The sequence below is a fragment of the Cetorhinus maximus genome, chromosome X (assembly GCF_964194155.1).
Source record: "Cetorhinus maximus chromosome X, sCetMax3.hap1.1, whole genome shotgun sequence".
NCBI classification, from domain to species: domain Eukaryota; kingdom Metazoa; phylum Chordata; class Chondrichthyes; order Lamniformes; family Cetorhinidae; genus Cetorhinus; species Cetorhinus maximus.
The window spans coordinates 6,081,680-6,153,768 of record NC_135917.1 but is presented as its reverse complement, the minus strand read 5'-3'; the positions used below and the strand labels follow the sequence as shown (position 1 = coordinate 6,153,768).

The window sequence follows — 72,089 nt, the reverse complement described above, 5'->3', positions numbered from 1 at the left end:
TGGCACAAGATACGCCGGGCACAACCACGGCAAAAAAAATTTCAACACAAACACCAGAGAACTCACCACTAGAAGGTAAAGCCAAGGTAGAACGACAAACATTTGCATCGGATGAAGATTAAATCCTGTTTCCAAAGAATGACTCAAACTATCCGGATGTTTTGCTGGAACATATATCAAAAGATTTTATTTGGATTCAACCCAGGATGGAACAGATAAAAGAGGACACAGACTGTATCCTATTTACTTTATCTGTCATTGTTATGTATTATATACTGCACATAGTGCAGCCCTTTAGAACTAGGCTCTGCACTTCAAATAAGCCACCCACTTCCTTGGACTCAGAGACACTGAAGAGTTCTAGCTCCATTTCCTGTCCAATACACCCTGACCTCACTGAAACAATGAAACTTTAATTCAGTGCAGCGCTTGAATTAACTAAAAGGCGTTTATTTGATCTTCTCCACCTGGATTTATTGTTCCTTTCCATGTATCCAGTCCAGAATATGTGGCTTTACACCTGCTGCAGTATATACAGGCATTTCTGCTGTGCACAAAGCTTATTGGTGTGCCAGGGCTGGAAATGGAAAGAAAATGAAAATCAAAATACAAGGCGAGATATCACGAGAGCAAGAGTGAGACTGAGAAGGAGAGAGCCCAAGAGCGAGCAGCAACACAGACACAGCCTGACAACAGTGGCTGTGTGCAAGGCCGATATTAGGAAAGAGGCAGTGAGACTGTGATTGTGAAAGGGAGCATATGTGAAAGATTCTGAGTGTGAGAGAAGTCGAGACTGAGGATGGAATTTTCTGCTTCTGTTGGTGGTGGGTGTGTTTGCCGGTGTGAACAGACAATATGGCGAGAAGGCCAAAAAATCAGTTTCAGGCCGTTGTGTAACCAGTTTGCGATCATTCACTTTACCCGTCAATGGCGGGCTGTGTTTCCCACCCCTGCACGTTGGGAACCTAATTTCAATACTTCAGCATCTCAATCTGAGTCCTGCTCACCAGAATCATCCCCCCCCACGCTGGATCATCTGGGCACGGCGGCAAGAACTGTACATGAGCGACGTGCACCTGGTGAGCTGCACTTCACTCAGGACTTGGCGGTTTGTTTGCCTACCTTGCTTCGGGCAGCACTCGCAGTCATCAGCACCAGGCTTCACGGGCAGCACCACCTCACTACCTACCAGACCAACTGTAAGGTTTTCAACAGCTGCAGGGCTAGGGCTTGCTTGGGGAAGGGGGAGAAGTGGCCTCAGGCAAGGGAAGAGGCTGCAGGGCGAGGGCTGTACTGGGGAAGGGGGGTATCCCAGGGTGTGTGTGGGGGTGGGGCACATGTTGATCTGTGAAAGTGGCCTCAGGGCTGAGGAGACAGTCTCCAGAGGAGATGAGGCCAGATGGAGATGTGAGGGTGTGTGAGAGAGAGTGAGTGGTGATGTCCCTTGAGCTGGCAGTGAGTGTGATGCCAGTGAGTGTGTGATGGGCTTGTGAGTGGGTGAGTTTAGAGCGATGGGGTGGTTGCCTTACCCTAGCAGCACGGATGAGATCATATATCCGTTTTCTGCACTGGATGGCCCACCTCTTCTGCGCAGCGTTGGCACTGACCACCACTGCTACCGCCTCCCAAGCCAGAGTGGTGAGATTACTGGACCTCCTGTGGTCTGAGCGGGGGTAGAGGACATCACGGCGGCCTCCAGAAGGCATTCCAGTGACGGGTCACTGAACTCTTCCTGGCTCTCAGGGCCATGTCTTCACTGGAGCAGTCCTGGGCTGCGAGCATTGAGAACTGTGTGTGCGGCTGCAGTTTAGATACGGCACCTCGAGCGAGGAAACAGCGTGACGGGTGATTCAGAGGCTGCCCGCCAGAGAGACAGCGTGTTTCCTGTTTCTGTGGCTGCATAATTAATGAGGCCAAGTAGCAGAGGCCAGTGAGTAAAATTTATTTCTTCACACCGCACTTAGTGCAATTCTGGGACAATTTTGCTCTGAGAGTTGGTGCAGGAGAGAAACACTGAGAAAGAGACAAAAAGAGGAAGACTGGGAGTAGAGGAGAGGCAGAGAGCGCGAGAGATAGGCAGGAGTGAGTGTGAGAGCAAGAGTGTGCATACGTGAAGGAAAAGAATAGAGAGAGATATACAGGCACAGCCATATAGGATAGGTAAAACTGAAACACTACTTCAAACCAAACTGCAAGTAGGACAGGGAGGCACAGGCTCAAACTGCAGCGAGTAAATTTAGGACCAACGACAGAAGTAGCTTCTACACACACGGGCCAGAATCCTCCAGCCCCCCCTGTTGCCCAGGGTGGGGCTGGTGAGCCGTTGAAATCTCCGTTCACATCAGAGATCAGGAAGATCCCACCAGCATGAGGGGCTGGAAAATTCCAGCCACAGACTGATCTACACGTTACATAGTCTTCTGGGTAGGGCAGTGGAGGCAAAAATCCTTGAATTGCTTGGATGTTGCGACGAGGATGACGGGACAGATGAGCTGGGATGGGCTGAATGGCCTATGTGAACCTTATCCAAATTGTGAGAGACAGAAATGAGCACAAGAGGGGAAAAGGCGCATTTGAAGCAATGTTGCTTAGGGAATTGAGGCACGATTGAGTCAAATTTGAGAGACACCCAGACAGCAGCAGAATTCTCTGGAACTTCACAAGCTTTGCAGCTAGTCCATACAGCAGTTTGAAAACTGCCTCTCAAAAATTTGCTGTCTCATTGATGCAGAAGCTTTCCTTTCAATCATGGCCCTTCCTCTCCTTTGCCACTGACTACCACTCCCCTCCCTTTTTCCATTGAGCACCTCTCCCCTTCCCTTTTCCACGATCACTCCTCGTTCAGCTCGCTCAATGTGGGAGGTCTGCATGGTGTCATCTCTGTGTGTCCCCTTTGCTACCAAGCGAAGTGGTGCTCTCGCCAGTAAGTAAAGCCCAGCTTGGCATTGCTGCTGGACCCTCATGCCAGTCCGGGCCACCCATCAACTCATGCCACTCTGAGCCCTTCAGAGTGGTCTCACAGCCCAGGGACATCATGGGATATTTTGGACATCCAATCTTCAGCACATTCAACTGGCTAGTTTGCAAATTAAAACAGATGGAAATGGCAAGCCAATTTTTGGGAGCTGCATTGGATAAAGAGGGCCTGGCGTTTTTGATCAGTCTAACATAGTTAAATAGGGTCTTATAGTCTAGACTGTACAATTTGCTTTCTCTTTGACGATTCAACTGAAGAGCTATTTGATGCGATGATGATTGCCAGCTCCCAGACCACAGTTAACATCTCTCTATATAATATATAATTAAAAATTGTCTGTACAGTGCATATGCTCAATGTGAAAAATAAAACATTAAATCTTTCTGTAACAGAGGAAAAATAAATTGACACATCAATACCTTGCATTTATATGGCACCTTTAATGTAGTAACTCATCCCAAAGCACTTCGCAGGAGTGTTACCAGACAACATAAGGAGATATGAGAGCAGGTGACCAAAAGATTGGTCAAAGATGGAGGTTTTAAGGAATATCTTAAACAAAGAGAGAGAGGCAGAGAGGTTTAGGGAGGGAATTCTAGAGCTTAGGGCCTAGGCACAGCCATTGCCACCAATGGTGGAGTGATTAAAATTGGGGATGCAAAAAAGGCTAAAATTAGAGGAACGTAGGGACCTTGGAGGGTTGATTTTACTGGATCAGAGAAAAGATCTCACAGAAAAGCAGCCAATTGAACAACAGCAATTTGAGCCAATCACATTTCTTCTTTTTCTTTTCAAAGTGGTCCCATTCGCCATCTTGATTTCTGATCCAGCAAAAAACTAGCTGTACAAATAACATTCATAACATAAGAAATGCTTTGCAGTGAAATTATTTTGTCTAAAGTCATTAAATTTATGCACATGATTAATCCATTATTGTCGGAAACCCCTGCATGCTCTGTCCTAATTTTTGAGGCCTTAGGCTTGAGGCCTGTTTCAGTACAAGAGTTGAAATTTCACTCAGAATCTACATGTTAAAAGCGACAATCTCCTCAGGACAAATTCTATGTGTGTAAGTGCAAGTGAGAGAGATAGAGAACGAGGAAAAGAGAATGAGAAGGGGAGAGAACAAAAGAGCAAGGGAGAAAGAGAATGAGAGAGGGAGAGAGAGAACGAGAGAGAGATAAAAAGAGGAGAGAGTTGAGAATGAGTGAGAGAGAACAAAACATGCAGAGAAGAGAGTTGAGAAAGAACAAGAGAGAAAACGAGAGAGGGAGAGAATGAGAGAGAGTGAAAGAATGAGAGAGGGACAGAGGCAGTGAAACCATGGAGGGATTTGCACATGAGGTTGAGAATTGAAAATCTGAGAAGTTGCCGCGGGCCAAGTCGGTCAGTGGACACAGGAGGTAATGGGTGGACGGGGACTTGGTGTAAGATTGAATATGGGCAGCTGAAGTTTACAGAGGGTGGAAAATGGGAGGCCTGCCAGGAGAGTGTTGGAATAGCTGAGTCTGCACAACAAGGCTGCTCCTCAGCGTCAGAAGAAAGCTACAACGAACAACTTAATCAGTTAGGACCCACCGGCTTTGAAAAGAGAGAGCTCCGACAGGGTCTTTCTGATAGACCTGGCTGGCAATACATGGGCAAAATAGAGCCTCAGCCAGTAAAAATACCATGAATGTGCACACCCAGCTGAGGTGGTATATCTGAGAAGTGCAGTAACATTTTTCATGGTATTCTGCAGTTTCTGAGACAGTCAGAACCAATCAGATCTCAACAACCTTGGGCCAAATGATGTTAAAACTGCCTGTTGAAAGGTTAATGACCTGAACTGTTAACTCTTTTGCTCTTCCCATAAATGTAACCTGACCTATTGAGTATTTCCAGCATTTTCTGTTTTTAATATTAAAACTGGCTGATATTTGGTAGGTCTCTGAAGACACCTAGTGGCACATCTTTGTAGTTGCATCATGTCCGGTCAAGGTATGTTGGGGAGAATTCTCCCCCCATCGGGCGGGTTGTGCGGGGGCGGGTGGGAGCAGACGTGAACCTAATTGGCGCTCCCGATTGGGTCCGCGCCGCCATTTTACATGGGCGCGCGAAAGAGCGCAGAAATCTCCTTGAGGCACAGAGGTGCCTCAAGGAGATTAGTTTAAGTTTTAAAAAGCTAAATTAAAAAAAGAAAAAATTTTAAGACATGTCCCCGCATGTGACAGTGTCACATGAGCTGGGACATGTCAATGAAGTTTTTTTAAAAAAATTTTATTCAATTTATAAACGCTTCATGAAGCCTCATCCCGCCCGTGGATGAGGTTCCACGAAAAATGCGAAGGCCGCCTGGGCTCTTCGCCTGCCTGACAACCTTCAGGTTGGACGGGCAGCTCAGTTTATTGGTTTAATTAGTTTTTAAATGGTCCTAATAGGCCTTTGAAGTTCGGTGGGCACACAGCCAACTTGGCTGCGCGCCCACCGAACTGGAAATCCAAATGACGCTTGGTGACGTCAGGACACACGTGTCATCTTACGTCTCAGCGAGTAGGCCCTGTCCCCGCTCACCGAGGTGAAAATTCTGGCCATAAGAACTTAAGAAATAAGAGCTGGAATAGGCCATTCGGCCCTTCAAGCCTGCTTCACCACTCAATACGATCATGGCTGATCTTCTATCTCAATTCCACTTTCCAGGGCTATCCTTAATTCACTTAGTACCTAAAATTCTATCAACCTCTATAAGGAGTATAATAGCTGGACATCCAGAACTCCCCGGGGTAGACTATTCCCAAAGATTCGCAACCCTTTGAGTGAAGAAATTTCTCCTCATCTCAGTCCTAAATGATCGGCCCCTTATCCTGAGACTGTGCCCCCGTGTTCTAGATTCCCCAGCCAGGGGGGAACAATCTCTCAGTATCTACCCTGTCAAACCCCTTCAGAATCATGTAGGTTTCAATGAGATCACTTCTCATTCTTCTAAACTCCAGGTAATTTAGGCCTAGTCTACTCAATCCCTCCTCAGAGGACAATCCCCTCATCCCAAGAACCAGTCTAGTCAATCGTACTTGCTGCACTCCCTCTAGGGTAAATATGGCCCTCCTTAGGTTTCTTAAGGCGAGATAGAAGTGGACGAGGCTGAAGGTGTTCCTAGGACATTTTCCGTATCGGTTAAAATAGATGAATTAACACCCATGTTAAAATACTGCGCAAATGTGTAAAGGGTTCATCCAGTAGTTGTTCCACAAACTTTTGTCTTTTCCATTTGTTGACACTTGACGTGATGGTGTAATCAAACCAACCTTTTTTCAAAAGGTGTCATCACCTCACATGTTTGTATGATGTTTTTCCAACATGCACCAGATGCACCAGTGGCAGCCACTCCTCGAATGTTTGATCTGATAATATTATGTTTATTGTCAATTCCGGCCTAGTGGAACACATTTCCCTATACGGATGTGTCCGGATTTTTGCCTCATATGAGGAGCGTTGGGTGGGATGAAGGAGGCTTGTGTGGAGCAGAAACACCAGCAGAGACTAGTTGGGCCAAATGGCCTGTTTCTGTGCTGTAAAAGGCTATGTCATTTGTTATAAATGTAGCCTGAAAGTTCCTTTTGTGGCAGATTCCTTTAGCCTAACTTGACAAAAAAGAATTTAGATCCCTTATTTTCTCACAAACTTTGCCTCCTCCCTGCAGGCAGTATAGGGAGTGGCAAGTGACCTCATTGGGGGTGGCTATTCACCCAGGATTCCTTTGAATAATCACTATCCAATGACTCCGGGCTGAAAAGTTTTTTTTTTTATTCGCAGGACATGGACATCACTGGCAAGGCCAGTACTTAATGCCCTTGAGAAGGTGGTGAGCCATTTCAGAGGGCAGTTAAGACCCATTGCTGTGGGTCTGGAGTCACACTTAGGCCAGACAAGGCAAGGATGGCACATATCCTTCCCAAAAGGACACTAGTGAATCAGATGGGTTTTTAGGACAATTCAGTAGTTTTATGGTTACCATTATTGATACTAGCATTTTATTCCCAATGTTTTCGATTAACCCTGAGCTTAACTTCCCCAGCTGCTTGTGGTGGGATTTGAATTTATGTCTCTGGATCATTAATCCAGGCCTATGGATTACTAGTCCAATAACATAACCACTATACTACTGTACCTCTGATACGTATACATCCAGGGGCAGCACCAAAGCTCGGGTGTGATGGGGAAAAAATGAGGGAAAACCATTGAAATAAAATGCTGCTCTGCTTTCTGCAATGGTCGCTATTGGGGTAGGAGGGTGCGGATTGTGGAAAGCCTGCGGCCTACGACACATTGACCAGTGGAGTGGCTGATGTGTCTTATTAATGGATGTCATTTGGGTATGGGGAGGAATTCTGGAAGTATCTGCATATTTTATAACTAAGCAATTTTAAGACATGACAGCCTATTGCTATGTGGTAAACTGCGATGTATTTGATAGCTTTGAGATCCGTCCTTTACGAACATACGAAATAGGAGCAGAAGTAGGCCATTTGGCCCCTCTAGCCTGCTCCGTCATTCAATAAGATCATGGCTGATGTGTTTCGATTTCCACATTCCCATCTACCTCCGATAACCTTTAATTCCCTTGCCTAACAAGAATCTATCTACCTCTGCCTTCAAAATATTCAATGACCCCGCCTCCATCTTCTTCTGAGGCAGAGAGTTCCAAAGTCCCACAACCCTCTGAGAGAAAAAAATTCTCCTCATCTCTGCCCTAAAAGGGCGACCCCTAATTTTAAAACTGTGTCCCCTATTTCTTGACTCATCCACAAGAGGAAACATCCTTTCCACGTTCACCTTGTCAAGACCGTTCAGGATCTTGTATACTTCAATCAAGTCACCCCTCACTCTTCTAAACTCCAGTGGAAACAAGCCCAGTCTGTCTAATCATTCCTCATAAGACAACCAGCTCATTCCAGGTATCAATCTAGTAAACCTCCTCTGAACCACCTCCAACATATTTACACTTCGGCAGGAAGAATAGAGGAGCTGAATATTATATAAATGGAGAGAGACTGCAGAAAGCTGCAGCACAGAGGGATTTGTGGGTCCTTGTGCATGAATCCCAAAAAGCTAACATACAAGTTCAACAGGCAATAGGGAAGGCAAATGGAATGTTGGCCTTTATTTCAAAGGGAATGGAGTATAAAAATAGGGAAGTCTTGCTAAAACTATAAAAGGCACTAGTTAGACCGTATTTAGAATACTGTGAACAATTTTGGTCCCCTTATTTAAGGAAAGATGTACTGGCATTGGATACAGTCCAGAGAAGGTTCACTAGGTTGATCCCAGGTATGGAGAGGTTTTCTTATGAGGAGCGGTTGAGTAGGTTGGGTCTGTACTCATTAGAGTTTAGAAGAATGAGAGGTGATCTTATTGAAATGTATAAGATTCTTAGGGGGCTTGACAGGGTAGATGCTGAGAGGTTGTTTCCCCTTGTGGGAGAGTCTAGGACCAGAGGGCATAATCTCAGAGTAAGGGGTCACCCATTTAAAACAGAGATGAGGAGGAATTTCTTTTCTCAGAGGCTAGTTAATCTGTGGAATTCTTTACCGCAGAGGGCTGTAGAGGCTGGGTTGTTAAGTATATTCAAGACTGAGATAGACAGATTTTTAATCAGTAATGGAATCAAGGGTTTTGGGGAAAAGGCAGGAAAGTGGAGTTGAGGATTATCAGATCAGTCATGATCTCACTGAATGGTGGAGCAGACTCGATGGGCCGAATAACCTACTTCTGCTCCTACATGTTATGGTCTTACATCCTTCCTTAAATAAGGAGACCAAAACTGCACACAGTATTCGAGGTGTGGTCTCACCAATGCCCTGTATAACTGAAGCTTAACATCCTTACTTTTATGTTCAATTCCTCTCGCAATAAAGAATAGCATTCCATTAGCCTTCTTGATTACTTGCTGTACCTGCATGCTAACTTTTTGTGACTCATGCACTAGAACACCTAGATCCCTCTGCACCTTGGAATTCTGCAGTCGTTTTCCATTTAAGTAATACTCTGCTTTTTATCTTCCTGCCAAAGTGAACAGCTTCACATTTTCCTACATTCTACTCCATCTGCCAGATTTTTGCCCACTCACTCAACCAATCTATACCCATCTGCAACCTCCTTATGTCTTCTTCACAACATACTTTCCTACCTATCTGTGTGTCATCTGCAAATTTAGCTACCTTGTCTTCACTCCCTTCATCTAAGTCATTGATGTAAATTGTAAACAGTGGAGGCCCCAGCACAGACCCCTGGGGGACTCCACTCATCACATCCTGCCAATCAGAAAATGTCCCATTTCTGCACACTCTCTGCTTCCTGTTAGCTAGCCAATCTTCTATCCATGCTAATATGTTAGCCCCTACACCATGAGCTTTTATTTTCCGCAATAATCTTTGATGTGGCATCTTATCAAATGCCTTCTGGAAATCCATGTCTGCAGGCTCCCCTTTATTCACAGCGTATGTTGCTCCTTCAAAGAACTCCAATAAATTGGTTAAACATGATTTCCCTTTCACAAAACCATGCTGATTCTTCCCGATTACTTTGAAATCGATTCTAACACCTTCCCCACTCACAGGGCTGCCATATTCTGCTGGTTTCCGTCCATGTCGTTTTTTTTCCTACTGGTATTACTAAAGTGATACGCACACAAAAAGCAAGGGCATGTGAAGTGAGGTGTGTGCCGATTGCACACAACATTGACTGTGAGAACCGTGCACACAGGAAACAGGAAACTATAGGCCAGTTAGCTTGACACTCACTTTACTTACTCTTTACCTTTTTAAATACCTGTAGAAAGTCTTGCTATGCGTTTTTACATTTCTAGCTAGCTTCCTCTCATACTCTAATTTCTTTCTCCTTATTAACCTTTCAGTAATTCTCTGCTGTCCTTTATATTCTGACCAATCTCAGTGGGCCGCAAGATTGGAATCGGGCATGTGCACTAACCATGACCCCATGAATAAGAATTTGGGGGGTGTGCTGAGTGAAGCAAAGCAGCACTTTGATTGGATGTAGAGGGAGTGCACACGGCTCTCACAGTCAATGTTGTGTGCAATCGGCACGCACCTCATTTCACATGCCCTTGCTTATTGTGTGCGTATCACTTTAGTAATACCGGTAGGAAAAAAACTACATGGACGGAAACCAGCAGAATATGGCAGCCCTGTGAGTGGGCAACAGTCAATAAAATGTCTCGTGGGCTGCTCTCAGAACATGTGACCCATGGCCGCAGGTTGCCCACCACTTGGTCTACAGCCTTTGATGGCTCCTGTGTGTTGCCAGGCGACCAGGAGGTGGCAATGCTGTGACTTGAGAAAGGGAAAATGGCTCCTACCAGAAGAGAAACATACAAAAACATTACATCACTATAGAGACTGCAAATGGACAGAAAATCAATCTTTATTTTAAACAAACGCATTTTTCAGTTTATCCGAAGTTTAAAATTGCCCAGATGGCCAATGTAATAAAACATCCCAAGGCGCTTCACAGGTGTGTTATAAAACAAAATTAGACGCCAAGTCACACAAGAAGATATTAGTACAGGAGACCAAAAGCTTGGTCAAAAAGGTAGATATTAAGTAGGGTCCTAAAGGAGGAGAGAGAGGTACAAAGCACAATTGGTACAAACACAGAGCACTCCATTTTCTGGTTACTCAGCTTCTCTCTCTGTTCTCTCATTTGCCCATGGAGCACTGCAATATTGTTGCTTGAAACACAACGCTGATTTATGGCCTTAATTCTAACTCTACTGTTGACCTCGCTAGCACATCCTCAGGGGAGTTTGAATGGGTACCTGGGTGCCTGCTTGTACAGGCAGTTTTCAGAAAGATTACACAGATACATACAGACCAGAAAGGAAGAACTTGCATTTCTATAGCGCCTTCCACAACTTCAGGATATCGCAATGTGCCTAACAGCTAATGAAATACTTTTTGAAGTGTAATTGTGAAGTGTAATTTAGGAAATACAGCAGCCAATTTACACATAGCAGACCCCCACAAACAGCAATGTGATAATGATCAGATAATCTACTTTAACGATGTTGATTGAAGGATAAGATTTGTCTGGGGACACCAAGGAGAACTCCCCTGATGATCTTCAAAATATTTTATTTGTTCTTGGGATGTGAGCATTGCTGGATAGGCGAGCTAGTTTGGGGAACCTTTTTAAATTGCATTTAACAATATTTAAACAAAAACAAGATTTATTGCCCATCCCTAATTGCCCATGAGAAGGTGGTGGTAAGCTGCCTTCTAAACAGCACTGTAGGTACATCCACAGTGCTGTTAGGAAAGGAGTTCCAGGGTTTTGACCCGACAGTGAAGGAACGGCGATATATTTCCATGTTAGGATGGTGAGTGACTTGGAGGGGAACTTCCACATGGTTGGTGTTCCCATGTGTCTGCTGCCCTTGTCCTTCTCGATGGTAGAGGTCGTGGGCTTGGAAGGTGCGGTCAAAGGAGCCTTGGTGAGTTTCTGCAGTGCATCTTGTAGATGCTACACACTGCTGCCACTGTGCGTCAGTGGTGGAGAGAGTGAATGTTTCAGGTGGTGAATCAAGCGGGCTGCTTTGTCCTGGATGGTGTCAAGCTTCTTGAGTGTTGTGGGAGCTGCCCTCATCCAGGCAAGTGGTGAGTATTCCATCACACTCCTGACTTGTGCCTTGTAGATGGTGGATAGGCTTTGGGGAGTCAGGGGGTGAGTTACTCGTCGCAGGATTCCTAGCCTCTGACCGGCTCTTGTAGCCGCAGTATTGTTATGACTGGTCCAGTTCAGTTTCTGGTTAATGGTAACCCCCAGGATGTTGATAGTGGGGGATTCAGTGATGGTAATGCCATTGACTGTCAAGGGGTGATGTTTGATTCTCTCTTGTTCGAGATGGTCATTGCCTGGAATTTGTGTGGATTGAATGTTACTTGCCACTTATCAGCCCAAGCCTAGATATTGTCCAGGTGCATGTGGACACAGACTGCTTCAGTATCTGAGGAGTTGCAAATGCTGGTGAACATTGTGCAATCATCAGCGAATATCCCCACTTCTGACCTTCTGAAGGAGGGAAGGTCATTGATGAAGCAGTTGAAGATGGTTGGGCCGAGGACAACAGTGGCCCTGGGATCTTTTACATCCACCTGAAAGGTCCTCGGTTTAACATCACATTTGGAAGCCTAATTAGACGGCGCCAACAGTCACTAACGAATGTTCTTAATCCCTCAAATGAAGCCACATTGGAACAGAAATGCAGCAACTGAGCGAAGATTTTATTTTAAAAGAATTTTAAAATGAAACAAATCATTTGAAATGGAATTTTTGGCGAACTATTGTTTTAAGAGGAGAAAGATCTAAGAGGACGAACCTAATTTTTCCCCATTGCGCTCCCTGTGAGACTGTTGACTCCTGGGTATGGTTCTGCAGTCAATTGGCTGCTCTGATTCCTCAGTCAAGTAGTCATTCTTGATATGTGAGTGTCGGCACAGTATTACATTGTGAAGAGTGGGCTGGGGTGGCCAATATATTTGACCACAAAGCCCCTGAGGCCAGAGGGCCCGGAAGGTGCCAACTTTGATAAAGTCAGCTCAATGTCAGGTCTCAGTCATTTTTATGAATAGAATTAAGAGATTAACCCTGGAGCAGCATCAGAATCAGCGAATCTGATGTTCTGTCTGATGTGCCCTGACCATGTCCTGTAGTGGCAACTCACTGTGTGATCTTACATTTCCTTTCTAATGGATTAAGTCACAAATCATGTGCTCGACTGCAGGGGGTGGGGTGAGAAGAAGGTCCGAACTTTAACCAAAAATGCCAGGCGAAAACAGGGCATGTTGGTGGATTCACACCCCCTCGATTCACACCCCATCTGATCATACACTCCTTTTGACTTCGACGGAGAGTAATGTGTGGCAGGATGTCAAACCAGTGTTGCACCCAATTCTGTGGGATTCCCACCTGGCGAATTTGGTTAAAATTGCCCCCTTCCTCGCTCGCCAGGGGTCTTAGGCCGAGATCTCATCGCTTGGCCATCTGCAGGACTCTGAAGAACAATTTTTAACAAATATAACAACACAATTCTGAAGCACAGTTGCTCATTTTATTTCCCAAACATACACATTGCAACACTTTGCAGCACAACCAGATGCGTAGCCTCGCCATCTGACGCGTGAAAATCTGCCAAAACCGAGCAATCTCCAAGATTAATCAAAGGCAAGCGTTGCCCAATTTGCTAAAACCTAGTCTTGTTCGAGCGTGTGTCCAATGCTCCAAGCTTACAATGCACTATGATAACATGTCACTAGTTTGATTTTTCTCTCAGTTTGTTGATTTTTGTGTTTGCTGATAGCTAATAAAAAAACAGATGGGTGACATTAGCAACATTAAGGTAGTGCTTCAGGAGAGAGAGAGAGAACAATATTGTGGAGAAGCCAGAAGTGAAAAATGCCTCCTTGGAGGGCTGTACCAGCAGACCAGCCTGTTGGTGAGTTCAGTGTGATATGGCCCAAGCTTTCCTGAAACAGGTCATTGTTACAAAAGATTATAAAATGACTGAATTTCCCAACTAAATGGCAAACACAGTCTGTCGCTGTGTACACACTGTGTAATCCCAGGGTCAGATATGTAAAAAGTGTATAAAACCGGTACATTCAAGTCAGCAACAGCTACCTTATGTAAATCAGATCCGCAAGCATTTTGCTGGCTTGTATTTTTATGTTTAAAAACATGTGATTGCTTGCATTAGAGGATCGCTTTGCGTGCTCTTGACCCCTAACCGTCCTCTTTCAGTTCTACTCTTGTCTGAATGAAGCAAAGAAGGATTCTGGGCTGATATGGGTGTTGTTGTCAGATTGCAAACAGATAATCACCTCCTGTGCACCCACCACCCCCCCGCCTTGGGCTCCCATGGCTCATGGTTTAGATCTCCATATCCAAGCCTTAGATAGAAATTGCAGCACAGAGAGGCCATTCGGCCCCACTCATCTGTGTTAGTGTTTATCCTCCACATGAGCAGTACTCCAAATCCCATGTACCCGCCCTGTTCCCATATTCCTTTACGCAACAACTATTCCAAAATGTTGACCTGATCTCTCCTTTAATCACCAACTCCAGTAGTGCATCCCACAGCCTCACAACCTCGTTGTGAAAAGGTTTCTCCTGTTCTCGGTCCTAGATTCCTTACATTGAACCTTAAATCTATATCCCTTCATTCTAGCACCCACAGTCACTGGGAACAATCTGTTTCTATCTATTCCGTCCAATCTCTTCATCATTTAATCTCTCGAATCTCCCATAATCTCCTCAATTCTCAGGAAAGCAGCTCCAATTTTTTTCTAGCCTTTTCTCATATTTGTATTTCGTTACAGCAGGCAGCATCCGTTATTAGTGTCAATGTTTCAGTATTTCAGCAACTGACCTCATTTTAACAGTTTACCACGCACTGTAAAATGTAGTGTATAAGGGCAGAATTTTGGCACACCCCCCCACTCCCCAGGGCCGGGAACAGAGGTGGGTGGACATGAAATTTCACACCACCAGCCAACATGCTGGTTCCCCGACTCCATCTGCCCATTTTCTTGGAGGTGGGATGGGGCGGCAGCAAGACTACCTGCCTATAAAGTGTTGGGCTGTCAATTTATATAGTTAAGGGCCTGTTGGGGTCATTTGAAGGAGGCTGACTGGGATTTTCCAATTAGCTTCCAGGTTCCCACAGATGGTTCAGCTGCCGGGAGGCAGCCTCGAGGCAGTAGACCAGCCCTCCGGGCAGGCCTACAGACCCTGGGTGCATGACCAGCCACAGGCACCCTGTAGAGAGGCTCCACCCCAACCCCTACACCCCACAGTGGTGGCCGAGCTGCAAGATCCATTTTTTTACGTAATTTTTAAAAATTGGAGAGAATGTGCCTCCATTTTATTGCGCCCTCTCCCTTACTTATCTTCTCACGCAGCCTGCAGCTCTTTTCATGCTGGAAGGTCTCTGATTGGCCCTCCAGCTTCAAGAGCCCGCCCACCATCCAAAATTGGACATTGAGCCTGCCTCTTGCCATTAATTGGCGGCTCCAGGAAAAATCACCAAGAGTGACTGTTTTCCACACAGTGTGGGCTTCTGACGCCCATTTGAACCTGACAGTGAGGTTCAGAAGCCCACAGGGAAAATCCTGCCCTAAGTCAAGTGTCTAAGTAAGGCACTCCCCTACTGTATGGCTGACATTTCTTTATAAATAGTTAGCACTGCTAGGCAGTGGCCTATATGAAAACATACCCAATGATATGGCTTATATACCAGGTTTTACAGTAGGTCTGTACTTTGGTGTTGCCATGATATCCCTCATTATTTTGACTAGATCTCTTAACCTTTTTTGTTCTAATCAAAGATGTCTCAATTTCTTTAAGATGATGGCAGGACTGAGAGACATTAGTTACAACAAGAGGCCATTAATCCTGTTCGCACACTCTCCATGGGCCTCGATATCTTCTCTGAAGTAAGGCACCCAAAATTGTACATGATAGTCTGGTTCATTTAAATGTTACTGTGGAGGGGGATTTTGGGATTTCTTACTTAAACAATGACATTAATTGTGTCACTGGTCACAACATCTTAAGATTCCTTCCCATAGGATAGTCAGTTGTGTGGCCATGTCATGTGATTTGCTGAAGTGTTCATCCACTGGACACCAGATGACTGAGAACTGCCATTTATTGTCCCACAGCTTCACCGAGGTACTAGAAGGCTACATCCACCTGTAGGTGGAGGATTAGCAAAGTGATCCTACCAGAATCGATTGCAGTGCCTTCTGATGGGCTTCCTTACACTCCAAACAGTGCCCCAACCCTTCCCAGGTCCTCTCCCATGCTACCTTCCTCCAAAACCACCATCACTTTCTCTTCACCTCACCACTGGTCTCCATGTCAAGTCACAAAAGTGACCTTTGTACAATCTGTCGACACACCTCATGCCATCATTTTGCATTCTGCTCCAAAATGCCATTAACTCTCCCTTCCATCGTGGGAACACACATTTTTGTCCTAACTGCTGGCTGTGCCTTTGGCAACAATGTCGTTTTAAAAAAAATTTCAAATGGACCTCCTTTAGGAATCATCTCCTGTCACTATCTTTCTTCTGAGGCATCCCCGCTATGTTTTTACTTTTCTAAGCCCTTTTATTATTCATGTATCTAAGACGCATAATGACAGCCCTGTAAATATGCAACGGGTTCGAGCAAGTGAAATTCCCCTTTATTTTAAATGTCCCACCATCTCCGCTAAAATAGCAGAGATATTTCAGACAAACATTGTAAGTAGTTGTCCAACAGCAACAACTTGCATTTATATAGTGTCTGTAATGCAGCAAAGCATCTGAAAACATTGCACAAGAGTGATTCTCAAATAAAGTGTGACACTGATATCCCATGCTGTCACCTCAGGGCTTATGAAGCTCCGTAGCAATTTTCCATTCTAGCTGCACTCCTGCATTAAACGTTTATAAAGCCTAGTCTTATGGTAATGCACTAAAGCGTTGTGAAAAGCTGCACCTCATTTCTGATGAATGCAACCTTCTGTTTTGTTTTTTGCTTTCGCAACTAAAATTCCACTTAAACTGTACACCACATAAACGTCTACCTATCACTCAAAAACATAAAGGAAAAAGCTAATCTGAGCAGGTTAATTAAAGCCACGTAAACTCTTCAAGGATTTTTGCTACATTCCCAAGCACTCTCCAAGCAACAGCAACGCAAAACATTGTGCCAATGCACTGGTTGCTACTGTTTGGCAACGCATAGTTTCTCAAGTACAATTCTCCAATTGACAAATCCCCGATTTCCATGAGGGAATTGAGGGGAAACGCTGAGGCATTTCCCACCCCAACCACCCCCAAGGGAAAAGGGAGGCCTTTTTTTTTTGCTCTTCTCGCTTCACCTGAAAACACTGACCCTTGCTGGAATCTGGTTCCATGAGAGTGGTCAGATCTTTGACACTAATTGCTGTCATGGCTGTGGTCAACTAATTGAGCTCAGGCTGCAAAACAAATCTGGAGCTTTCTGGCTTCTATGTTAGCCAATGGGTCATCAGGGAGCAATGTTCTTGGGTTAAACTCCTGGGGGGAAAAATACCTTTCATTTTGCTCAGGTTTATGTTGCTCCCCTTGGTTTCAATGGACTAGTGTTTAAGATGATTAAAGGACTCAATAGGATAGTTAGAGAGAAACTAGTTCCTCTGGTTGGGGGTGTTGGGGGAGGTTGGGGGTGTTGGGGGAGGTTGGGGGTGTTGAGGGAGGTTGGGGGTGTTGGGGGAGGTGGGGAGGGAGGGAGGGAGAGTCCAAAACAAGGGTGAGAAACCATAAATTAGGGCTAGGCTGTTCAGGGGTGATATCAGGAAGCACTTTTTCACACAAAGGGGAGTGAAAATCTGGAACTCTCCCCCCCAAAAAGCTGTGGATGATGGGATCAATCAAACATTTCAAAACTGAGATTGATAGATTTTTGTTAGGAGACACGGAACCAAGGTGGGTAGATGGAGTTAAGATGGAGATCAGCCATGATCTAACTGGATGACAGGAACAGGCTTGAGGGGCTGAATGGCCTCCTCCTATTCCTAAATTCCTTACTAAGTTCTGTGGAAGATGCAAGCTGAAGACCCACCTGCGCTTTGTAGTTACTGAATTCATCATCGAGCAGACTAGTTCATCAGAGGTGAGGGGAGCAACATACATTTGAGAATGCCCATTTTAAAAAGTGTAGACTTAGGATTGTAAAGGTTTGAATAATGAGCCTAATAAGTGTTTTAATTTAAAGAGCGTGTCAGGCCCTGGATTTGCTTGCTGCATAGTGAGAGTCTCCAGGGTTATAGTACAATGCATTGATTGGAAATTTTAAACTTCTGAACAGGAATAAGGGTAAATGGAAACTAAGGGCAAATGAAAAGTCAGTCTTCTCTTCTGCTTCTGTTTTACTCAGCTCCCAAATTCAAACTATCACTTGGGGCTGTGAGTGTTCAATGATCACGTTCGTTCTGTTGCTCCTTTCTAGATTCATTTACCACCTGTAGAGTAAAAAAAAATCATATTTAAAAATCAAGCACCTGCAAATTGGCAGCAAGTGAAAAGTGATCTGAAACTGCACATCACCCCCATTGCTGTCAAAAGTCAGTAAACATTGGTAGTGAGATTTGTGTTTAAACAGAATGTGACTATTCATAATCCCAGTTAAACATGCAGGGGGAGAGGATTCTGTCTGTGAAACAGAATTGTAAGTCCTGTCATTCTAGGGAGCTGGTCACCCATTTTCGTGGTGACAGAGTTTGTTTGTGTGTGTAATTATCTGCTTGAATTATCCCCGACAAGTGTCAGAGAAATGAATACCTGTTCAAGGCATTCTTGTCTTTTTCCTGGAGGTTAGTTTGGTGAGTAGAGGGGTTTTATCCTTTAAGATGCTCCTTAAAGCCACATTTTTGACCTAATATCTCCTTATGTGGCTCAGTGTCAAATTTTGTTTGATAGTGATGCACCTTTAGACATTTTACTATGTTGAAGGTGCTATATAAAGGAAAGTTTTTGTTGGATCTATTGCATCCAATTCCCTGATGGTTGTTTTGTGAACAGGTGTATCTATCTATTGTAGGTTTCCTGATAGCTGGTGGAGGGATATCTATCCACACATTTCAGTGGGTGTGTCCACACCCAAAGTGTGAATTAATCTGAACTCTCGTCCCCAATTTTAAGATTAAGGTTTGGTTTTTACCTGGAAAAAGAAGGCCCTATTTCAGGGGAAAGGAACCAATTATTGACATCCCACAAAAACAACCTCACTTTTTAAGCAATCCCCATTTCTCCAAAAAGACAGAAAGACACAACAGCTCTTTCAATCAGTAATTCTCACCTCTCCATCCCGGGTCTCAATGGTTTTGATTAACACGGTCTTCCTGCTTGGAATATCTGAATTGTGATCATAATCTAAAATATGAGAACCAAACACAAACAGGAATTAACTAACAGTCTCCAGCCATACTGATATGAAAGGCTACCATCTTAAACACTTTATATGGCTTCCAAACCCTCACAAACTCACCTCTAAAGCTGAGGGAAGAAAAGGACTGGACCGGGACTGCAATCCTATTGAGACAAAGAGACAGTTAATGACTGCTAATTCCAGGATATTTTACCTCAAATTTAGCTTGAAAGGAATACTGCAAGGAATTGGTCAGGGATTGGAAAACTTCTGATGCTTCCAACTGTGCAACTATTGGGCTGCAAGCAATTCCCCGGTTTCTTAATAGGATGTGTGGTGCTCAGGGACACCATATTATGATTCTCAACAATGTCCATCATTGGCTCTTTACCCCCACCACTTCCCACAGCTTAGGTTGAGGCCAATTCAAGTAAGATTGCCTGGATGTACAATCAGGATCCACACTCATAGCTTAATTCATAATCTCTATATTTCCAACTTTTCAGACTGTGAGTAGGCTCAAGGGCTACTCCTGTTATCTACTCAAGTGCACATAATCTATGCTGACACTTCACTGCAGTACTGAGGGAGTGCAACATTTCCAGGGGTGACACCATTCAGGTGGGACATTGAACCAAGGACCTTGTCTGCCTCTTCAAGTGCTCAGATGGACGTTACTGACCCTATGCCACAATTTGAAGAAGAGCAGAGAGGTATCCTGGTCAACACTCCTCCCTCCGCTGCGAACAGATGAACTGAACATTCATCTCACTCGCTACTGGTGGGATCTTACTGTGTGCAAGTTGGCACCTGTGTTTGTCTAAAAAGTAAATCACTGGTGATGAAGTACTTTGGGAGCTCCTGGGAATGGGAGAAGGTGCTGTCTGAATACAAGTTCCTCAGTTTCTGTCTCATCTCCTTTGGGCTAACTAGTTGTGCTTGTTTTTGGCTCACCCAGGGGGAGAGCTTTTCCTCCCCAGGGCTAGAGTGTGAATGCTTGGCGAGGCAGCATTGGGAAACCTGCCGTGGGTTAAAATGTACAGAGTGACAACTAGGAGCAGCGTATTCCTGGCTTTGGTGTCCTACCAAAACTCGACGCCCTAGCCCCGAAGAGGAGATTCCACTCCAGAGCGTGAGCTGAAATAGGCACCAATATTAATCGGAATAAAGCTGCTCTATACACTGGCACACAGCGTTTCATCAGTCCCGCTGTCCTAACTTAAGCAGAAACTCATCAAAAAATCTTAAGTTACATGTGAATTTATGACTAGAATATTAATGCTAAACTACTAAATGAAACTCCTGAAACACCATTGACAAAAATGCAAATACTTCAACTGGATATTTATATCCCTTTTATTCTTTTCTTCCATATTCCCTGTCCTTTTCATTTTAACTGAATTTTTCTCTTTTTACTTTCCACTATTCTAATCCTCTTCGTTACACGTGTGAAGTTTCGAATGTTTTCCGATTCCTTTTGTTCATTCTCTCTATTCCCACTGGTGCAGAGGTGTGAACAACTATTTGTTTTCAAATCTCATTGGCTAAAACCTGGCTTTTGACCTGCTGTTTTTTCAGCCAATGAAAAGGCAAGGTGCTGTTGGTTGGCTGGGTCATGTCAAAGAGGGGCCAATCTCATAAAACCGATGTGCTTCTGCAGCACTGTAAAGGCCGAACAAGTTCAATTAAGTTTTTACTCTGGTAAGTCAAAGAGGTTTTGTATTGAAATGTGTTTAAATGTAGAGATTATGGATCAAACCACTGCTGTGGTTTGGGTGATGTAAAACCCAACAGCAGAACAGGAAACTGCCCAGCTATTTAGTGACCCCCCTCACCACAAAGAGGAAGCAAGAGGGAATTAAAAAAGATTAATAGTTTAATACGGTCATCTTTCCTGATCGAGAGTCAAATTTTGTGTATTCTTTGACACAACAAATTCTTTTAACTTATTCATTCATGGGATGTGGGCTTCGCTGGCTGGGCCAGCATTTATTGCCCATCCCTAATTGCCCCTTGAGGAGGTGGTGGTGAGCTGCCTTCTTGAACCGTTGCAGTCCATGTGGTGTAGGTACACCCACGGCGCTGTTAGGGAGGGAGTTCCAGGATTTTAACCTAGCGACAGTGAAGGGACGGCGATATATTTCCAAGTCAGGATGGTGAGTGACTCAGAGAGGGAGGCTGGAAGTGATGTTGTAGGCAGCTTTGACCAGATCTGAGTTAGAGGCAACGGGGTCCAATGCCATCAGAAATTGTGTGCCTCTAGACATCAAGGGGAGACAGGATTTCCCTCTCTGCCATCAACTAGACTGTTGAAACACATCACTTTGGCACACTTGTGGAGAATGGCCTTCCCTAGGTTTGCTACTGGAGTGGCCATCACCATAACAGCAAGGGCCTGAAGCACCAACTATTATCTATGATGCATTTTACTCAACTAGGACAATTTCAAAGATTGTCCCCAAACTGCTCAGCTCACCTGCTCTCTTCCCCTTCCAGCAGTTTCCTGTAGGTGGCAATTTCAATGTCCAGGGCCATCTTGACATTGAGCAGATCCTGATACTCCCTCAGGTGTCTTGCCATCTCATCCTTCATGTGATGAACCTCTTGCTCAAGACGGGCAATGGAATCCTGGTAGCCGGATGCTTCGATGGAAAACTGTTCCTCCATCTCTCGCAGCTGCCGCAGCAGAGACTCATTCTGTAGGCAAATACTCAACGGTGAATTCAAAAACATACAACGGATTTGTCTGTGTACAAATATCACCCTCTGAAAGCATATACCACACCATAGGTAGGAAATGGACTAACCCAATAGAAATCCCCAATGAACTGATCCTATTAATATGCAATTTGACAAATAGAGCTTCTTTGCACTCTAGTTTGAGTCTGCTTGACCAACAGAAAAAGTTGTTATTCCAACCTGTTTACCCGTTGCTGATAGATTGTAACGAAGTATATTTTTTATTGTTTATTTAGCAGAACAATTATATTATACCAGGATCTAGCAAACATGAATATAATACAAATGAATAAGAAAATTAATGCCAAATTACATTTGTAAATATATGTCTCTCAATTTAAATCAGCCACCTTCATTTTTTCTGTGATATTTTGAAAAATTGTCAAAGGATGTACATCAACAATTTGCATTTATATAGCACCTTTTAACATAGCAGAACACCCCAATGTGCTTCACAAAAGCATTGTTAATGTTGACACTGAGCCACAGAAGGGGATGGTTGGACAGATGACTAACAGTTTGGTCAAAGGGGTTGATTTCAAGGACGTCTTAAAGGAGGAAAGAGTGGTAAAGAGTTGGAGAGGTTTAGAGAGGGAATTCCAGAGCTTTGGGCCTTGATAGCTGAAGGCACAGCCACCAATGATGGAGCGATTAAAATCAGGGATTTGCAAGCTGTCAGTAACGGAGACACAGAGATATCAAAAAACTTTTACGGCTGGAAGAGATTACAGAGAGAGGATGGATTAGTGGTGGAGGTGTGGCGTGGAGGGGTTTGAAAATAAGCTTGATAATTTTAAAATCAAAGCGCTGCCAGACTGATGGCCAATGTAGGTCAGTGAGTGCAGGGGTAATAGGTGAACAGCACTTGGTGCAAGTTAAGATACAGGCAGCAGAGTTTCGATGCGTTCGAGTTTATGAAGGGTCGTATGGGAGGCCGGCCAGGAGTGGGATGGAATAGTCAAGTCTGGAGGTAACAAAGGCATGAATGAGGGTTTCAGCAACAGATGAGCTGAGGCAGGGTCGAGTCAGGCGATGTTATAGGAAATAGGCGGTCTTTGTGATGGAGAAGGTATGTGGTCGGAAGCTTATCTCAGGATCAAACACAGCACCAAGGTTGCAAACAGTCTGGTTCCACTTCAGACAGTTGCCAGGGCAGGGATGGAATCAGTGGCCAGGCAGCAGAGTTAGTGACAGAGACAGAAGGCAATGGCTCCAGTCTTTCCAATAATTTCTGGAGAAAATTTCTGCCAACTGCTAATCACGGAGGTATCTTATGATGACACCAAACAATAAGTATGTACAATCAACTAAGATTGTTTCTGCTGATAACTCTCAGACTATTGATTAATTCTACAGCTTCCTAGTGTAGTCAATGTCACTGTTCTAATTATGAATGGTTGTCACAAGCTAAACCTAGTTTCTTATTAGTTAGAACCATAGAAAAGTTACAGTGCAGAAATAGGCCATTCAGCCCGTCATGTCTGCGCTGGCCAAAAAGAGAAAAAAAGAAACTAGCCGCTCATTTTAATCCCACTTTCCAGCACCTGGTCTGTAGCCTTGCAGGTTACAGCACTTCAGATGCAGATCCAAGTACCTTTTAAATGAGTTGAGCATTTCAGCCTCAACCACCAACTTAAGCCATGAATTCTAGACCCCCACCACCCTCTGGGTGAAAAAGTTTTTCCTCATGTCCCCTCTAATCCTTCTACCAACCATCTTAAATCTATTCCCCCCTGGTAATTGACCCCTCTGCTGGGGGAAACAAGTCTTTCCTGTCTACCCTATCTAGGCCCCTCATAATTTTGTACATCTCAATTAGGTCACCCCTCAGCCTCCTCTGCTCCTAGGAAAACAACCCTAGCCTATCCAATCTCTCCTCATAGCTGCAATTTGCAAGCCCTGGCAACATTCTTGTAAATCTTTTCTGTACTCTCTCCAGAGCAATTATGTCCTTCCTGTAATGTGGTGACCAGAACTGTACACAAAATTCCAGCTCTGACTTCTTGACATCAATACACCAGAGAGGGAAAGATGCCTCACTCACATCTTCAAACCAAAAGAGAAGGTGCTCTTCACACCCTCTGGAACAGTTTGACCATCCCGCCAGCCCCACCCCCACCCCACCAGCCCCGCCCCCACCCCACCCCCCCACCCCACCCAACCCAACCCCACACCCTCCCAACCAAGGTCCCATTCTCCTTCACTTTATAGTAAGGGAAAGAATTTGCATTTCTATAGCACCTTTCATAATCTTAGGACATCCCAAAGTGCATCACAGCCAATTAAGTACTTCTTTTGTTAAAGTGTAGTCACTGTTGTAAAGTCACAGCCAAACAGCAAGCTCCCACAAACAGTCCCACAGATCAGTTTTTTAAGTGATGTCGGTTGAGGGATAACTATTGCCCAGGACACCGGGGAGACCTCTGCAGCTCTTTTCAAAATAGTGGCCATGGGACCTTTCCCATTCACCCGAGAGGGAAGACATGGCCTTGGTTCCATGCCACATCTAAAAGACGGTACCTCTGACAGCGTGGCACTGGTAGCGTCAGACTGGACCATGTGCTCAAGTCTCTCGAGTGGGGCTTGAACCCACAACTTCATGACTAGGAGGTGAAAGTGCTACATGCCAAGCCAAAGCTGACACTTTTAACTCAAGCTATACTGCCGTGAAACTGGTGACCCCCGCCCCTACCCCGATTGGCAGGGACTTTAGAAGTCTAGCCTTTTTTCTCACTTACAGTTCCTCTCAGTGCATCCAGATCACAGGTCAGTGTCTGGATTTGACGCCGTGACTCGTTTAGATCCTGCTTCGTCTGTCTCAGGGTTTCGTTATTCCGGTTGGCGGCATCCGTTAGATCGGTAAACTGTTGGACAGAACGAGGACAGAGGCAGTTAAAGCACGGCAATCGATCAAACTGGACAAAACAGAGAGTGTGCACTGTGGGACAGCACAGCATAAACACACAGGGAGGAAGGAATGATCCACTAAACCCGGCCTAGAAAGTCTGAACCTGTGGACAATGCATGAAGAGAGGACTAGGCTCAGCTGTACTGTGCCCCTCCCATGATCAAATAGCTGGTGACAACCACTATCAGGAATGAAGAATTGGGGCCATTGGGAAGAGGGCAAGGCACCTGTGTAACTGGAACGCAACATGAGCGATCGTTCACAGGAAAAGAGAAGAGAAACTTAAAAATAAATATTATATATGGGTCTCCATTTTGTGAAATTGAACTGAATAAATCTGGTCATTTGTGGGCTGGCATCAGAAGAAAAAGCAACCGTTATGGTTGCTGGATTGCTGTAAAAACCCAACTGCTTCACTAATGTCCTTTAAAGACCACCCTTATCCCTTCTGGGACTACAGGTGACTTCAGTCCCAAGTGGTTGACTCTTAAAATCGTCAGGCTAACTAGACAAAATTTGTGCCTTGCCAGTGTCACCCACATCCCAGGAACAAAAATACAAAAGTATTCATTTTAAACGTGGTCACTTATGAATAAACTTTGCTGAACTGCTTCACAAGAGAGACACGGAGTTTTTGTTGCTCTCATGGGGCACTCGAGGCCTGCAGTGATAGGCCTCACGACAGGATCAGTCACCAGTGCTCTTGGAATCGGGCTGAGTTTTCACCTTGGACTTGTACCACTCCTCGGCCTCCTGCACGTTCTTGGTGGCAATGGTCTCGTACTGGGTGCGGATCTCTTTCAGAGCTGCAGTCAGGTCTGGCTTTGCCACTTCCATCTCCACCTGTACTTGTGAAGCCTGCATGTTCACCTGGAGGTCCCGCAGCTCCTGACATTGGAAAGAAGTGAACATGGAAATTTAAGACATCCATCAATCGAATTTACACATGAAACATCCATACAGAATGGCTATTGACAATCTAATTCTGACTATGGAACCCTCTTAAAACAAAAATTGAACCCACAACCTTCTGACTCAGGGGCAAGATGGCTGCCAATCGAGTTGACACTCAAAGGAGATGTCTGAAATGCTGATAATTCCATCAAAAACAGTGGAAGGGAATGGTTACCAGTCAGAGAGCTTTGTACTGTACCTGGGCCCAGTCAAGAACGCTGGACGTACAAAGAGGAAAAGGGTTCCATTCCCACTATTGACATCCCTTGAAGCAGACAAGAAATGGATCAAAGCAACTACAGCCCAGCTCACCTCATCATGGATTTTCTTGAGAAATTCGATTTCGTCCAACAGTGACTCGATCTTTCTCTCCAGCTCCAACCGAGTTAAAGTCGCATCATCAACATCCTGCGGGGGTTCATGTTCAGGGACATGGAAGGGAAAGAGGAGAAGGAGAAATCAGTAAAAGGAGCAAGGGTAAAGGGGAAAAGAAGAGAAAAGAAGACATTTTTAATCCCTCTGCTTGAGCTTGTTGTTAGAATAGGATTGTTTGCAAGGAGCTATGTTCAGTTTTTAATGATGGATGAAATAATCTTCAAGTTTAGTTTTCTTTATTAAATATTTTTGGTTTTGACCCTTGAGTTTGAAGTCAAACTTCCCTCTTCAAGTATCTAAAGTTACTCAGGTTGTGTAGCTTGATGTGCTACAGTTTGAGTTTCTCAAATATGGCAAATTCCACAAACCTTGTGTGACTTGGTTTCAGGCAGTAACGCACAATATTTCTTTGAATTTCTAACATCTCTGTTAATCCAGTGACCCTCCCTGCCCTCACTGCATGGAAAAGTGGGTGTATTGATGTCGGGTGAGAGCAGAATGGGACTCGGCTGAGATGTCCGACAGTACAAGGTTGAATACCCTGATGTCTTCAGGGAAATTGGAACAGGAGTGAGTCCCTCGAACCTGATCCCATTCAACGTGATGATGGTTTATCTGTATTCTAACCCCATCCATCTGCCTTGGCTCCATATCCTTTTACATGCTTGGCTAATAATAAAAAAAATCAATGAATCTCAGATTTAAAATGAATAATTGAGCTGGCACCGACAGATTTTTGTGGGAGAGTGTTCCACACTTCTACCACTTCTTGCAGAAAGAAATGTCTCTTTTAGAGAGGGAGACACTTCTCTCAAGCCTGCCACTTCTCTCTCCACCCCCAAAAGCCTTTCCTTGTCCAACCTTCTGGTCATCCCTCCTATTATCTCCCTCCTTGACTCGTTGTCCTGATTCATTTCTATTTTGTGAAGGACCCTTAGGGCCGTTTTGCATAAGAAAGCCTGTGTGTGAATGTAAGTTGTTGCCTTTCATGACACTCGCTATCAAGGTCCACATGAAGAATGGCCACATGGGGCAAGGTGCCGGTACTGCATGCATTCCAACAGTCAGCGTTTTGCATTGCTTGTGGAATGCTTTCACACGTCAGCGTTTGTTGGCAAAACTCAGCGCTGTGACCCCTCTTCCGACAGCAGCCTGCCATCTTGCTCTACGGTTGTACCAGTCGCAGTTTGTGCACTTGCACAATGATGAATGCCCCATGCCGCCTGTCGCCTCGCCCAAGGTTATCCCAGAAAGGCCTATGCTTCATGTCTTGCGTGCGTAGGATCACATGCAATCAATCAGCAATCAATGTACTTGGAGCTGCCAACAGGTAGTCAGCTCAAAGGTAGCACTTGCTGGGAGGGCAAGAAGAGAGAAGAAGAGCTTGCATTTTTATAGTGCCTTTCACAATCTCAGGGTACGCTAAAGCACTTAAAGCCAATGAAGTACATTTTGAAGGCAGCAGCCAATTTGGGCACAGCAAAATCCCACAAACAGAAATGATAATGACCAGATAATCTGTTTTAGTGACGCTGGTTGAAGGATGAATGTCGACCAGGACACCGGGGAGAAATCCCCTACTCTTCTTACAAATAGTGGTACCTGAGAGGGCAGACAGGTTTGACGAAAGAAAGCACCTCTGACAGTTCAGCACTCCCCCATCTCTGTACTTATGTGTCAGACTGGATTTTGTACTCAAGTCTCTGAATCTGAATCTGAAATGAGAGTGCTATACCCACTGAGCCACAAAAGCCAAACCACTGCAAAAATAAAAAAGGGCTGTAACTTTTCTCCTTGGGTTGGCTCACTAATGATCACAGAACCTTCCACATCCCTTCCACCCACTCTTCCATCAAATCACCCTTTAACCTTCTAAATTCCAGGGAATACAAGCCTTGTTGTAATTCAACCTTCTTGTAATTTAACCTTCGGGGTCCAAGTATCATTCTGGTACTTCTACACTGTACTCCCTCTAAGGATAATATATCCTAACTAAGGTGTGGTGCCCAGAACTGCTCCAGGTGTAATCTAACCAGGATTTTGTGTAGCTGTAGCTTAACTTCTACCCTTTGTATTCTGGTCCCATATCAGATTGCTGGAATCACCTGTGGATCCAGTGTGATGGCCCATTCACTTTTAGGGGAAAAACTATATTTTATGTGGGGTGGTGGTCCCTTTAAGAACTAGGATCTGATTTCTGGTTAAAAGTTCCAGTAAATGATAGTGGGACCAGGTTGCCTCGGATATGAACAATAGAAAAAAAAACAAAAATACCTGGAAAAACTCAGCAGGTCTGGCAGCATCTGTGGAGAGGAACACAGTTAACGTTTCGAGTCCGAATGACCCTTCAACAGAACTAAGTAAAAATAGAAGAGAGGTGAAATATAAGCTGGTTTAAGGCGGGGGGGTGGGACAAGTAGACTGGATAGAGGGCCAGTGATAAGTGGAGATAACCAAAAGATGTCACAGACAAAAGGACAAAGAGGTGTTGAAGGTGGTGATATTATCTAAAGAATGTGCTAATTAAGGGTAGAAAGCAGGACAAGCAAGGTACAGATAGCCCTAGTGGGGGTGGGGTGGGGTGAAGGAATCGAAAAAGGCTAAAAGGTAGAGATAAAACAATGGATAGAAATACATTTAAAAATAATGGAAATAGGTGGGAAAAGAAAAATCTATATAAATTATTGGGAAAAAAAGAGGGGGATCAGAAAGGGGGTGGGGATGGAGGAGAGAGTTCATGATCTAAAATTGTTGAACTCAATATTCAGTCCAGAAGGCTGTAAAATGCCTAGTCGGAAGATGAGGTGCTGTTCCTCCAGTTTGCGTTGAGCTTCACTGGAACATTGCAGCAGGCCAAGGACGGACATGTGGGCATGAGAGCAGGGTGGAGTGTTGAAATGGCAAATGACAGGAATATCTGGGTCATGCTTGCGGACAGACCGAAGGTGTTCTGCAAAGCAGTCACCCAGTCTGCGTTGGTCTTTCCAAAGTAGAGGAAACCGCATTGGGAGCAATGAATGCAGTAGACTAAATTGAGGGAAGTGCAAGTGAAATGCTGCTTCACTTGAAAGGAGTGTTTGGGCCCTTGGACGGTGAGGAGAGGGGAAGTAAAGGGGCAGGTGTTGCACCTTCTGCAGTTGCATGGGAAGGTGCCGTAGGAGGGGGTTGAGGTGTAGGGGGTGATGGAGGAGTGGACCAGAGTGTCCCAGAGGGAATGATCCCTGCGGAATGCCGCCGGGGGGAGTGAAGGGAAGATGTGTTTGGTGGTGGCATCATGCTGGAGTTGGCGGAAATGGCGGAGGATGATCCTTTGAAAGCAGAGGCTGGTGGGGTGATAAGTGAGGATGAGGGGGACCCTATCATGTTTCTGGGAGGGAGAGGAAGGTGTGAGGGCGGATGCGCGGGAGATGGGCCGGACACGGTTGAGGGCCCTGTCAACCACCGTGGGTGGAAAACCTCGGTTAAGGAAGAAGGAAGACATGTCAGAGGAACTGTTTTTGAAAGTGGCATCATCAGAACAGATGTGACGGAGGCGAAGGAACTGAGAGAATGGGATGGAGTCCTTACAGGAAGTGGGGTGTGAGGAGCTATAGTCGAGGTAGCTGTGGGAGTCGGTAGGCTTGTAATGGATATTGGTGGACAGTCTATCACCAAAAATTGAGACAGAGAGGTCAAGGAAGGGAAGGGAAGTGTCAGAGATGGACCATGTGAAAATGATGGAGGGGTGGAAATTGGAAGCAAAATTAATAAATTTTTCCAGGTCCAGACAAGAACATGAAGCAGCACCGAAGTAATCATCGATGTACCGGAGAAAGAGTTGTGGGAGGGGGCAGGAGTAGGACTGGAACAAGGAATGTTCCACATACCCCATAAAGAGACAGGCATAGCTGGGGCCCATGTGGGTACCCATAGCCACACCTTTTATTTGGAGGAAGTGAGAGGAGTTAAAGGAGAAATTGTTCAGTGTGAGAACAAGTTCAGCCAGACGGAGGAGAGTAGTGGTGGATGGGTATTGTTCGGGCCTCTGTTCGAGGAAGAAGCGGAGAGCCATCTGACCATCCTGGTGGGGGATGGAGGTGTAGAGGGATTGGACGTCCATGGTGAAGAGGAGGCGGTTGGGGCCAGGAAACTGTAAATTGTTGATATGATGTAGGGTGTCAGAGGAATCACGGATGTAGGTGGGAAGGGACTGGACAAGGGGAGAGAGAATGGAGTCAAGATAGTGAGAAATGAGTTCCGTGGGGCAGGAACAGGCTGACACGATCGGTCTGCCGGGACAGTCCTGTTTGTGGATTTTGGGTAGGAGGTAGAAGCGGGCCATCCAAGGTTGGGAGACTATCAGGTTGGAAGCTGTGGAAGGAAGATCTCCAGAGGAGATGAGGTCAGTAACAGTCCTGAAAACAATGGCTTGATGTTCAGTGGTGGGGTCATGGTCCAGGGGGAGGTAGGAGGAAGTGTTTGCGAGTTGACGCTCAGCCTCTGCGAGGTAGAGGTCAGTGCGCCAGACAACAACAGCACCACCCTTGTCAGTGGGTTTGATGACAATGTCAGGGTTGGACCTGAGGGAACGGAGTGCAGCAAGTTCAGAGAGAGACAGGTTAGAGTGGGTGAGAGGAGCAGAGAAATTGAGACGACTAATGTCACGCCGACAGTTCTCAATGAAAAGATCAAGAGAAGGTAAGAATCCAGAGGGAGGAGTCCAGGTGGAGGGAGAATATTGGAGGTGGGTAAAAGGATCCGTTGAAGGGAGAGAGGATTCCTGCCCAAAGAAGTGAGCACGGAGACGAAGGCGGCGGAAGAAGAGTTCAGCATCGTGCCGAGCCCGAAATTCATTGATATGAGGGTGTAAGGGTATGAAACTAAGTCCTTTGCTGAGCACTGAACGTTCAGCATCGGAGAGGAGAAGGTCAGGGGGTATGGTGAATACACGGCCGGGGCTGGGATTGGAAGACGGGATGGGGACAGAGGGACAGGCAGGGGTGGAGGGTCCTGGACGGTGTCGATGAGTTGTTGGAGCTAATAGAAAAAAAAAGGTCAACAAGTTAATTATAGGAGTGAGTTGGTTCCTAGGGCTGGTTTTTGGTTCAAGCAGTTTAGTTTAGGCGTTTAGAACAAGCCAAAATGAAGAAAACATCTCATGCAGCAGAATTTGTGGTTGTTGGCAAAAAGAGAAGGTCTCTATTAACAGTGAGTTGAATTTCTGGTACAGCCAAGCTGAGGGGAAGGAGAGAGAGAAAGAAAGAGTGTGTTTTAGATACAAAACTCCATAGTTAAAGAATATTAGAACTAGGAGAGTTCTGACCCAAGGTGGCTACGCCTAAGACGCCAGAGCTGCCTATGTTGAATCAGGAATTTGCAACCTTCGGATGGTTGGAGGAGGGACAACCTTGCTGGAAGTAAATGGAAGGCCCAAAATATCTCAGACTGTGGACAAGTCGTTGACACAGTACTCAGACCAAGCGATTAATCTTCCAATATTTGATAAGTATCTAACTTGAGGGTTTTGGAGTGTAAGTCTAATGGGTGTAGAAGGAAAGTGGGGCTAAAACATTGGATTTGGAGTGTAAGTAATTGTGTTCATTGTATCTTTATTATCTTTAATGTAACTGACTATTTAAGATTGAGTGTAGTTATTATAGTTCATGTTCTTTGATTTTTGTGTAATAAAATTCTTTTGTTTAAACCGTGAACCTTGTGGCTTCATTCTTTTAGTAAATACCTGAGTTTTTTTAAACACATTACTGGTCTCTATTGAGATCATAACACCATGTGTTTATTTCATCATCATTTTTGGCTTCGAAGGCAGAATTACAACAGACTTCAAAATTTTGGAAAACACACCCAAAAAAGCATCAAAAATCCTAATCCGACTCCCTCGGGATTACATTTTTCACTTTATTAAACATACCTGAGTCTGCCATTGCAAGAATCACACATGGTGTTTTGTAATTTTTCCTTACAGTGCAACTAGTGAAATATCGGGTCAAGTTATGAGAAACTTGTGTCCTACTGCATTCTCAGTGTAACTACCTATTTTCACATGTCACGTGCAAAGCAAAGAGCTTCAGTTTGCCCATAAAAAACCAAAAGCATTCACAGAATATGATTCACTAAGACACTGGTAAAAATCCCAGAAATACCATGGAAGAAAAAGGGAATTCACAAGCTTGTATTTTGGGCTGTTTTGGAGTCGTCAAGTTTTCTGGGACTGTGTCAGCTTTTGTGAGATTTTTGTGTTGGCATATATGGAACGACAGTGAAACCTGTAAATTAAGGATGCTTTTTTTTTTGCACATGTCCTTATTTTCCAAATCATCATTGTATTTACTATAACAATTTTCAGCAGAATGGAGAGTTCTTTACCCTGCATCCACAGCAGCAGAAAAACTGCTCTATCCCTGGAACAGAGCTATGCAAGCACCATTCCCAGAGATAGAGTGGTCTCTCTGTCACTATGAAGGCTGGGTAAAAAGCCCTCCATTTCACAAATTTCTTTCACCTGCTGCTGCCTCGTGCTGACCTGCGGGTTCCGTGCTTTAACCTCTAAAAGGGTTTGGTGCAAAGAAGGCTGTCCACTGTTCAGAACTTGCGAGTGTCCATGGTTTCGGAGTGTCTCTTGTATATTTTACCATGCAAGTTATTTGGGGCTCTCAATAAGTTTTTGAGAGTGTCTGGTTAAACACTGTGAGAGTTAAAGCCTTCAAGAAGGGAGGGGAGCAAATTGGTAGCGAATTTCAGGCTATGCATTGCTTGTTGCCAGCAGCTGGTCTGAGTTACTCACCTTCCTGAACAGTACCAGATTATTCTCGGTATCCTCTCTCTTCTGGGCTTCCTCTTCCAATCTGCAGCACAATTACACGCAAACATTACTGAGTTCCCAGTAAAACCACAGATATTTCATCCCCTATTTTGACTGAGTTCCCTATCTCAGCCACGCTGCTACAGGGAGCTGTGGACTTTAAAGGCATTTCAATAGCACCATATCCCATCTCCAAATGCTTCATCATAATTACTCCAGAACGCAATGATTGCCACTATAAGAAAACGCAGCAGTCGTTTTTTTTTTGGACACAGCAAGATTGCAAAAAAACAAACTGCAATGTGACAAGCCAGGTTATCTGTTTTAGTGGTGTCGGCTGAGGGAGGAATGTTGGCCAGGCACCAGGCGAACTCACTGCTCTTGTTTGAACAGCTCCTTGGGATCTTTAATGTCCTCCTAAGTCAACGGAGGAGGTAGGCAGAGAGGCCTCACATCAACACCTTGGCAAAAGAGCCTGCTACGAGGCAGCACTTCCCTCAGTACTGCACTGGAGCATCAGTCGAGATTATCAGCTGATGTCCTGGAGTGGGACTGAATCTCCTACAACCTTCTCACTCACAGGCAACCATACTACCAACTGAGAGAAACTTTGGAAGCAAATAGCAGGGAAATTCTGTCTGTGTTCGGAGGGTTAGTATCAGAATAACATTAGACTCCTGTAGTCAACCACTAGGGGCCTCTATTATAAAAACAAAAAACTGCGGATGCTGGAAATCCAAAACAAAAACAGAATTACCTGGAAAAACTCAGCAGGTCTGGCAGCATCGGCAGAGAAGAAATCAGTTAACGTTTCGAGTCCTCATGACCCTTCAACAGAACTCTGTTGACTAACTGTTTTGGAAGGTTGTTGTTGTGAGACTTAAGGAATCAGGGTTTAAAACAAACCCCCAAAAGATGCCCCCTCCTCTTCTGTGGACACTGTATCTTGCTGCACTGCATGCTTAGGTTCCATGGGTGCCAGCAGCCCTCTAGTACCTCAGGAATCCTGGCTGCTTTATCCCTTCCTTGGCCCAGAGACTTTTCAATTGCAAGGCCTCCCTCCAAGCTCAGACACTCAGTTGACTGAGCACAGGCCTGTAATTGAACCTGGAGCCTTCCTGATCTACAGACTTAACTTGAGCACTGTAATTAAATCATTGAGGGGACTATTAGGGACACTAACCAGTGAATGTGTACAAAAAACAGAGACAGGTCTGGACAGGAAAGTCCACAGAGATGGCCGAGATACCTACCTTTTAAAACTCTGCAGTGACAAAAGGAGCTCTTGAATCCAAAAGAAAAACCATGTCACATTATGAGGAACAGATTGGGGGTAGAATATAAATCTCGTGATCTTGTGAATTAAGCAGCGCATCAATTAGAGCCCAGCTGGTTAGGGTAACTAAGTTCCCAGGGGATAACAAATAGGATGCACCTCCAACTGACCTTTATTGGAGGGAATTAATTTGGACCTCAAACTCCCAGACTTTCCTGGAACTCCCTCCCTAACAGCACTGTGGGTGTACCTACACCACATGGACTGCAGCAGGTCAAGAAGATGACTCACCACCACCTTCTCAAGGGCAATTAGAGATGGGCAATAAATATTGGCCTAGCCAGCGACGCCACATCCCATAAATGAGTAAAAAAAAGTTTGATCAGTAGGACACAGCAAACCAAAGGATATAGGAAAAGAAAAGTCCTAATTCATTTACAAATAGCTCCCACCACTTAGTGTTGCATGGTGTCCTGGCAACTATGGGTTTTAAATAAAAACTAAGCTCTGAACTTAAGCTTGACTGCATAAAAACATGTTCACAAATAAAGAAAACAGACAGCATTTGTGAGGTAATTTTCGAAAACAACAGCATGGGGTAAAGCTGCTCCAGTTGCTATGTGGAAGGGCATGTTTTTTTAAATGCATTTACAATGGAGCTACACAATAGCAGCCTGAATAATTTTACTCCCCCTTGCTATCAGCTGAGTGGTTTCTTATTTAAGCTCTATTCAAAAATTTGACCTCCTGTCTCTATACTTCGATTAGCAACACTTTGCATGTTCTGAGTCTCCAGGAGTGGTCATGTCACCTCAATTAGACTGAAGTGCTGCCTTCTAAAGCAGCAGCTGGGCTATTGGATAAGCAGAAGGGGGTTTTGCCAGTGTCTCTTTATCCCTTCCTCTCCTTGCCAGAATCCGGTTTCCAGGCTACCAGAAGACCTCCAGTACCTCAGTTGTGTGGACATTCTTCCCATGTGGTGACAATGAGCTTCAATGGCCTATTCAACTATGGAGGGCAATACAGCCAATCCAAAACCCTGTCTTCAACCAACAATAACAACGTGCATTTATATAGCGCATCTAATATAAAACGTACTAAGGCACTCCACAGGAGCGATTATCAAACAAAACACAGTATGACACTAAGCCACATAAGGAGGTATTAGGTCAGATGACCAAAAGCTTGGTCAAATAAATAGGTTTTAGGGAGTATCTTAAAGGAGGAGAGCGAGGTAGAGAGATGGAGAGGTTTAGGAAGAGAATTCCAGAGCTCAAGGCCGAGGCAGCGTACCAATGGTGGAGCAATTAAAATCGGGGATGCACAAAGGCCAGAATTAGAGGAGCGCAGAGATCTCAGAGGGTTGTGGGGCTGGAGGAGATTACAGAGATAGGGAGGGGCGAGGACACGGAGGGATTTGAAAATAAAAATGAGGATTTTAAAAATGAGGCATCGCTTAACTGAGAGCCAGTGTAGGTCAGCGAGCACAGGAGTGATAGGGGAATGGGACTTGATGCGAGTTGAGACACAGGTAGCTGACTTTTGGATAACCTCGGGTTTATGGAGGGTAGAAGCCAGCAGTGCATTGGAATAGTCAAGTCTAAAGGTAAGAGAGGCATAAATGAGGGTTTCAGCAGCAGATAAGCTGAGGCAGGGTGGAGTCGGGTGATGTTGCAGAGGTGGAAACAGGCAGTCTTAGTGATGGCACGAATGCATGGTCAGAGTGTCATCTATGACACCAAGGTTGCAAACTGTCTGGTTGAGCCTCAAGACAGTTAACAGGAAGAGGGATGGAGTTTGTGATGGGGGAATGCTGTTTGTGTCGTGGATTGAAGGCAATGGCTTTGGTCTTCCCAATATTTACCAGCATCTTACAGACAAGTACTTTACAACCATCATCACTAAACAATGCTGATCTACCCTGGGTGATTTATTCCCCCACTGCCTGCCTGAAAGTGGTGGTTGCACCCTCATTGCTCACCTGGTAGAGAGAAGATAGACCAAGGATGGAATCTAAACCCTTTTGGTTTTGCTGGAGATGTATGTAAATGAATGTGCCTAAGTGGCTCAGAAAGACAAAAACAAATTTGGGACCTCGGTGTTAGTATTAGGAAAGGTGTGCTCCTCTCCAACAAACCATCCCATAACACAGACTCAGACAGGCAACTGGAGTTCTTATGCATTCAAGTGTAAAGCTGACTGAATCATTCTGGACGGTTGGCAATTTATATTTCTATACGTTCATGCAAGGAGCCTAATATGCTCAAGGCTTGATGACTTTCTTGGAACTGCAATCTGAGCAACACCAATAACCAATTAATAACTGGCCTCAGTCAGGGTGCAGGTACAAACCCCTCAGTGATCCCACTCCTACTCCTTGAAGGACAGCACCTCCAGCAATGCAATAGCACTCCTGCAGTGCTAGTAAGTCAGCATAGATTATGTGTATAAATCAAGTAGCGGGCTTGAATCCATAAACTTCTGCCTTAGAGGCAAGAGTCCTGCCAACTGAGCTAAGCTGACACACATCAACCCACTCAATTCTTTGCATAACATTTCATCTTAATATCAAAATACAAAAGTGGCAGTGAAGACATCCACACTATGCCAGAAACCGTAGCATTAACCTTCTCTGCCCCTAGCAATGCCAAAATGACTGCCCTAAATGTTTCCTTCATCAGTTAAACAGGATATGGCAGGCTAAAGATAAAAACAAAGGTAAAAGTTTATGGAGTAATGGTTGTTCCTATATTATTAAGCAGATCCAAAGGTTAGAATATGAGAAAAGTTGATGAGCAAAAGTCATTAACAGCAGAGGTCAGTTGGTTTGAGAGGAGTGTCTAGGGTACAATCAAAAATGATATATTAAGAACATGGCTCGGACAAGAAACAGCACTTCTACAGAAGGTCCAAGAGAGACGACTGCAATGGTTTGGGCTCATTTCAAGACTGGAAATGGCTGCAATCCCTTTCATGGCCCTGCACAGAGAGCTACATGAAGCAAGAAGCCCAAGAAGGCCAAGGAAGCACAGGCTAAAATAATGTCAAGAGTGACTTGTCACAGAAAGGATGACTGAAGCAGTCAGGCCAGTTCAGAACCAGCAACAATGGAGTGAATTCATCCAGCCCCATCGTCAATGCTGAACCAACAGATGGAAATTCAGAAGCAGTTATAAGCCACGTCACTTGGTTCTAATATCATGACATTCATCAAAGTTGTGCACCAGATTAGCCTCATCATACGTCATTTAGCATCTTGCACACATGTAAGGTCATCTTTCACTCACCTCCTTTTGAGGCTAAACAGCCTTCCGGAAGTCTCTCCAGTCTTTCCCTCATAAATCAATAAATTAATGTTGGAGGTCAGCATTGTGGCTCTCCTCTACAGCATCTCCAGGATTTGAATGTTTCCCTTATGTCTTGGTAGCCTAAACTAAACAGTGCTAAACAGGGCATTGTACAGTTTTAGCTAGAATCCAATGAAACCCTGTGCCTCTTGAATCCACACTGAAGATTATATCAATTTCCCAGAAGAGGACCCAGTTAGTGGAGCAATGCTAAAAGCATCCAGGAGTTATTTTGCTGATTTGATTCAACTCATTATCTTTCCTCATTTCAATGATTCCTATCAAAAAACACTGGATGTTACATGGAATTGCGCTGTGCAATGCTCGTCGTGGATAAGTATTTGCCTAAACAGAGGTTAATTCTAATTGATAAATTGATGTTTGCTTTTCTGAATTAATTATTCAAGTTACAGTCATATATCTAGTACTATTCTTAACTGACAGACATGGAAGGCCAGTGTGCTGGGTAGGTTAATGTTCACTTTCCTTTTCCATTTTTGATGTTTGCTCAGATTATAGCCTCTAGTAGGGACCATCTGTGAATGACTGCAGAATGGACAACTGAATATGAGAAAGGAAGTGCCTTCAATTAGTCTACACTTCACTAATGGAACAGGCTTACAGACTAATAAAGAAAATGGTGCCTTTGAGAAATGATGCATTTAGCAGATCACAGTTAATGGCATCTCAAGCAGAGCTAAGGGTTAATGATTAATGGTAAGTACTTGCCCAGCTATGAATTCCCAATACACACAGCCCTTCAGTTAAGGATCAAAAACAATTTTTATCCAACTTGTAAGGCAGAAAACCCAGAGATCAAGTTTCAGTAGAGAGTAACACTGGGCAGGGGTAAAGCCAGCATTGCACTTGATCTCATCAGTTTACCAACGTTAGGTTAAAATTGTCTCCAATGTCTCTGATTTCATGGGCAAGATTAGCACACATAAAAAAAACTACTGTTTTTTTTTAAAGTCAGTGGCCCAACTATTGGAATCTTAAATAAGTATGGATCTCTCCATGGCTGCCCAATTAGCTTTTAGATAGCTAGAAGAACAGCACTTATGACAGACGTTATCTTGTTGCAGTTTGTGACCATTAGATACCTAACAGGAAAGGTCTATCTGATAGATGAGGTGAAGAACTAATGAGGTTTGTTCAAGCCTTTGTCAATATGGCTTCCCTCGTTTCCAAACTGCAGAACTGAGGGAACCTGCCCGCACCCTGCCAAATACCAAGAAAAGCATCTCAAAATCTCTGCTGGGCAAAGTTTTATTGTTATTGGAAAGGACACCCATCAGTTGTCTGAATGTCATCCTCATCTCTTGACAAGCGTAGGACATCTGAGCCAAATAATTAGCTGTGTTGGTTGCTGGAAGAATATTTGCCAGGTAGCTCTGCCCTTTTTCTCTCTACACCCACCAAAACAGGCAGGGCCTCTAATAATACAGCACTCCCTCAGTACTGCACTGGAGTGTCAGCCTAGATCATGTGCTTATGTCCCAGAGGTGGGGCTTGAAGCACAGCCTTCTGAATGTATGACCAACTGAGCCATCAGGGGCCTTGTGCAGCCACACTGAAATCACATTTCAGATGCTGCTCTGAGTATGACTGGGAAAGAATTAAATAATAGATGCAGTCAGTGCACTTTATCCTGAGAATAAAAAAAGAGATCAAGAATCCCAGACGCGGTTAACTGATATCACAATGTGTTTTGCATACGAGGACTAAAACACTGACTATTTGCCCCTATCAAAATTCTTCAGCAATGAGCAAAGACTTTCATTGAAAATGATACATGGACTAAACCTGAAGCCAGTTTTTTATTTAAACCTCATTGACCGAATTCCAAGAAGGCAGAAACCTTCAACCATTTGCTTTTACAGTACTTTGGTTTTGAAATCTTTCGAGTTATTTGATGTCTAGATGAAACATAATAGCCTGGATTTTGTGGTCATGGATGAACGAACGGTGCTCGTTGTTCATTACACTTGCTCACATCCACTTTTCTAGGGAACTTGCCATGCATGAGAAAAGAAAGACTTGCTTTTATATAGCACTTCTCACAACCACCAGACATCTCAAAGCATTTTACAGCCAACCCAAGTACCGTTATAATGTAGAAAACACAGCAGCCAATTTGTGCTCAGCAAACTTCCACAAACAGCAATGTGATAACGATCAGATCATCTGTTTTTTTTGTGATGTTAATTGAGGGATAAATATTGGCCAAGACATTGGGGAGAACTCCCCTGCTCTTTAAAATAGTGCCAGCTTTTACATCTGGAATATAAAGCTAGTCTCAGTAATGGTGACCATGAAACCATCATTGAATGTTGTAAAAAACCATCTGGTTCACTAATGTCCTTCAGGGAAGGAAATCTGCCATCCTTACCTGGTCTGGCTACATGTGACTCTAGATCCACAGCAATATGATTGACTCTTAAATGCCCTCTGAAATGGTCTACCAAGCCATTCAGTTCAAGGGCACCTTCCAAAACCATGACCTCTACCACCTAGGACAAGAGTAGCAGACACATGGGAACACCACCACCTCTAAGCTCCCCTCCAAGCCACACACCATCCTGACTTTGAACTATATCACCGTTCCTTCACTGTCACTGAGTCAAAATCCTGGAACACCCTTCCTAATAGCACCATGTGTGTACGTACCTACACCACATGGACTGCAGCGGTTCAAGAAGGCAGCTTACCACCACCTTCTCAGGGGCAATTAGGGATTGGCAACAAATGCCAGAGATGCCCACATTCCATGAAAGAATAAAAAAAAATCCACTCAAGCAGACAGGTGGGACCAAAGTTTAACATCCCATTCAAGAGGCAGCACAATGCTCCCTCAGTACTGCACTGGAATGTCAGTCTTAACATTTGTACTCAATGCCCTAGAGTGGGACTTGAACCCAGAACCTCGTGATTCAGAGGCAGGTAGTGCTACCAACTGAACCCACAGTTAGCACTTATGCACTAGAGCCAAATAAAAATCTATTTCAGCACAGTGCCTTCCACAGGGCCTCTGGAATCTGTATGAAGAGGATAATCAATAATGCGTCTCCTCAACCAATCAGATTGAAGAGGCATACAGAGCTCGAACCAGGAAATGCCAATTGGAATATTTAATTCAATGCCAAATCATGTACAGAAAGCAAAATAAAGGGAAGGAAAGAAAGAATGGATTGAGAGAGAGGGGTAATTAAGACTTATCGTGTTGGTAGCCTCACTGTTACTTTTACCACAAAATCGGAACCAAGGTATTGGGCACCACCTTGAAGAATTGATGCTGTAGCCACAAAGTTGACTCAAAGATAGTGGCAGCACACCTCTTTTCATCAGGAAGTTGGTGGATCCTGGCCCTATCAAAAAAGCTTATTCTACACTCCTTTCCCTTCACCTCTATGTTCCCTGACTAGACTTCCAAGTCAAACTTGGATGAGAGAGCAGGCCATGCACTTGCAGGCCTCTACTGATGCTGTTCTGTAACCAGCCACTGGGAGGTGCTGGAAAGCAGCTACGTGATTACTTTCCCTGCAATTTTCCCTCCCAGTGGAGAAGCATTTGGTTTCCTCGATTCCCACCAATTTTCTCAGTTCATTTCCTGAACTTATGCTGGGAATACTGTTCCACAGACACCACCTTCTGGTACCCCAACCAAGTGTCCATTCTTCACATGCCAGCTTTGTGAGCCAGTGAGGAAATGCCTGAACTCTCCTCCATGTCTCCCTACACTGGCATGGCTGAGATAAGAGAACTCACCATGTGAGGAATCACAGTCACATCTTTCTGCTTTGTGGTACAGTGATGGGTACACCAAGCCCCCTATGTGACACAATTTTTATCTGTGCTGTTGTAAAGTGTGACCAGCACGGATTGTGGAAAACAACAAGATGCACATTTTTATTGAGTTTTTCAAAATAATAATTTTTAGCAACAGAAGATGATAATTTGGCCCAACGAACCTATCCTTTTTCCATAGACTAACCCCACATATCTACCTTCCAACCATATCCCTTAATCCCTTCTCCAGAAACACATACAAAGAAATTAGAACACAGAAACAGGTCATTCGGCCCAACTAATCCATGTTCATGTTTACCCTACATGTGAGCAAATCGTCCTGATCACATCTATCCAACCCGTTCCCACATCTCTTAACCCACTTTTCCTTCATTCACCTATCCTATCTAATCTTGAATGTTGATATAGCTTATGCCTCAACCATGAACCCTGGAAGGAAAATTCCACAACACTCTGTGTAAAGATATTTTTCCTATCCTCTGTCCTAAATCTCTTACATTTAATTGTCCCTTGCCCCCATTTATATTATCCCATTCATTGTCCTTCCCTGATAACCCACAACCCAATTTCACACTGACTCCAATTCTTATTCTTAATTCCCTTGGTTTTAGCAATTGTTCCCTGTTGTTTGAAGCCTTCACCATGATGAACAACTTGCCTGGTCACCTTTGGCAATGCTTTTCATAATCTTGAAAAATTCAACTAGCTAATCTGGAACTTTCTTTTTCAAAGAAAACAAGCTAGACATCCTTAACATTTCTACATAACTTACCTTTTATTTTCTACCATTTTTATGCCATTTAAATTCTTGACAGGTCAACTACCCTTTGAAACTATCCTCTTAGAAAAGAAAATCTGTACCTAATTATTCTGAAGGGGGTGTAGAAGAATGCTTGAACCAGCTAAATTCAGAGACTTAAAATATTCTAGTTCAGACTGAGATAAGAATTGCCTTTCATCGCCGCCTTGTCCATCTCCCCGCTCTGTCCATCTCACCCCCCTTGTCCATCTCGCCCCCCCTTGTCCATCTTGCGTTCCCCTTGTGCATCTCGCCCCACCTTGTCCATCTCACCCCCCCTTGTCTGTCTCGCCACCCCCCTTGTCCATCTCACCCCCCCTTGTCCATCTCACCCCCCCTTGTCCATCTCGCCGCCACCCCTGTCCATCTCGCTCACCCTTGTCCATCTCACCACCCCCCTTGTCCATCTCACCCCCCTTGTCCATCTCACCCACCCTTGTCCATCTCACCCACCCCCCTTGTCCATCTCACCCACCCCCCCTTGTCCATCTCACCCACCCCCCTTGTCCATCTCACCCACCCCCCTTGTCCATCTGACCCCACCTTGTCCATCTCGCCACCCTTTGTCCATCTCGCCACCCCTTGTCCATCTCACCACCTCCCTTGTCCATCTCACACCCCCTTGTCCATCTCACACCCCGTTGTCCATCTCGCGTCCCCCTTCTCCATCCCCCCCCACCTTGTCCATCTCGCCACCTCCCTTGTCCATCTCACGTCCCCCTTGTCCATCTCGCGTCTACCTTGTCCATCTCACCACCCCCCTTGTCCATCTCGCCATTCCCCTTGTCCATCTCACCACCCCCTTGTCCATCTCACCCCCCCTTGTCCATCTCACCACCCCCCTTGTCCATCTCACCACCCCCCTTGTCCATCTCGCCCCCCCGTTGTCCATCTCGCCACCCCCTTGTCCATCTCGCGTCTACCTTGTCCATCTCACCACCCCCCTTGTCCATCTCGCCATCCCCCTTGTCCATCTCACCACCCCCTTGTCCATCTCACCCCCCCTTGTCCATCTCACCACCCTCCTTGTCCATCTCACCCCCCTTGTCCATCTCGCCACCCCCCTTGTCCATCTCGCCACGCCCCTGGACCATCTCGCCACACCCCTGGTCCATCTCGCCACCCCCCTGGTCCATCTCGCCACCCCCCTGGTCCATCTCGCCACCCCCCTTGTCCATCTCGCCACCCCCCTTGTCCATCTCACCACCCCTCTTGTCCATCTCACCACCCCCCTTGTTCATCTCGCCACCCCCCTTGTCCATCTCGCCCCCCTTGTCCATCTCGCCATCCCCCTTGTCCATCTCGCCACCCCCTTGTCCATCTCGCCACCCCCCTTGTCCATCTCGCCACCCCCCTTGTCCATCTCGCCACCTCCCTTGTCCATCTCGCCACCCCCCTTGTCCATCTCACCCCCCTTGTCCATCTCGCCACCCCCGTTGTCCATCTCACCACCTCCCTTGACCATCTCGCGTCCCCCTTGTCCATCTCGCCACCCCCCTTGTCCATCTCGCCACAGCCCTTGTCCATCTCGCCACCCCCCTTGTCCACTCGCCGCCAACCACATCTATCTCGCTCCCCCTTGTCCATTGCGCCCCCCCTTGTCCATCTCAACCCATGGTCCATCTCGCCCCCCCTTGTCCATCTCACCCCCCTTGTCCATCTCACCCCCACCTTGTCCATCTCAACCCCACCTTGTCCATCTCAACCCCACCTTGTCCAACTCAACCCCACCATGTCCATCTCAACCCCACCATGTCCATTTAACCCCCCTGTCCATCTCACCCCCCTGTCCATCTCACCCCCCATGTCCATCTTTCACCCTCCCTTGTCCATCTCGCCATCCCCCTTGTCCATCTCGCGTCCCCCTTGTCCATCTCACCACCCCCTTGTCCATCTCATCCCCCTTGTCCATCTCACCACCCCCCATTTCCATCTCACCACCCCCCTTGTCCATCTCACCCCCCGTTGTCCATCTCGCGTCCCCCTTGTCCATCTCGCCCCACCTTGTCCATCTCGCCACCCCCTTGTCCATCTCGCGTCTACCTTGTCCATCTCACCACCCCCCTTGTCCATCTCACCACCCCCCTTGTCCATCTCACCACCCTCCTTGTCCATCTCACCCACCCTTGTCCATCTCACCCACCCCCCTTGTCCATCTCACCCCCCCTTGTCCATCTCGCCACCCTTTGTCCATCTCACCACCCCCCTTGTCCATCTCACCACCCCCCTTGTCCATCTCACCACCCCCCTTGTCCATCTCACACCCCCTTGTCCATCTCACACCCCCTTGTCCATCTCGCGTCCCCCTTCTCCATCCCCCCCCACCTTGTCCATCTCGCCACCCCCTTGTCCATCTCGCGTCTACCTTGTCCATCTCACCACCCCCCTTGTCCATCTCACCACCCCCCTTGTCCATCTCGCCATCCCCCTTGTCCATCTCACCCCCCCTTGTCCATCTCACCACACTCCTTGTCCATCTCACCCCCCTTGTCCATCTCGCCACCCCCCTTGTCCATCTCGCCACCCCCTGGTCCATCTCGCCACCCCCCTGGTCCATCTCGCCACCCCCCTGGTCCATCTCGCCACCCCCCTGGTCCATCTCGCCACCCCCCTAGTCCATCTCACCCCCCTTGTCCATCTCGCCACCCCCCTTGTCCATCTCACCACCCCCCTTGTCCATCTCACCCCCCCTTGTCCATCTCGCCACCCCCCTTGTCCATCTCACCACCTCCCTTGACCATCTCGCGTCCCCCTTGTCCATCTCGCCACCCCCCTTGTCCATCTCGCCACCCCCCTTGTCCATCTCGCCACCCCCCTTGTCCACTCGCCGCCAACCACATCTATCTCGCTCCCCCTTGTCCATTGCGCCCCCCCTTGTCCATCTCAACCCCTTGTCCATCTCGCCCCCCCCTTGTCCATCTCACCCCCCTTGTCCATCTCACCCCCACCTTGTCCATCTCAACCCCACCTTGTCCATCTCAACCCCACCTTGTCCATCTCAACCCCACCTTGTCCATCTCAACCCCACCTTGTCCATCTCAACCCCACCATGTCCATCTCAACCCCACCTTGTCCATATCAACCCCACCTTGTCCATCTCAACCCCACCATGTCCATCTCAACCCCACCATGTCCATTTAACCCCCCTGTCCATCTCACCCACCTGTCCATCTCACCCCCCATGTCCATCTTTCACCCCCCCCTTGTCCATCTCGCCCCCCCTTGTCCATCTCGCGTCCCCCTTGTCCATCTCGCCCCACCTTGTCCATCTCGCCACCCCCTTGTCCATCTCGCCACCCCCTTGTCCATCTCACGTCCCCCTTGTCCATCTCGCGTCTACCTTGTCCATCTCACCACCCCCCTTGTCCATCTCGCCATCCCCCTTGTCCATCTCGCGTCCCCCTTGTCCATCTCACCACCCCCTTGTCCATCTCACTACCCCCCTTGTCCATCTCGCCATCCCCCTTGTCCAGCTCACCACCCCCCTTGTCCATCTCACCACCCCCCTTGTCCATCTCGCCCCCCGTTGTCCATCTCGCGTCCCCCTTGTCCATCTCGCCCCACCTTGTCCATCTCGCCACCCCCTTGTCCATCTCGCGTCTACCTTGTCCATCTCACCACCCCCCTTGTCCATCTCACCACCCCCCTTGTCCATCTCACCCACCCTTGTCCATCTCACCCACCCCCCTTGTACATCTCACCCCCCCTTGTCCATCTCGCCCCACCTTGTCCATCTCGCCACCCCCTTGTCCATCTCGCGTCTACCTTGTCCATCTCACCACCCCCCTTGTCCATCTCGCCATCCCCCTTGTCCATCTCACCACCCCCTTGTCCATCTCACCCCCCCTTGTCCATCTCACCACCCTCCTTGTCCATCTCACCCCCCTTGTCCATCTCGCCACCCCCCTTGTCCATCTCGCCACACCCCTGGTCCATCTCGCCACACCCCTGGTCCATCTCGCCACCCCCCTGGTCCATCTCGCCACCCCCCTGGTCCATCTCGCCAACCCCTTGTCCATCTCGCCACCCCCCTTGTCCATCTCACCACCCCTCTTGTCCATCTCACCACCCCCCTTGTTCATCTCGCCACCCCCCTTGTCCATCTCGCCCCCCTTGTCCATCTCGCCATCCCCCTTGTCCATCTCACCCCCTTGTCCATCTCGCCACCCCCCTTGTCCATCTCGCCACCCCCCCTTGTCCATCTCGCCACCTCCCTTGTCCATCTCGCCACCCCCCTTGTCCATCTCACCCCCCTTGTCCATCTCGCCACCCCCCTTGTCCATCTCACCACCTCCCTTGACCATCTCGCGTCCCCCTTGTCCATCTCGCCACCCCCCTTGTCCATCTCGCCACAGCCCTTGTCCATCTCACCACCCCCCTTGTCCACTCGCCGCCAACCACATCTATCTCGCTCCCCCTTGTCCATTGCGCCCCCCCTTGTCCATCTCAACCCCTTGTCCATCTCACCACCCCTCTTGTCCATCTCACCACCCCCCTTGTTCATCTCGCCACCCCCCTTGTCCATCTCGCCCCCCTTGTCCATCTCGCCATCCCCCTTGTCCATCTCACCCCCTTGTCCATCTCGCCACCCCCCTTGTCCATCTCGCCAACCCCCTTGTCCATCTCGCCACCTCCCTTGTCCATCTCGCCACCCCCCTTGTCCATCTCACCCCCCTTGTCCATCTCGCCACCCCCCTTGTCCATCTCACCACCTCCCTTGACCATCTCGCGTCCCCCTTGTCCATCTCGCCACCCCCCTTGTCCATCTCGCCACAGCCCTTGTCCATCTCGCCACCCCCCTTGTCCACTCGCCGCCAACCACATCTATCTCGCTCCCCCTTGTCCATTGCGCCCCCCCTTGTCCATCTCAACCCCTTGTCCATCTCGCCCCCCCTTGTCCATCTCACCCCCCTTGTCCATCTCACCCCCACCTTGTCCATCTCAACCCCACCTTGTCCATCTCAACCCCACCTTGTCCATCTCAACCCCACCTTGTCCATCTCAACCCCACCATGTATATTTAACCCCTCTGTCCATCTCACCCCCCTGTCCATCTCACCCCCCATGTCCATCTTTCACCCTCCCTTGTCCATCTCGCCATCCCCCTTGTCCATCTCGCGTCCCCCTCGTCCATCTCACCACCCCCTTGTCCATCTCATCCCCCTTGTCCATCTCACCACCCCCCTTGTCCATCTCACCACCCCCCTTGTCCATCTCGCCCCCCGTTGTCCATCTCGCGTCCCCCTTGTCCATCTCGCCCCACCTTGTCCATCTCGCCACCCCCTTGTCCATCTCGCGTCTACCTTGTCCATCTCACCACCCCCCTTGTCCATCTCACCACCCCCCTTGTCCATCTCACCCACCCTTGTCCATCTCACCCACCCCCCTTGTCCATCTCACCCCCCCTTGTCCATCTCGCCACCCTTTGTCCATCTCACCACCCCCCTTGTCCATCTCACCACCCCCCTTGTCCATCTCACCACCCCCCTTGTCCATCTCACACCCCGTTGTCCATCTCGCGTCCCCCTTCTCCATCCCCCCCCACCTTGTCCATCTCGCCACCCCCTTGTCCATCTCACGTCCCCCTTGTCCATCTCGCCATCCCCCTTGTCCATCTCACCACCCCCTTGTCCATCTCACCCCCCCTTGTCCATCTCACCACCCCCCTTGTCCATCTCACCACCCCCCTTGTCCATCTCGCCCCCCCGTTGTCCATCTCGCGTCCCCCTTGTCCATCTCGCCCCACCTTGTCCATCTCGCCACCCCCTTGTCCATCTCGCGTCTACCTTGTCCATCTCACCACCCCCCTTGTCCATCTCACCACCCCCCTTGTCCATCTCGCCATCCCCCTTGTCCACCTCACCCCCCCTTGTCCATCTCACCACACTCCTTGTCCATCTCACCCCCCTTGTCCATCTCGCCACCCCCCTTGTCCATCTCGCCACCCCCCTGGTCCATCTCGCCACCCCCCTGGTCCATCTCGCCACCCCCCTGGTCCATCTCGCCACCCCCCTGGTCCATCTCACCCCCCTTGTCCATCTCGCCACCCCCCTTGTCCATCTCACCCCCCTTGTCCATCTCACCACCCCCCTTGTCCATCTCACCCCCCTTGTCCATCTCGCCACCCCCCTTGTCCATCTCACCACCTCCCTTGACCATCTCGCGTCCCCCTTGTCCATCTCGCCACCCCCCTTGTCCATCTCGCCACCCCCCTTGTCCATCTCGCCACCCCCCTTGTCCACTCGCCGCCAACCACATCTATCTCGCTCCCCCTTGTCCATTGCGCCCCCCCTTGTCCATCTCAACCCCTTGTCCATCTCGCCCCCCCCTTGTCCATCTCACCCCCCTTGTCCATCTCACCCCCACCTTGTCCATCTCAACCCCACCTTGTCCATCTCAACCCCACCTTGTCCATCTCAACCCCACCATGTCCATCTCAACCCCACCTTGTCCATATCAACCCCACCTTGTCCATCTCAACCCCACCATGTCCATCTCAACCCCACCATGTCCATTTAACCCCCCTGTCCATCTCACCCACCTGTCCATCTCACCCCCCATGTCCATCTTTCACCCTCCCTTGTCCATCTCACACCCCCTTGTCCATCTCGCCCCCCCTTGTCCATCTCGCGTCCCCCTTGTCCATCTCGCCCCACCTTGTCCATCTCGCCACCCCCTTGTCCATCTCGCCACCCCCTTGTCCATCTCACGTCCCCCTTGTCCATCTCGCGTCTACCTTGTCCATCTCACCACCCCCCTTGTCCATCTCGCCATCCCCCTTGTCCATCTCGCGTCCCCCTTGTCCATCTCACCACCCCCTTGTCCATCTCACCCCCCCTTGTCCATCTCACCACCCCCCTTGTCCATCTCACCACCCCCCTTGTCCATCTCGCCCCACCTTGTCCATCTCGCGTCCCCCTTGTCCATCTCGCCCCACCTTGTCCATCTCGCCACCCCCTTGTCCATCTCGCGTCTACCTTGTCCATCTCACCACCCCCCTTGTCCATCTCGCCATCCCCCTTGTCCATCTCGCCACCCCCTTGTCCATCTCACCCCCCCTTGTCCATCTCACCACCCTCCTTGTCCATCTCACCCCCCTTGTCTATCTCGCCACCCCCCTTGTCCATCTCGCCACCCCCCTGGTCCATCTCGCCACCCCCCTGGTCCATCTCGCCACACCCCTGGTCCATCTCGCCACCCCCCTGGTCCATCTCGCCACCCCCCTGGTCCATCTCGCCACCCCCCTTGTCCATCTCGCCACCCCCCTTGTCCATCTCACCACCCCTCTTGTCCATCTCACCACCCCCCTTGTTCATCTCGCCACCCCCCTTGTCCATCTCGCCCCCCTTGTCCATCTCGCCATCCCCCTTGTCCATCTCACCCCCTTGTCCATCTCGCCACCCCCCTTGTCCATCTCGCCACCCCCCCTTGTCCATCTCGCCACCTCCCTTGTCCATCTCGCCACCCCCCTTGTCCATCTCACCCCCCTTGTCCATCTCGCCACCCCCCTTGTCCATCTCACCACCTCCCTTGACCATCTCGCGTCCCCCTTGTCCATCTCGCCACCCCCCTTGTCCATCTCGCCACAGCCCTTGTCCATCTCGCCACCCCCCTTGTCCACTCGCCGCCAACCACATCTATCTCGCTCCCCCTTGTCCATTGCGCCCCCCCTTGTCCATCTCAACCCCTTGTCCATCTCGCCCCCCCTTGTCCATCTCACCCCCCTTGTCCATCTCACCCCCACCTTGTCCATCTCAACCCCACCTTGTCCATCTCAACCCCACCTTGTCCATCTCAACCCCACCATGTCCATCTCAACCCCACCATGTATATTTAACCCCCCTGTCCATCTCACCCCCCTGTCCATCTCACCCCCCATGTCCATCTTTCACCCTCCCTTGTCCATCTCGCCATCCCCCTTGTCCATCTCGCGTCCCCCTTGTCCATCTCACCACCCCCTTGTCCATCTCATCCCCCTTGTCCATCTCACCACCCCCTTATCCATCTCATCGCCCCCCGTTGTCCATCTCGCGTCCCCCTTGTCCATCTCGCCCCACCTTGTCCATCTCGCCACCCCCTTGTCCATCTCGCGTCTACCTTGTCCATCTCACCACCCCCCCTTGTCCATCTCACCACCCCCCTTGTCCATCTCACCACCCGCCTTGTCCATCCCACCCACCCTTGTCCATCTCACCCACCCTTGTCCATCTCACCCACCCTTGTCCATCTCACCCACCCCCCTTGTACATCTCACCCCCCCTTGTCCATCTCGCCACCCTTTGTCCATCTCACCACCCCCCTTATCCATCTCACCCACCCTTGTCCATCTCACCCACCCCCCTTGTACATCTCACCCCCCCTTGTCCATCTCGCCACCCTTTGTCCATCTCACCACCCCCCTTGTCCATCTCACCACCCCCCTTGTCCATCTCACCACCCCCCTTGTCCATCTCACACCCCCTTGTCCATCTCACACCCGGTTGTCCATCTCGCGTCCCCCTTCTCCATCCCCCCCCACCTTGTCCATCTCGCCACCCCCTTGTCCATCTCACGTCCCCCTTGTCCATCTCGCGTCTACCTTGTCCATCTCACCACCCCCCTTGTCCATCTCGCCATCCCCCTTGTCCATCTCACCACCCCCTTGTCCATCTCACCCCCCCTTGTCCATCTCACCACCCCCCTTGTCCATCTCACACCCCGTTGTCCATCTCGCGTCCCCCTTCTCCATCCCCCCCCACCTTGTCCATCTCGCCACCCCCTTGTCCATCTCACGTCCCCCTTGTCCATCTCGCGTCTACCTTGTCCATCTCGCCATCCCCCTTGTCCATCTCACCACCCCCTTGTCCATCTCACCACCCCCTTGTCCATCTCACCACCCCCCTTGTCCATCTCACCACCCCCCTTGTCCATCTCGCCCCCCCGTTGTCCATCTCGCGTCCCCCTTGTCCATCTCGCCCCACCTTGTCCATCTCGCCACCCCCTTGTCCATCTCGCGTCTACCTTGTCCATCTCACCACCCCCCTTGTCCATCTCACCACCCCCCTTGTCCATCTCGCCATCCCCCTTGTCCATCTCACCCCCCCTTGTCCATCTCACCACCCTCCTTGTCCATCTCACCCCCCTTGTCCATCTCGCCACCCCCCTTGTCCATCTCGCCACCCCCCTGGTCCATCTCGCCACACCCCTGGTCCATCTCGCCACCCCCCTGGTCCATCTCGCCACCCCCCTGGTCCATCTCACCCCCCTTGTCCATCTCGCCACCCCCCTTGTCCATCTCGCCACCCCCCTTGTCCATCTCACCACCCCCCTTGTCCATCTCGCCACCCCCCTTGTTCATCTCGCCACCCCCCTTGTCCATCTCGCCCCCCTTGTCCATCTTGCCATCCCCCTTGTCCATCTCACCCCCTTGTCCATCTCGCCACCCCCCTTGTCCATCTCGCCACCCCCCCTTGTCCATCTCGCCACCCCCCTTGTCCATCTCGCCACCCCCCCTTGTCCATCTCGCCACCTCCCTTGTCCATCTCGCCACCCCCCTTGTCCATCTCACCCCCCTTGTCCATCTCGCCACCCCCCTTGTCCATCTCACCACCTCCCTTGACCATCTCGCGTCCCCCTTGTCCATCTCGCCACCCCCCTTGTCCATCTCGCCACCCCCCTTGTCCATCTCGCCACCCCCCTTGTCCACTCGCCGCCAACCACATCTATCTCGCTCCCCCTTGTCCATTGCGCCCCCCCTTGTCCATCTCAACCCCTTGTCCATTCGCCCCCCCTTGTCCATCTCACCCCCCTTGTCCATCTCACCCCCACCTTGTCCATCTCAACCCCACCTTGTCCATCTCAACCCCACCTTGTCCATCTCAACCCCACCTTGTCCATATCAACCCCACCTTGTCCATATCAACCCCACCTTGTCCATCTCAACCCCACCATGTCCATCTCAACGCCACCATGTCCATTTAACCCCCCTGTCCATCTCACCCACCTGTCCATCTCACCCCCCATGTCCATCTTTCACCCTCCCTTGTCCATCTCACACCCCCTTGTCCATCTCGCCCCCCCCTTGTCCATCTCGCGTCCCCCTTGTCCATCTCGCCCCACCTTGTCCATCTCGCCACCCCCTTGTCCATCTCGCCACCCCCTTGTCCATCTCGCGTCCCCCTTGTCCATCTCACACCCCCTTGTCCATCTCGCCCCCCCTTGTCCATCTCGCGTCCCCCTTGTCCATCTCGCCCCACCTTGTCCATCTCGCCACCCCCTTGTCCATCTCGCCACCCCCTTGTCCATCTCGCGTCCCCCTTGTCCATCTCGCGTCTACCTTGTCCATCTCACCACCCCCCTTGTCCATCTCGCCATCCCCCTTGTCCATCTCGCGTCCCCCTTGTCCATCTCACCACCCCCTTGTCCATCTCACCACCCCCCTTGTCCATCTCGCCATCCCCCTTGTCCATCTCGCGTCCCCCTTGTCAATCTCACCACCCCCTTGTCCATCTCACCACCCCCTTGTCCATCTCACCACCCCCCTTGTCCATCTCACGACCCCCCTTGTCCATCTCGCCCCCCGTTGTCCATCTCGCGTCCCCCTTGTCCATCTCGCCCCACCTTGTCCATCTCGCCACCCCCTTGTCCATCTCGCATCTACCTTGTCCATCTCACCACCCCCCTTGTCCATCTCGCCATCCCCCTTGTCCATCTCGCGTCCCCCTTGTCCATCTCGCGTCCCCCTTGTCCATCTCATCACCCCCCTGGTCCATCTCGCCACCCCCCTGGTCCATCTCGCCACCCCCCTGGTCCCTCTCGCCACCCCCCGGTCCATCTCGCCACCCACCTTGTCCATCTCGCCACCCCCCTGGTCCATCTCGCCACCCCCCTTGTCCATCTCGCCACCCCCCTTGTCCATCTCACCACCCCCTTGTCCATCTCACCACCCCTTGTCCATCTCACCACCCCCCTTGTCCATCTCACCACCCCCCTTGTCCATCTCACCACCCCTTGTCCATCTCACCACCCCCCTGGTCCATCTCGCCACCCCCCTGGTCCATCTCGCCACCCCCCTGGTCCATCTTGCCAAACCCCTGGTCCATCTCGCCACCCCCCTGGTCCATCTCACCCCCCTGGTCCATCTCACCCCCCTCGTCCATCTCGCCATCCCCCTTGTCCATCTCACCCCCTTGTCCATCTCGCCACCCCCCTTGTCCATCTCGCCACCCCCCTTGTCCATCTCGCCACCTCCCTTGTCCATCTCACCACCCCCCTTGTCCATCTCACCACCCCCCTTGTCCATCTCACACCCCCTTGTCCATCTCACACCCCGTTGTCCATCTCACGTCCCCCTTGTCCATCTCGCGTCTACCTTGTCCATCTCGCCATCCCCCTTGTCCATCTCGCCATCCCCCTTGTCCATCTCACCACCCCCTTGTCCATCTCACCACCCCCCTTGTCCATCTCACCACCCCCCTTGTCCATCTCACCACCCCCCTTGTCCATCTCGCCCCCCCGTTGTCCATCTCGCGCCCCCCTTGTCCATCTCGCCCCACCTTGTCCATCTCGCCATCCCCCTTGTCCATCTCACGTCCCCCTTGTCCATCTCGCGTCTACCTTGTCCATCTCGCCACCCCCCTTGTCCATCTCGCGTCCCCCTTGTCCATCTCACCACCCCCCTTGTCCATCTCACCACCTCCCTTGACCATCTCGCGTCCCCCTTGTCCATCTCGCCACCCCCCTTGTCCATCTCGCCACCCCCCTTGTCCATCTCGCCACCCCCCTTGTCCATCTCGCCACCCACCTTGTCCATCTCAACCCCACCTTGTCCATCTCAACCCCACCTTGTCCATCTCACCCCCCTGTCCATCTCACCCCCCTGTCCATCTCACCCCCCATGTCCATCTTTCACCCTCCCTTGTCCATCTCACCTCCCCTTGCCCATCTCACCACCCCCTGTCCATCTTGAGCCCCTGTCCATCTCACCCCACCTTGTCCATCTCGCCCCACCTTGTCCATCTCGCCCCACCTTGTCCATCTCGACCCCCCTGTCCATCTCGCCACCCCCCTGGTCCATCTCGCCACACCCCTGGTCCATCTTGCCAAACCCCTGGTCCATCTCGCCACCCCCCTGGTCCATCTCACCCCCCTGGTCCATCTCACCCCCCTCGTCCATCTCGCCATCCCCCTTGTCCATCTCACCCCCTTGTCCATCTCGCCACCCCCCTTGTCCATCTCGCCACCCCCCTTGTCCATCTCGCCACCTCCCTTGTCCATCTCACCACCCCCCTTGTCCATCTCACCACCCCCCTTGTCCATCTCACACCCCCTTGTCCATCTCACACCCCGTTGTCCATCTCACGTCCCCCTTGTCCATCTCGCGTCTACCTTGTCCATCTCGCCATCCCCCTTGTCCATCTCGCCATCCCCCTTGTCCATCTCACCACCCCCTTGTCCATCTCACCACCCCCCTTGTCCATCTCACCACCCCCCTTGTCCATCTCACCACCCCCCTTGTCCATCTCACCACCCCCCTTGTCCATCTCGCCCCCCCGTTGTCCATCTCGCGCCCCCCTTGTCCATCTCGCCCCACCTTGTCCATCTCGCCATCCCCCTTGTCCATCTCACGTCCCCCTTGTCCATCTCGCGTCTACCTTGTCCATCTCGCCACCCCCCTTGTCCATCTCGCGTCCCCCTTGTCCATCTCACCACCCCCCTTGTCCATCTCACCACCTCCCTTGACCATCTCGCGTCCCCCTTGTCCATCTCGCCACCCCCCTTGTCCATCTCGCCACCCCCCTTGTCCATCTCGCCACCCCCCTTGTCCATCTCGCCACCCCCCTTGTCCATCTCGCCACCCACCTTGTCCATCTCAACCCCACCTTGTCCATCTCAACCCCACCTTGTCCATCTCACCCCCCTGTCCATCTCACCCCCCTGTCCATCTCACCCCCCTGTCCATCTCACCCCCCATGTCCATCTTTCACCCTCCCTTGTCCATCTCACCTCCCCTTGCCCATCTCACCACCCCCTGTCCATCTTGAGCCCCTGTCCATCTCACCCCACCTTGTCCATCTCGCCCCACCTTGTCCATCTCGCCCCACCTTGTCCATCTCGACCCCCCTGTCCATCTCGCCACCCCCCTTGTCCATCTCGCCACCCCCCTTGTCCATCTCGCCACCCCCCCGTCCATCTCGCCACCCCCCCCCCGTCCATCTCACACGCCCCCCCCCGTCCATCTCACACCCCCCCCCGTCCATCTCACACCCCCCCCACCGTCCATCTCACACCCCCCCCCCCCCGTCCATCTCACCCCCCCCCCGTCCATCTCACACACCCCCCCCCGTCCATCTCACACCCCCCCCCCGTCCATCTCACACCCCCCCCCCGTCCATCTCACACCCCCCCCCGTCCATCTCACACCCCCCCTCCGTCCATCTCACACCCCCCCCCGTCCATCTCACACCCCCCCCCCGTCCATCTCACACCGCCCCCCCCCATCCATCTCACACCGCCCCCCCCCATCCATCTCACACCGCCCCCCCCCATCCATCTCACACCCCCCCCCCGTCCATCTCACACCCCCCCCCGTCCATCTCACACACCACCCCCCACCCCCCCGTCCATCTCACCTCCTCCCTTGTCCATCTCACCCCGCCCCTCTTGTCCATCTCACCCCGCCCCTCTTGTCCATCTCACCCCGCCCCTCTTGTCCATCTCACCCCGCCCCTCTTGTCCATCTCACCCCGCCCCTCTTGTCCATCTCACCCCGCCCCTCTTGTCCATCTCACCCCCCCCTGTCCATCTCACCCCCCCCCTGTCCATCTCACCCCCCCCCTGTCCATCTCACCCCCCTCCAGTCCATCGCGCCCCCCCCCCCTGTCCATTTCTCCCTTTGCTTTACCCAGCTCTCCCTCCTTGCTGCTACTTTTCCATTTGTACCGGTTTTGCATTGTGCGCTCCACCCCTCCTCCCCTCCTTACAAAGATTGGTTGGAACAGTCGAACCCTTTGACAAATTCCTGCAAGAAAAAGATGCACATTTACAACCTTATTGCACTAAAGCATTACACTGGGGCAAAACGCGTGCCTGGGATTACTTAGCATGGAGATATTTTTTAAAAATGCAAAAAGAGCAAGAGCACTCAGATTTTGCTTTAAAATGCAGAAAGCGTTTCTCCTAACCGTTTCTTTTAAAATAACTCACTTTTTTGGGGGTAGAAAGCTGCCTTACCGTTGTCTGGAGTTCTGCAGATCATCGACTAGATTGTCCTTCTCCACCTGGATGCGGTCCCTGTCCTTGACCACCAGCTCTAGTTGTCTCTTCAGCTCCCTGATCTCTTGCAGGTAGACATCCCCAGTTCTGCTGGGCTCCTTGGACCTCAGTTGGTTGAGCTCGGCCACCAGCACAGCGTTCTGCTGCTCCAGAAACCTCACTTTGTCGATGAAGTTGGCGAAGCGGTCGTTCAGCTCCTGCAGCTCCACCTTCTCGTTGGTGCGAGTGGTCAGGAACTCCTGGTTGAGGGCATCGGCCACCGAGAAGTCCACCTTGTCGTGGTAGCTCCTGGCCGTGGCCGGAGTGCTGGACCTGTGCCGGTAGGACGTGTTCCTCGCCGTGGGCAGAGAGGCTGGAGAGGTCAGCAGCCGTCCAGAGCTGGACAGCCTGGAGACAGAGATGGGGGACACGGAGGGCCCTCCAAATGTCCTCCTGTAAGAGGCTGTGTTGCTGGAGACACGATAGAAAGACATGCTTGTGAGCTGGGATGGAGTGTGTTGAGTACTAAGCAGCCTTCAGACTGGGAATAGGCTGAATGAAAGGGCCTCACCTCTTCAGGTTCTTTTTAAAGGACTTCAATAGATGACTAACCACGCCTTCTGCGGTGAATAGCAGCCCTGTTCACACAGATCAGGGGCTTTGGCTGATTTCCAGCTCATTACACATCACGGCACTTGAAGAAATCAATGAGATTTTGGCTCTGGCAATGGGGATCTAAACCGTAGAAAAGGGGGCTTGGCTAGGAAGGGGTGTAGTATAGATCTCTTCTGAAATATTACAGATCTTATGTATTTATAAATTAGATTATACATTAGTGCAGCTTTTCAAAAAGTTAGCAGTTTTCCTCCAAGACAAAAGAAGTTATTAAACAGGACAATTCTGGAGAGGCAACTCCCAAAAGGGGGTGGATGAGACAACTGTTAGGCTGTTAGGTCCCTTTGTCCAGTAGTGTGGCAGTGTCAGATGGAAGAGCAGCCACAAGTTTCGCACTGTTTCCCAGTGGCAATTAGCAAAGTTAAACTAAAAAGTGAACAAAGGCTTCTGAACACACAGGACCAGTATTTGGTGTTCTCCTGGGCCCTTCCACCCTCTGGACTGTAAAAACACCAGTAGGAGGCCACTGTGATTCCCAGCACTGGAAGCTCTGAGGCAGCCAACCATTTTCCTCGAAATTATCTGGGCTGACTGGGTCTCATTTCCACTGGTGCTGACAGCTATCCTGTACTGTCAACAACTGACTGCTGCTATGCGTGAAGCTAAATATTAGCAGCCTATTCACCAATGGAAGCCATCACAGATCCACAAGCACTTTCCAGCTAGGCTCACAGTAGAATGAACAGGACCTAAAGTCGGAGCTACTTTCTGTTGCCCCCTTTCCTAACTTGGGGACATTGAGCCAAATTTTATGTCCTTCCCCCATCCCTGCTCTGACGGAGATCAGCTATCTGAGGACAGAGTGTAAACTTTACTTTCATAAGGAGTATCTTTTTAATTTGTTCATAGGATGTTGGCATCGCTGCCTAGGCTCAGTTCCAGGACATCACTGCAGGAGTTCCTCAGGGTAGTGTCCTTGGCCCAAACATCTTCAGCTGCTTCATTCACAGCCTTCCTTCCATCACAAGGTCAGGAGTGGGGATGTTCACTGATGATTGCACAATGTTCAGCACCATTTGCGACTCCTCAGATACTGAAGCAGTCCATGTTCAAATGCAGCAAGACCTGGACAATATCCAGGCTTGGGCTGACAAGTGGCAAGTAACAATCGCACCACACAAATGCCAGAAAATGACCATCTCCAACAAGAGAAAATCCAACCATCGCTCCTTGACATTTAATGACACTAACATCGCTGAAACCCCCACTATCAACATCTGGGGGGGGTTACCATTGACCAGAAACTGAACTGGATCAGCCATATAAATACTGTGGCTACAAGAGCAGGTCAGAGGCTAGGAGTCCTGTAGGGTTGTTGAGTTTTAGATGTTAATCCAGACATCTGTTGGGAGTGTCTCCAACTGAGATTCCTCAAGCTCAAGATCTCCGAAACTGAGGTGGAATTGGAGACAATCCTTCACATCAGGGAGGGAGAGAGGTTCCTGGAGCAAGAGTTTCAGAGGGTAGTCACTTCACTGAGAGAAAGTGGAAAACGGACAGTGGTAGACAAAGGAATGGTGACTATCCACAGATCAGGTAAGATAAGCAGGGATGAACTGGAAGCAAGAACCTCCAAAGCAAGTGGCTAAAGTGGAGGTGGGGAGGGAGGAGATGAGCATTCAGTCGGAATAGGAAACTCAATAGAGAGAAAGTACACTATCTTTTGCAGTCCAGATAGAGTCACAGGGGTTTTATTGCCAGATGCTAGGATAAGGGGCATCTTGGAATAACTGGAAAAGATTACAGAAGGGGAGGAAAAGTCATCCCGGTCCATGTGGGAACCAATGATGTAGGAAAGGAAACATCTGATGTTCTGCAGAAGAACCTTGAGGGTGTAATCTCTGGATCACTGCCCCAGCCACAATAGGGAAGTTTAGGGAGCTCAGCATGTGACTAAAGGGGTCAGGAAGAGAGTTTCTGTTTTGTGGGGCATGGGCAGCAGTTCTGGGGAAGACGGGAAGCTGTTCCACAAGGATGGGCTACATCTGAACGGGAAGGGGCCTGATGGATTAGCAAAATGGATAAATGGTGGGGGGCAGTCATTTTAAACTGGGGTGGGGGGGGTGCAGGGAAAATAAAAGCAATCAGAAAAATACAAGTAGAGAAGGTAGGAATAGATGAGGTAACTGTACATATAAATATATGGCGAGATAAATATGTGCATAAAAAGGTTCTTCACATTCCACCCACACTTCACGCCTAATACCTTAAATCTGTGTCCCCTAGTCCTTGGACAATTAGCTAATAGGAACGGCTTTTCTTTGTCTACCTTAATAGTTCGGTTGATGGAGATGAATGCTGGCAGGCTGGAGAGTGGCCAATGTAATGCACATTCTCAAAAAAGATAGAGCTAAATCTATCGGTGGTAGAGAAAATTCTGCAATCTTTAATAATTAAAGATAACATTATTAAATATCTAGATGAAGAGAAAATAGTTAGAAGCAGCCAACATGGACCTCGGAAAGGGAGAATCTTGTTTCACAACCCCAATAGATTCTTTGAGGAGGTGATGGATATGGGCATTGGGAGATGCTATAGATGTGGTATATAGGAACTCACAGAAAGCCTTTGACAAGGTAGCACACAGGAGATTACTGAAGAAGGTTAGGAGCGTGAAATTATTGGGAGATAGAAAACTGAATTAATAATGGTTTGAAGAGAGCAAGGCAATAGAAGTTAAAGACAGTTTCTTAGAATGGCTGGAAGTGAGTAGTGGTGTCCTTCAAGATGCCACTTTGGGCCCACTTCTGTTCACTGTGTACAACAATGATTTGGATACAGGAGAGGGAATGATGTCCAAATTTGTACACAAAATAAGAAGCACAGTAAATAATTCTGAGGACCAAAGGAAGTTGCAAGGAGAGATTGATAAAGTGGTGGTAAGAATATGGCAGATGGAATTCAACATCAGTAAATATGAGGTGCTACATTTTGGCTAAAAGAATAATATTTAAATGGAGAACGCTGAGCATTGTAGAACAGCTGAGGGATTTGAAAGATGAGGTTTATATGACATTAAAAGCACGACTTCAAGTAGATAAGGCCATGAAATAAAGCTAATGGAATACTGGGTCATATACCAAGTGGGATAAAGTACAAATGTTGAGATAAAAGTTGAATCTATATAAAACCTTAATAAAACTACAATTACATTAGTGTGTGCAGTTTTGGCTCCAATTGGAAGGGTGTTGAAGCGATTGAGAGGATACAAATCCACTCAGACACAGATTCACAAGAATCTAGTCTTATTATGAAGCCAATTCACTGGGATGCTTCCTGGTGTGAGGTAGTGCAAAAAAAAAGTTTTGGAAAAATTAGAGCTGCTTTTCTTAGGAGAAAATTATGGGGAGACTTGATAGATCAGATTATGAAGAGTTGGGACAACGCTAATAGAAACAGATTGTTCCCAGTGATTGAGAGTGCTAGATCGAGGGCACATAAATTTAAGGTTAGATGGAAGTGATTCAGGATAGAGAGAAGGAGAAACCTTTTCAGAGGGTTGTGAGGCTGTGTAATGCACTGCTGGAGTTAGTCATTGAAGCAGAGGCCAGGTCCACATTTAAGTATTGTTCAGATAGGTGTTTGAAGGAATGGGGAATAAAGGGATATGAGAACACGGCTTTTTTACCTAAAGAGTGGTGAGAATGTGAAACTCACTACTACAGGGAGTGGTTGAAGTGAATATTATAGATGCATTTAAGGGGAAGACAAACTTATGACAGAGAAGGAAATAGAAGGTGATGATGGTAGATTTGAATGAGGAAAAATGGGGGAGGCTTGAGTGGAGCAGAAACACCAGCATGGACTGGTTGGACTGAACGGCCTGTTTCTGTGACATATAAGACCATAAGACATAGAAGCAGAAATTAGGCCATTCGGCCCATCGAGTCTGCTCCACCATTCAATCATGGCTGATAAGTTTCCCAACCCCATTCTCCTGCCTTCTCCCCATAACCTTTGATCCCCATACCAATCAAGAACCTATCTATCTCGGTCTTAAATACACTCAATGACCTGGCCTCCACAGCCTTCTGTGGCAATGAATTCCATAGATTCACCACTCTCTGGCTAAAGAGGTTTCTCCTCATCTCTGTTCTAAAAGGTCTTCCCTTTACTCTGAGGCTGTGCCCTCGGGTCCTAGTCTCTCCTACTAATGGAAGCATCTTCCCCGCGTCCACTCTATCCAGGCCTTTCAGTATTCTGTAAGTTTCAATCAGATCCCCCCTCATCCATCTAAACTCCATCGAGTATAGACCCAGAGTCCTCAAACGTTCCTCATATGTTAAGCCTTTCATTCCTGGGATCATTCTCGTGAACCTCCTCTGGACCCTCTCCAGAACAGAACAGAGATACGGGGCCCAAAATTGCTCACAATATTCTAAATGTGGTCTGACCAGAGCCTTATAAAGACTCAGCAGCACATCCCTGCTTTTATATTCTAGTCCTCTCGAAATAAATGCCAACATTGCATTTGCCTTCCTAACTACCAACTCAAACTGCAAGTTAACCTTAAGAGAATCCTGGACTAGGACTCCCAAGTCCCTTTGCACTCCATATTTCTGAATTCTCTCCCCATTTAGAAAATAGTCTATGCCTCTATTCTTCCTACCAAAGTGCATGACCTCACACTTCCCCACGTTGTATTCCATCTGCCACTTCTTTGCCCATTCTCCTAATCTGTCCAAATCCTTCTGCAGCCTCCCCGCCTCCTCAATACTACCTGTCCCTCCACCTATCTTTGTATCATCTGCAAACTTAGCCAGGATGCCCTCAGTTCCTTCATCTAGATCATTAATGTATTAATATCCTATGTAATCCTATTGTTCTTTGTAAAGACAGGCACATGGAATCAGGTCTACTGTTCATGTGGAGGATAAGCACCAACATGGACTTGTTGTGCTGTTTCTGTGTTGCAATTTCTATGTAACTCTAGTTATTGAACCTGCGATCTTACTGGTCAATATGCTTAGCACCACAGTGGGTAGGTATTTAGCAAGTGAGCTGTTAGTGGAGACCTGCAGCTCTAACTTTTCCAATGGCAATATACTGATACTATTGTATCTCCATTTCTCTCTTTACGCAATCTCCTGCTGGTTACCAGAATTCCCCAAACTAACACCAAGATCATCTCTCCCAAAAGTAAATAAACTATTTCTTTCAAACATCGGAACAATCCTTCCTTTCACCCAACCCGGGGTAAGGAGAGAAAGATTCCTTTTCAGCACTAAATCATGGCCGTGCGTTCTTGTAAATGGGTGTTGAATATGAATGTTTAATGTGATTTCCACCTCCTGCCCCCCACACCCCCGCTTGTGTAGCACCAGGGTGTGTGACCTGCTACTACTGCACTCCCATGTGTGGGAAACCGAGCTGAGGGATGGATTTTCCAATGTGTTTACCTTCTGTAGATGCAGATTCTTGTTTCTTAAACATTGCCATACTCCATTTCCTCAGTATGAACAGTTCGCAGAATGCCTCAAAACCCTATATCTTTCACTGTCCATTCATGAATTCTGACATTGGCTGGCGTATTTGTGTTCAATTATTGCCCAGCAAATATGGACTGCAGAGCAGGCAAGGTATAAAGTCCAGCTGTGCTTATTTGATGTTAGTCCTGGGCAATAGAACATTTTGGACTTTTAAATTCAATGTTGCTATTAAGGGAGCTTCTTTTGCAGGGATTGCTGGGATATGGGGCCCGTTGTCCCCAGCAGTCCCTGTGGCCATTTTCATAGTTAAGTCTGGACAGGCTGTTTAACACTGAATATGAGAGCCAAGTTGGATTTCTTTTTCCCCTCACCCAACATCCACACAAACGCGTCCTCTGAGATTTCCTCTCTCTAGGCCAGAGGCCCTACAGCTCCCCTGGCTGGGACCAAAGAGTGAACTGAGGCCTTTCCTGATTTGGATGGCTGTGCCACACTTACTAAATGTACCATTGTAGGAGCTGAGAGAAGATTACTTTGGCTTTGGCATGGATCAGATTGCACAGGTTTTAGTTATGAAGAGAGCCTCCCGCCATGACTCCTCTGACTACAATGATTATCACTACTGGTACTACCACCACTACAACAACAACTTTGCACTTATGGTTACCTTTAATACAGAAAAACATCCCAAGTCGCTTCAGAGATGCAAGGGACAAAACAGATGCTGACCTAAAGAAGGAGATACTATTAGACATTATTAAAAGTATCACAAGTAGCACTAATTCATATACAGTCACACGTTTAAGGCCTAGGCAAGACCACTGCAGTTCTGATTCTGAGGTTTTCCACCCACAACACAAAAAACAGTTCTCACAGGCATTATTTAAAATCTTAAGTGAGAAGTTATGTGTGAAGTAATCTGCAAAAGCGTGCCAAGGCAGTATAGTGGAGACCTGAATTCCTACATTATAACAGTTTTTTTACCTTTATATTTGCATCTTGTTCCTCCAACTGTTATGGCCAGGTCAAAACAAGCTAGTGTATCAAAAGGGTCCAATTCTTAACCCCGTACAAAATCATCTTTGAGAAATCAATTTGCAGTTACTGTCATAAAGTGCTGAGGTTGTGAAAGGTGCTATATAGATTTATAGAGTAATTACGGCACAGAAGGAGGACATTCAGCCCATCAAGCCCATGCCAGCCCCCAGTAGAGCAACCCAATCAGTCCCATTTCCCGGGTCTATCCCTGTAACCCTGCAAGTTTATTTCCCTCAAGTGTCCATACAATTTCCTTTTGAAATCATTCATCATCTCCGCTTCCACCCCCCTCATAGGCAGCGAGTTCCAGGTCATTACCACTCGCTGTGTAAAAAAGTTCTTCCTCACATTCCCCCTGTATCTCTTGCCCAAAACCTTAAATCTGTGTCCCCTTGCCCTTGTACCATCAGCTAATGGGAACAGCTTTTCTTTGTCAACCTTATCTGAACCTGTCATAATCTTGTACACCTCTATCAGATCTCTCCTCAATCTCCTTTACTCCAAGGAGAACAACCCCAGCTTCTCCAACCTAACCTTGTAGCTAAAATTCCCCATCCCTGGAACCATTCTGGTAAATCTCCTCTGCACCCTCTCAAGAACCCTCACATCCTGCCTAAGCCAGAGCTGGATGCAATCTACAAATCCAAATCTTTCCATTAGTTTTTCTTCTCTAGATTACAGATAGGGTTTCCGCTATGTGCCCCATCACTTCAGCAGAAAGCTAATATCAATCAAACCAGATATGTCTTTCATAAATTCATCTATCAAACAGAGTCATTCACAGAAGCCAGGTGCTGAAGTCAGTTCAAGTGACACAGCATCTCTGAAACAGTTCATGTAAGAGTTGAAAAGAGAAACCCATTGGTTGAATTCCTCTGACTGGCTTCCTTTGTAAGCCTCTCAAGCAAACTGATCCCTACTCTCATAACAAAATGCATGGTTCCTACATTACAACAGTGATCACTTTTTTTATTTGTTCATGGGATGTGAGCATCGCTGGCTAGGCCAGCATTTATTGCCCATCCCTAATTGCCCCTTGAGAAGGTGGTGGTGAGCCGCCTTCTTGAACCACTGCAGTCCATGTGGTGTAGGTACACCCACAGTGCTGTTAGGAAAGGAGTTCCAGGATTTTGACCCAGCGACAGTGAAGGAACTGCCAAAATATTTCCAAGTCAGGATGGTGAGTGGCTTGGAGGGGAACTTCCATGTGTTCCCATGTATCTGCTGCCCTCGTTCTTCTAGATGGTAGTGGTCGTGGGTTTGGAAGGTGCTGTCTAAGGAGCCTTGGTGAGTTGCTGCAGTGCATCTTGTAGATGGTACACATTGCTGCTACTGTGTGTTGGTAATGGAGGGAGTGAATGTTTGTGGATGGGGTTCAATCAAGCAGGCTGCATTGTCCTGGATAGTGTCGAGCTTCTTGAGTGTTGTTGGAGCTGCATTCACCTAGGTAAGCAGAGAGTATTCCATCACACTCCTGACTTGTGGATGGTGGACAGGCTTGGGGGAGTCAGGAGATGTGTTACTCACTGCAGGATTCCTTGCCTCTGACCTGCTCTTGTAGCTACAGTATTTATATGGCTAGTCCAGTTCAGTTTCTGGTCAATGGTAACCCCCAGGATGTTGATAGTGGGGGATTCAACAATGGTAATGCCATTGAATGTCAAGGGGCAATAAGTAGATTCTCTCTTGTTGTAGATGGTCATTGCCTGGCACTTGTGTGGTGCGAATGTTACTTGCCATTTGTCAGCCCAAGCCTGGATATTTCCAGGTCTTGCTGCTTTTGGACATGGACTACTTCAAAAGTACTTCGTTGGCTCTAAAGTGCTTTGGGTCATCCTGTATATGTATGTATATATATATTATATTATATATATATATATATATAAATAAAAGTATAGGTATATATAAATATATATAAGTTCCTTCTTTTACCTACAGATTTATATCTTGCCCCACAGCTCTCATGACCAGGTTAAAGCCATACACACTAGTGTGTCAAAAGTGTCCAATTCTTATACCCTTATAGAAACATCTTTGAGAAGCCAACCTCCAAGGCAGAGGCATTTCACTCATGCAATGAAGATCAAGGTCTAAAACACATACACAAAGGCATCCGAATCCCAGGAGGAGACCATTCAGCCCCTCAAGCCTGTTCCACCATTAAATTAGATCATGGGCTGATCTGTATCTTAACTCCATCTTCGTTCTTGTTATAAATTGTGTCCAAAATGTTCAATATCAAAAGGGAGACAATTTTCTCTGTGAACAAAATCATAACCCCATTTCTAAAGAACATGTTTATGATCCTGTTTTAATCATGCAGAGAGAAAATCTTCCCCAAAAGCACTTTTTTTCCCCTTCAATTGTAACCATATTCCTTCTACCATCAGGGCTCTCAAAAGGCTGAGATTTGAAAGGCAGACTGCAGCCCGAAATAATAGTCGTTGTCAATTATTCATATGCAAGTAACTTATTCCCAGATGTACTTCATACAAATGACCGCAGTAGCCCAGGAACTGAATCAATGATAAGCTGACAGTCATTAGCCTCTTCTGCACTAACCATCTGAAGCTAGCATCTGTTCAGCATCCTGTTACATTCACTCATTACTCCTGACTCACAGTGCACACCTTTGAGCTCAGGACAACCCAATCTAAGCCTTTTGTAAAAAATTAATCCTTAACATTGTGTGATGAGGTTTTAAGAGAATGGGGCATAGGGTACATGTTTCTCGCACCTTCTCCTAAAGGTAATGACTTTTGTCGAATTCAGTGGCACAAAATAGCCCTTTGATACTTCAAGTGGCCAAATAGTAATGTGTGGGTCCAGAGAGTGAGAATTGGTACACTACTCAAACATGAAGGGATTAGAGTCAAGGCCGATCCTTCTTTCTTCAATTAACATCCTGACATGTACACTTCAAGCAGATGTTGCTGGATAGCACTCAGGAACTGATTTGCCTCCTCTCAATCACAAAGGCAGTGATGCCAGTTGAAACCTCCCGACTGCTGCCTTGACTCCTTGATTTGGAAGGAGTGCAGCGTAGATTCACCAGAATGTTACTAGGGCTCCAAGGGTAGATGATGATAATGCAAACTCGGACAAAAGCAAGATATCACGGATGTTGAAAATTTGAGGTAAAAAGAGAAAATGCTGGAAGTCCTCAACAGGTGCAGCAGCATATGTGGACTGATAAACAGAGTTAACACTTGAGGTCAATGGCCTATCATCAGAGTTTCCATTATTCTGTTAGCTATTTACTACGCGACAACTTGTTTTCATATGCGCCAGTAGCTAAACAGACTCAGTAACCGTTTGGACAGAAAAGTCTCATTTGATTTTTCGAAATCTTTCTCAGAAATGTTTTAGGTCAGCCGTTTCTCAGTGGGTAGCACTCTTGCCTCGGAGTCAGAAGGTTCTAAGTTCAAGTCCCACTCCAGGGCTCATGCTACACTGTCTGAGGTGCTATCTTTTGAATGAAACTGATCTGCCCTCTCAGGTGAATGTAAAAGATCCCATGGCACTATTTTGAAGAAGAGCACGGGTGTTCTCCCTGGTGTCCTGGCCAATATTTACCCTCAAATCAACATCACAAACATAGATTATCTGGTCAGTATCACATTGCTGTTTGTGGGATCTTGCCATGTGCAAATTGGCTGCTGTATTTCCTACATTACAACAGTGACTACACTTTCAAAAGTACTTTATTGGCTGGAAAGTGCTTTGGGGCATCCAGTGGTCATGAAAAATGCCATAGGAGTGCAAATTTTTTTTTTCCTTTTTGTGCCTTTCAGACTTGTTTAATGACCCCAGTCCAAAACTGGAGAAAAGGTCCTCACTGGGCTGTTCTTGGTGCAGCTCCTGGCATTGCTGAGAAGAAGCTATCCACTCACAGCCACTGGGGATTCGGAAGACAACGGAGTGGAAAATCACAGTGAGAAAAATCAGACAATAAAACAAGGCAGAGGTGCAAATGACTACAATACCATGGGGTTAAGAGGTTATTGATTATACATTGAAAACAAGACTAAGGGGTCAAACAAGAGGAAACAATTATCTTTATTCAGGAATTTGAAAGCCCCCGAATGTTTTTTTCAAGATGGCTTTGCAACCTGTGGGCACAAGATGCATCAGAGAAAGTTTTCTAAAAATTAAACAAGACTTTCCCTTAAGTGTTCACTGAATCAGTTTAGTTACTCGCGTATATGAAAATGAGTTTTCTTGCTTAGCAAACAGCCAACAGAATAATAATTCTGATGAAAGACAGTCGGCCCAAAACCTCAACTTGGATTCTCTCTCCAGATGCTGGCAGACCTGCTGAGTATTTCCAGCATTTTTATTTCCATAAAAGCAAAATACTGCAGATGCTGGAAATCTGAAATGAAAACAGAAAATGCTGGGAAAACTCAGCAGGTCTGGCAGCATCTGTGGCGAGAGAAACAGAGTTAATGCTTTGAGTCCACATGACTCTTCAGAGCTCTGAAGTAAGAGTCATATTGGACTCGAAACGTTAACTCTTGTTTCTTTCTCCACAGATGCTGCCTGGCCTGCTGAGTTTTTCCAGCATTTTCTGTTCTTTTCATTTCGAATTTCCAGCATCCTTGGTATTTTCCTTCTGTGTTATGTGTCCTTTTCAAGCTTTTTTTTTTCTCCTGCAATTTTCTGCACTCCTTGCAGTGCCAGTCACTGCTGCAATGTAGGAAACGCGGCAGGCAAGCTGCGCACAGCAAGATCCCAAGGCAACAATTGCAGAGAGGAGCAGGGGAGTGTCCCCGGCCAACATTCATCCCTCAACCAGTATCACGAAAGTTAATGTTAATCAGGCTCGTGGGTCCTGGCTATGTGGAAATGGGCTTTCGAAAGCCCTGAGACTGTGAATGGCACAATATAAAGGCAAGTTCTGTTTTAAATGTGGTGAATGATACTTGTGCGTGTCCTGGTTGAACCCCCTTTGCCTCACCTGCGGGTTTTTCTTGGTCTGAACTCCCATTGCAAAAACCAACTCAGTTAGGAAAATGTTTTTTTTTTTTACCCCCCCCTTAAACGCAATCGTTTGAACATCCAGCACATTCTGGTGTTGAAGGGAAAAACGCCCAACAGTCAATTGGCATCCGGGTGAACAAAGTCGACGATTCTTCTGCACCAGTCAAACGCTTTGGTCTTGTGATTATATGAACATAACAGTGAGGCTGTCGAAAGTAATTTGCTGGACGGCTGCAAGAAGGGTCGGTGCGGTACAATTAATGAAAACGTGATTGATTTTCGGATGGCAGAGGTTTGCTAGCAAATTGCGAATCCCTCCCCCCGCCCCCCCTTGTTTCTCGGAGACGAGTTGGGAATGTTCCCGCTCGTCGGGTTTTTTTTTCTTCTTCTTCTTCTTCTCCCCCCCCGGCAGCTCGTGCTGTTGGTAAATGTTTCTGTAGGCCTCACTCTCTGTGCCTGGTTACAGATGCAGCCTGGATGAAAAGGGGGATTCACATCGGAAAACACAAGGCCTTGTAGGCCCCAAGCCAGACCCCCCCCCCCTTTGTCTCCTCCCGATGGATTTTCTTTCAGAAAGGAGGACTTTTCATTCCCATTTTTCTCACCGAATCACGCATCTTTTTTCTGCCCCTCCTCTCCCCTCCCCTCCCCTCGGCGGGTGGATGGATGGGGGGGGCGGGGTCACATGGCGTTGACCTCCCTTGACCCCGGTGGCGCCGTGTCACGTGATTGCAGCTGCACCAGCGCCCGGCCACTGTTGCCATGAGGATGCTCAACAAAATCAATGCAGTGACACGTTGGGGACTGGGTGTGAGCAGGTTGGATAAGTGGCAGAGTCCAGGTCTGTGGATAACTTGAATATGATTGCCCTTTTTTGTGATAGCCGCTTTAAAATGTTTTGTAGTGTTCTTTCAGCCATTTTATGAATAAAGTATATTTTTTCCAAAAGAAAAGGCACCTCAGAGCAACTCCATCAGCACCCCCAGTACTCACTGAGGTTGAAGAAAAGTATATTAATTTTACTGACAAACAGGTAAGTGCACAGACAATGAGGAAAACCTAATAATCCATAAAGACCTGAACCAGTCCAATCTCAAAAAAAATGGCAAATTCCTTTGTACACCTTATTGTTTCTTACTAATCTCGCAAGGCATTCATGAATCGAAAGATTTGTAACATTATAGTGGGTATCCCTCTCACCTTGGAGTCGGAAGATTGCAGGTTCAAGCGCCTTAGGCTGACACCCCAGTCTCAGTGCTGATGGAGTGCTACATTGTCTTTCAGATGAGACATTAAACCAAAGCCCTCTTCCAGGTGGATGTAAATCCCATGGCACTATTTTGAAGAAGAGCAGGGGAGTTCTCCTGGCCAATATTTATCCCTCAGTCAACATCACTAAAACACATTATCCAATCATTATCACATTGCTGTTTTTGGGAGCTTGCTGTGTGCAAATTGGCTGCTGTGTTTCCTACATTACAGCCAAGGAAGTACTTTTTGAAGTGTAAAGTGCTTTGAGAAGCAGAGGGTGATGGTCGAGGGGTGTTTTTGTGACTGGATGCCTGTGTCCAGTGGGGTTCCACAGGGATCGGTGTTGGGTCCCTTGCTGTTTGTGGTATATATAAACGATTTAGACTTGAATGTAGGAGGGTTGATCAGTAAGTTTGCGGATGACCCGAAAATTGGCGGGGTGGTAAATAGGAGGATATAGATGGGCTGGTCAGATGGGCTGATCAGTGGCAAATGGAATTTAATCTGGATAAGTGTGAGGTGATGCACTTGGGCAAGACAAACAAGGCATGGGAATACATGGTGAATGGTAGGACCCTGGGAAATACTGAGGATCAGAGGGACCTTGGCGTGCATGTCCACCGGTCCCTTAAGGTAGTGGGACAGGATAAGGTGGTTAAGAAGGCATATGGGATACTTGCCTTTTTTAGCCGAGGCATAGAATATAAGAGCAGGGAGGTTATGCTGGAACTGTATGAAACGCTGGTTAGGCCACAGCTAGAGCATTGCGCGCAGTTCTGGAACCCGCATTATAAGAAGGATGTGATTGCACTAGAGAGAGTGCAGAGGAGATTTAGCAGGATGTTGCCTGGGCTGGAGAATTTTAGTTATGAGGAAAGATTGTATAGACTGGGGTTATTTTCCCTGGAACAGAGGGGATTTTGAGGGAGGCATGATTGAGGTGTATAAAATTATGAGGAGCATAGATAGGATGGACAGGAAGGAACTTTTCCTCTTGGTGGAGGGATCAATAACTAGGGGGCATAGAGTTAAGGTAAGGGGCAAGAGGTTTAGCGGGGATGTGAGGAAGAATTTTTTCACCCAGAGGGTGGTGGGAATCTGGAACTCACTGCCTGAAAGGGTGGTAGAGGCAGAAACCTTCATAACATTTAAGAAGTATTTGGATGTGCACTTGCGATGACATGGCATACAAGGCTATGGGCCTAGTGCTGGAAAATGGGATTAGAATAGTTAGGTACTTGTTTGACCGGCGCAGACTCGATGGGCCGAAGGGCCTTTTTCTGTGCTGTAGACCTCTACGACTCTTATGACTATGAGATGCCCTGAGATTGTGAAAGACGCTATAGAAATGCAAGTCTTTTTTTAACAGAAGCATAACAATAAAAGTTTGTGAAACAATGCTTATTCTTATACAATTAGCTGTACAGTCTCATAAATTCCCACAAAACATTCTGACAGTTCGGTTTGTGCTAGTGGAGCCTGGCCCTTAATTTCCACTCTTTTAGCTGCAGTTTTTCTTGTTCGCTTCACCTTTCCTTGTTGCTTCTCCCCTCCCCCAAGCTGATTTCAACTGTGGATGTTTTGATCCGTGAGCAATGCCACAGGAGCTCATCTCATGTCAAGTGTATGTTCAGTGCAAGAAATAATCTGGAGTAGCTCAAACTTTTCAGGACCTGATCAAAAACACTTACTTCTCCAGTCTCTGAGACCATCTGCAATTTCTTGTCAAGTCCTTGAAGCAGCCATGTACGCAACCCCAGCCTAGTGCAGTAACATGTGAGTCACTGCAGCTGATGTGACATGGCATCGCCAGTCTGCTGAACCCATTCGCACTCACCCCCAACATATCATTCTAATATGCCAACCCCTCTTTTCAATTACTCCCAATGTGTAGAATTTGTAATCCACATAGAAAACGGGCTCATGTCCCTGCTCAGCACAATCAGTTTGCTGATATGCATTCTCCTGAGACCACAGGTAATGGTGGAAGGCTAATTGTTTCCTAGTTCAGCTGAATAAGTGAGATGGGTTATGGTTTTAGAGATTTGTCTGTTATTTGCCAGACACTTTTGGAAAACAAGTTTTGCCTTTAGCTGCATTTGACTGTATGCAAATGTAGTAGCCATGGTCTCCCAGGCCACTAGCAATGTCAAGCTCTGGGTCAACAGATGTGTTATTTTGCCCTTTGTATCTCTTCCCGTGTCTAGAAAGAAAGTCTTGCATTTATACAGCTCCTTTCATAACCTCAGGTCCCAAAGCACCTTACAGTCAATGGAGAGGGGGACATGGTGGTGTAGTGGTAATATCACTAGACTAATAATCCAGAGGCCCAGGCCAATGCTCTGGGGACATGGGTTCAAATCCCACCATGGCAGCTGGTGGAATTTAAATTCAGTTAATAAATCTGGAATATAAAGCTAGTCTCAGTAAAGGTGACCATGACAACCATCATTGATTGTCGTAAAAGCCCATCTGGTTCACTAATATCCTTTAGGGAAGGAAATCTGCCATCCTTACCTGGTCTGGGCCTACATGTGACTCCAGACC

The 72,089-nt window shown here is 47.8% G+C and overlaps 1 protein-coding gene across 1 annotated transcript; it reads right to left on the bottom strand.

Moving 5' to 3' along the window:
- Positions 1-17,289: 17,289 nt before the first annotated feature.
- LOC144672722 (peripherin-like) lies at positions 17,290-56,701 on the bottom strand. Its single transcript, XM_078534667.1, has 9 exons — positions 56,146-56,701; positions 32,685-32,745; positions 25,841-25,936; positions 25,301-25,462; positions 24,405-24,530; positions 21,404-21,624; positions 19,048-19,091; positions 18,859-18,932; positions 17,290-18,022 (listed from the first exon to the last, which is right to left on the bottom strand). Exons 1-9 carry the CDS (start codon positions 56,658-56,660, stop codon positions 17,975-17,977), a joined length of 1,347 nt encoding a protein of 448 aa, XP_078390793.1. The 5' UTR covers positions 56,661-56,701; the 3' UTR covers positions 17,290-17,974.
- Positions 56,702-72,089: the final 15,388 nt, after the last annotated feature.

Excerpts from the sequence above, each read along its gene's own strand:
- LOC144672722 (XM_078534667.1), bottom strand. The coding sequence starts at position 56,660 with ATGTCTTTCTATCGTGTCTCCAGCAACACAGCCTCTTACAGGAGGACA. Across the intron at positions 32,746-56,145 it reads CTGCAGAACTCCAGACAACG|ATTGGAAGAGGAAGCCCAGA; the intron begins GTAAGGCAGCTT and ends ATTGTGCTGCAG. Across the intron at positions 25,463-25,840 it reads TCAAGAAAATCCATGATGAG|GAGCTGCGGGACCTCCAGGT; the intron begins GTGAGCTGGGCT and ends TTCCAATGTCAG.